General features: G+C 45.1%; 2 protein-coding genes across 3 annotated transcripts; both read left to right on the top strand.

Moving 5' to 3' along the window:
• Positions 1-21,106: 21,106 nt before the first annotated feature.
• Positions 21,107-26,956, top strand: RGS16 (regulator of G protein signaling 16). Of its 2 annotated transcripts, none has more exons than XM_035010585.1 (5): positions 21,107-21,355; positions 22,273-22,383; positions 23,156-23,217; positions 23,503-23,669; positions 25,067-26,956. In XM_035010585.1, the coding sequence occupies exons 1-5, from the start codon at positions 21,312-21,314 to the stop codon at positions 25,286-25,288; spliced, it is 606 nt and encodes a 201-aa protein (XP_034866476.1). In that variant the 5' UTR covers positions 21,107-21,311; the 3' UTR covers positions 25,289-26,956. The 2 variants fall into 2 exon arrangements, with proteins under 2 accessions (XP_034866476.1, XP_034866475.1); XM_035010584.1 differs by having other exon boundaries at positions 23,153-23,217.
• A 6,783-nt stretch (positions 26,957-33,739) lies between these two features.
• On the top strand, positions 33,740-61,388 carry RNASEL (ribonuclease L). The gene is given in 8 exon segments (XM_035010583.1): positions 33,740-33,859; positions 36,744-38,404; positions 46,467-46,552; positions 47,728-47,933; positions 55,269-55,401; positions 58,126-58,259; positions 59,130-59,238; positions 59,240-61,388. Coding segments are annotated over 7 exon segments (2,235 nt in total). The 5' UTR covers positions 33,740-33,859; positions 36,744-36,930; the 3' UTR covers positions 59,333-61,388.
• The last annotated feature ends 9,849 nt before the right edge of the window (positions 61,389-71,237 follow it).

Here is a 71,237-nt window from a genome sequence, read left to right as displayed (position 1 = left end):
AATGAGATTATATAAAAATTTAAAACTTCTGTTCATCAAACGACACTGTTAAAATAAACAGGGAAGCCAGGCTGGGAGAAGATATTTACAATACATACATTAGACAATAAACTTGTAGCCAGAATATGTAAAGAACTGCTACAACCCAATGCAAATCAAAGAACAATTTTAAAAATTGGTCAAAGACTCACATAGACACTTCACAAAAGGATGCATATTAATGGCCAATAAACCAAATTAAAAAAAACTGGTTGACACCATCAGTCATTAGGAAAATGCAAATCAGTTTGCCAACAGCTAACTTTGTAAATAGTGGTGCCAGCATTTGAGACAGCTTTGCGTCCTTAACAGTTGGATGGATTCCCAAGAGCCTCTTCATATTTTAGTTATAAAACATTTTCTTATATCCTTTCTCTGCCTCTAGATTATTTTTATCCACAGCACTGAACCCATGAAGGTACAGCTAGATTTTTTTATAGATGTCAATGGTTATATAATCTTTCACTTGTGGCCTCTGAAGCCTCTTTTCTAAGTTCACAAATGACATATTAATATTTCTCTTTGCCAAGGATCGATCTCTCAATGGGCTGCAGTCCCCACCCTCTGTAAACTCAGAAACCCACGTGACTATTAGCATAGTATCATAATGATTCTCCCTTGCCCATAAACAGCTGCATTTGTGAAGGACAAATGACAACCCAAAAGAGGGCTCAGAGACCCCTGTCCAGAGCTCTAAGAGCTAGGGACTAGGGAACATTTGGAAAAATTATGCCAAAACCAACAGTGAGGATATATTGCACACCCACTAGAATATGTGAAATGAAAATCCTAATCACAAGGATTGGCAAGGATGTGGAATAACTGGAATTCTTACACAGTGCTGGTGGGAACATAAGATGGTACTAAGTACTTTGGAAAGCAGTTTGACAGTTTCTTTAACACTAAATATTGATCTACCCTGTGGCCCGGCCACTCCACTCACAGGTCTCAAAACATGTCCACAAAAAGACATGTACACAGACATTCATAACAGCTGTATACACAATAGGCAAAAACTTGAAACAACCCAGATAAACAGGACAATGGATAAGCAAATCATGGTCTATCAATTCATGGAAAACACTACTCAGCAATGAAAAGGAATGTACTACTGATAAACAACTCAAAAAAGAAGCCAGATACAAAACACTGCATTCTGTATGATCCCATTTATGTGAAATTCTAAAACAGGCAAACTCATCTATGATAAAACAACAACAACAGCAAAAACAGAAAAGTAAGTACCTGGTTGCGGATGGGGTGGGATGGTAGCAATGAAACTGTTTGTGAGAACAACTCAGAAACAACTAGGAGAATAAGAAACAGCAAAATAAACTTTAGCTTGGTGAAACTAGATAACATCTACAACCCACAATAATATATGGAGACAGCAGATGGAGAAATGACAAATGACTTACGAGAGGATGGAGGTCAAACCTGACCCCAAAGGGATAAGGTGAAAGGATGGGGTTGTTGACTGACAAGAGGCAAGTTCATTGGCCTACAGAATCCCAGAAAGGCTCAGGTACCAGAGGAATCAGGAGGGAGAAGGAGGGGTGGATGCTGTAGCAGGACTGTTTGAGAACCTGATGAGAAGTATTCACTACACCCTCTCCACTACTTCCCTAAGACACAATCATTATGAACCCACAAAGCCCTTCTTTTACTTTTCTGCAAACCTGTACCCTTCTCAAGGCTTAGAGTCGGAGAAATCTAAAGCCAGGAAGATCTGCAGGCTACTTCTGTTTTCCCACTCTGTACAATACTTCCCTGACAAAAGAAGGTATAGAGTCAGGTATTTGCTTGAAGAAAGGAAGGGAAAGAGGACATCTTAGGCAGTGAAAAAAACCCCTCAGATTAGTATTGTCAAATATCATCTAGCTACACACATGTGGTACATTATACATCTTCTAGTATTATGCCTTATGCAGTTTTCTACCATAAATGAATCTGTGAGGTAGTGCAGATACTATTATTACCCATCTTACTGATAAGGGAAACTGAGGCACAGAAGAATTACATGACTTGTCCAAGGTCACACAACTTGTTACTATCTATTCAGAACAAGAGCCCTGGTCCCTTGGTTCCAGGATCAGTATTCCTCCACTATTCAGTGGTAATTGCTACCCCTTTTCAAATTTATGAGTGGGCAGACAAAAAAGAGAATATGCTGTAATTCCCTTTATATGCAATCCTAGAAAATGTAATCTAATTCTTAGAGACAGAGGGCAGATCAGTGGCTGCCTGGGGACAGGAGAGCAGGGCCAAGTGGGAACTTGAGGGACTTGAAGAAATTTGGGGGGTAATAGAGGGCTCACTGAGCTTTTGTTTTGTTTTTAAAGATTTTATATTTATTTAGAGAGAGAGAGAGCACGAGGGGTGGAGGGGCAGAGGTACAAACAGATTCCCTGCTGAGCATGGAGCAGGGCTCCATCCCAGGACCCTGGGATCATGATCTGAGCCAAAGTGAGACACTTAACTGACTGAGCCACCCAGGCACCCCGATTGCTCACTCTTTTATTGTGATGATTTCACTGGCATTTACATATGTCAAAACATCAGATTTTATACTTTAAATATGTACACTTTATTGCGTGTTGATTATCCCACAATAAAGCTGTTTGAAAAAATATGGGCAGAAATGAATCAGTTGCAGGGAGGCCCTACGTTTATCATTTCCACTTTTTGAGCCTCTACAAAACATCAAAAAACATGCTAGACTTACAGAATAATATAGACTCTGCCTTTGTAGAGATATTCAAAAAAGAGAGCCAACATTTACTGAGCATCTGTTATGGACTGCTTATTTTTGTCCCCTCCCCCAAATTCGTATGTTGAAACTCTAACCCCCAGTGGAATGGTATTAGGAGGTAAGGGCTTTGGGAGATGATAGGTAAAGATGAAGTCAGGAGGGTGGAGCCCCCATGATTATGTTAGTGTCCTTATGAGAAGAAGAAGAGACCAAGGTACTCACTCTCTCCACCATGTGAGGACACAATGAGAAGGTGGCTCTCTACAACCCAGGAGTCCGGCTCTCTGCACAGTATCCATACCATGATCTTGGACTTCCCAGTCTCCAGAATTGTGAGAAATAAATGTTTGTTGCTTAAGCCACCTGGTCTATGATATTTTTGTTAACTAAGAAACATCTAATGTATTATCTGAGATTTTCACTGAACCCTATGTGATGGCCATTACCATCATACCCATCATATTGGTAAGAAGTGCTCAAGCCAGTAATAGTTGGTGTTTCAGGGAGTCAATAACTAACAGTCCTTTTCCCCAATCACTTCCTGAGTTCTGAACTCTGTCTGACTCGGGAGTCAGGCATACAATGATGAAACTATCAACTTTATTACTGATAAAAGCTGGTTTGGAAGGCTTGGCTGAGAGGTGCTGCCAAATGGGTCTGCTAATAGGCTCTCTTGAACCGAACTGAACTCTGAAATTGCAAGCTTCCTCTGGGGCCCCACTAAACTTAGATTAGAGTAGGGGTTGCAGGCTTTCTGGAGACAAGCCACTTTGGGCATGCCCGCTTCCTTTTCCCAAACTCACAGACCAGTGTGTTGCTACTTCCATGGGTAGGACTGAGTAAATTGGGGAACAAGTTGGGGACAGAAGCTACAAATACAACAAAACACAAGGAATCAGAAAAAAAGTATATCCCCAACAGTCAAGAGGGATTCAGACACAGGTCTACATTCCAAAGCATTTACCATTTCAATGGGTTTCATCCTAAAAATTGTGTGCAAAAATAATTTCTGTGCACTAGGTCCTAAATTAAATGGACTAATTTCTTTTCCTTTTTTTTTTTTTTTAAAGATTTTTTATTTATTTATTTGGCCAGAGAGGGACCACAAGCAGGGGGAGTGGGAGAGAAAGAAGCAGACTTCCCGAGGAGCAGGGAGCCCGATGCGGGGCTCGATCCCAGGACCCTGGGATCATGACCCGAGCCGAAGGCAGACGCGTAACGACTGAGCCACCCAGGCACCCCAAAATGGGCTAATTTCTGTGCATCTATTCTGCACAGGTGAGCCCATGATGAGGCAGACTAAGATAAATGCCATGGCCCTTGTCCTCAGGGAGTTCAAGTCCTGATCAGCCATTCTTAAGTTACAGCTTTGACCTCAACTTGCCTCTTCAGTATGCCTTCCACTGATCCAGTTTGTGCCTCATCTTACCACAAACAGGACTACTACATGTGGCCCCAGTACACAGAGCTCAAACCCTTTGCCTTTATTATGCTATTCCTTTTGCCTGGAATCCAGTTCAATATAGTTTTTGAGCATCTTCTGTGTTAGGACTGCAGGAGATGGAGCTACAAAGAGGAATCCTATCTGGCTACTGGATATTGCAAAGCTTGGTCTTTCAATGTCTAAACTCTATCCATCTTTCCAGGTCCACTTCCTTTAGGAAGCCTTCTCAGGTTTCCCAACCAGGTGTGATCTCTGATCTTTGGTTCTTTGGCATATTTGAATTGTAGCTTTGAGTGGTGCTTCTAACTGCTCATCAGTGACTCCTCAGCCATACCTACCAAGGGGACACAATGGAAACACTCAATTCCATGACTCATGTCCATAGCAGAATCCTGGAAAAGCTGGTCTTTCATTCCTTTGTCCCAAAATTTTGCTGCCTAGCTTACAATGGGCAGAAGAGGACATGTTAATGGGTGGCAAGGCTACCACTTATTGGCCTGCACCTGAATCTTGCTTTGTCACCTCCTCCTCTAATTCACCTTTGCCTTAGTAGCTGCTGACACTCCTTTCACCTTCCGGTTGTTGTGGTTACTGGTCCTCTTTGCCTTCCCGTCAGTCCTCTCACCTCTGCCTCTGTACTTCAAGCGTGAATGAACCTCAGCCAGATGGCCTTCACTTCTCCCACAGCCCACAGTCTCTGTCCACTCTTTCAGCCCATTCCATAGTCCAAGGTCCAAGTCCATCCCAGGAAGCAAAGCTGCTCTGGCCCGGGGCCAGAGCCAGATTCTATCTCAATGCAACCCTAGGGACTCCTTTAGGTTTTTCCAGGTTTAGACTTACCAAATGTCTCACCAGACCAGGGAATATGGTCATATCTTTTTTTTTCCTGCCTGTATAGGAGCAAGGAGTGGGAGGACCTCTTCTATTACTAAAGAATTTTGGTTTGCAAAATAAACTCAACTCAAACCAGCATTAATAAAGGGAGGGGAGGGGTTGGCCAGAGTATTCAGGAATCCCATGGAATCTAGACAGGGATGTAACCTGGTTGGGATCAGAAACAATGAACCAGAAGCCCTGTCTCTCTTCCCACTTTGGTTTCTCTCTGTGTATCTGCCACACTCTTTTCTCTGCTTGCATACTGTTTTTCTGTTTCCTAGTTCCCAGTTCCCATGGCAAAAAATTGCCAGTAGCTTTCATGTTTATATATGAGTCCTGACACAAAGAAATCAAGAGAGAAAACATTCTATCTCTCAGTCTTGGGTCCGAAATCCCCAAGTAAGAGCCTGATTGGCTCAGCTTGATTTGAGTGTGTTTCCTGGATCAAGGAGGCAAGAAGGCAGGACACAGCAGCTTCCGCTGCTACTGTGTGGAGGCAAGAGGGGAAGGAGAAATTCCTAGAGAAAGAGGTACTGAAAAGTGTCTAAAGGGGCATCTAAAAAGTGTCTCCTAGACCCTTCTATGGAGTGGAGCACATATCGACAGCCACTGTCTCTAGGAAACAAGTCCCCCCATTCTGCATCCAGCTACTGGTCACTATTGCTGGTAATATCCTTATTTATAGGTGTTCCCTCTTCCCCAGTCCCTAACCCTCCTTAAGCTCCTAGAGGGCAGGGACACTCTTAGAGCTCTTTGTAATCCACACACCCCCAACACACACACACACACACACACACACACACACACACACTGCTTATCCAGCGCCTACACTCAGCTGATTCACCTGGTGGCTGCTGAGAGAATACTGAGATGTACCAATAATTTTTCTGAGCCCCTTATACATTAACTCATTTAATCCTTGAAATAATCCTACGAGGTAGAAACATTTGAGGAGACCGAGGAGGGTAAGTAACTTGCCCAAAATGACACAGCTAGTAGGTGGTAGAGCCAGGATTCAAAGCCAGGCAGTGTGATGCTCAGGTTTGGAGTCCTAACCTGCAGACCCTACTACCTTTCCAGGAATGTTTGGTGAGTTTCTACCTTGCTTCTCAGGTTTTTTCAAGTGAGCCACATCTGTATATGCACACAGGCCGCAGTGTCTCTGGATAAGATGAAAAAGTAGAAGTCAGGAATTAATTGGCCCTCCTTCCTTAGGTGGAGTGATCTCTCTCTTTTATGTCCACACCTTACCTATGTATAGGTAGGACCTGTAATTCTTTTCTCTACTGATCTGTTTATATGTCTGTTTTGCATACATGACCAGTGGGGTTCATTTTTAATATTTACTTAATATACTTTTTATTTTAAATAAAAGTATTCCTGGGTAATTAGTTTTAAGTTATATATGTAGAAAAAAAACATAATAAAAATTAGCTATTTCTTATTCCTCTCTCTCTGCCCCACTTCCTTTTCCAAAGAGAAAATCACTTTCAACTCTAAGTTACTCATCTGGTATGTCCCCTACATTTCCAACTCACAGAGTGTGCTGCTTGCTTACCAATTTTAGACATTAGTCATAAACTTCCTATAATGGCAATGAGGATTTTAAATTCATGTACATTCCCTCCTTCTCTTCTTCTAGCCCTCCCCTATTTCTGGTTAACAATGCTTTTGTTATCATAATTGTATAAATATTGTTTACTATTAAACCAATTAATGTATTTTAATTACATATCAATTCTTGCACATATTTTTTTGTTTTTCCTGGGGTTAATAATTGCCTCTAATTTTCCTTTGTTTAGTTTTATATCAACACTTGACTAAGTTCTCTCACATACTCCCATAGCTCTGTGAAACACTGCTCAATAACATTTCCACATAGTTAAGTCTGTCAGATATCCCACACCCAGATGGCTCTCCTGGAGTTCTCTGACTCCCTGATTAGAGATTGGTTGAGCTTTCTGCTATCTAGCTGTTGTAACCCTTTTCTTTGCCAACTTCCTGAGAATTCCTTTCACCTCTCTCGTCCCCTAATTCTTGTCTCCCACCTATCCTCTGTTTTTATTTTGACAGAGCATATTTTCCAGTAGTAGCTTTCTAAGGAAGAGTACACTGAAGATAATTTTTTTGAGACTTTTCTGACTGAGAATCTAATTCTCTGCCTATTCTTGATTTGGGTGGTACAGAATTCCAGGTTGAAAATGGTTTTCACTTAGAATTTTGGAGGCATTACTATTGTCTTCCATTTTCAATATTGTGATTGAGAAGACTGATGTCGTCCTGATTCCTACTCAACATTTTTGGTCTGTTCCCCAGTCCCCCTCACTGTGTTCTCTCAACTTGTAGGATCTCCTTTTTGTTTCAGGGTTCTGAATTTACAGTGATGCAGGGCTTGATGTGAGTCAATATGAACATTCAATATGAACACGTGATAGGCTTTGTCAATTTGGAGATATATGCTTGACTTTGGGGAAAATTTGCTTATATTATTTCTTTGATAATTTCTTTCCCACTGTTTTCTCTGTCTCCCTCTTCCCCCCTTGCACTTCTTTTAGTTAGAAATAAGGCTCCTAGGCTTTATCCTCTAATTCATTTTTTTTGCTATCATATTTTTAATTTCCAAGAGCTTGTACTTTTTCTCTGATTATTTTTTTGCAAAACAGAACTCTGTTCTTGTTTCACAAATGCAATATTTTCTCCTATTTCTCTAAGGATATTAATGATGGATTTTGTTTTGTTTTAGTTTGTTTATTTTTTATTCTGTTCCCTCCATTGTTTCTGTTTCTCTCAGGTTCCTTTTTGCCATTTGTTTTAGTCTCTTTAATGTCTGAGATTTTGCTCTAAGGTCTGGCAATTCTTGGTTGTTCACTCATATTTAAGAGCAAAGCACTAAGAGTGTCATTGGAAGCTCTGTGTGCATGAGCAGGGCTTTTAGAACACTGTTTTTTTGTGTTTTTTTTTTTCCCCATGGGGAGCCCCAAATGTCGGCATCTATAAGTCTCCTTTATGGAGGAGTTTTGTCTTACTATTCAAAAGAGATTCCTCTGGGGCTGGGGCAGGAAGGAGTAAACAGCTTCTTGGTGATCAAAGCAGAGGGGGCCTGTGATCTGTTTTCCAGGGTTGTCTCCAGGGAGCAGCAAGATGCTAGAAAGGAAGGGCTGGGAGGGCAAGGGGTCCATAAGACAATACTGTAAAAGGTTCCTGTTCAGCAAAATAAGTAACACAGTAGCAGGGGGCTGCTGGACCTGATCACAGATAAGGATTATAACTGTCTGAGCAGAAACCTGAGTGGACACAGGATCAAAGATCAGAGGGCCACTCATTCCCACTACTTCATGCCTTGGTGCTATAGAAAGCTTCATAACACTGATACCAGTTTGCAGAGAGGTACCTTAGATAGATCTGATTCTTATTTTGTTTTTTGCTTCTCAAGCAGTCTGTGGAATGGATGCTCAAATTCAAAAGATTACGTTAAGCTATAAGAAGTAAAGAAAATAGTTAATGGACTGGGATTCATAGCTGATATGTATATATTTGCATATAAACTAATGCCAAGTGTACCAAACAATATTGACCTAAAATAAATTCCTAGGCCTCAAGTGCAAGAGTTCTGGATAGGCTTCTGTTGGCTCCCTGGCTGCCCTCAGCTTCTACATGGCAAGTCTACCTACATCCATCATTGCAGGAGGCTGCAGAATGTGTCTTCCTGCTTGCACATCATCAGGGCATTGCCACCCCTCCAATGGGAAAGGCAAATGAATGCAGTTGAAACCCCTAACATTCCTGGAGAGAATTTTAGTCCTTTCGCTTAAGAATCACACGTGTGTGTGCACACAGGTACACATAGGTGCACACATGGAGTAGGTTCCTAACTCAAGTATTCAGGGTACAGATGGGGGAACCAAGCTCATTTCCAGGCTGATTCCTGCCCTGGGGTCTCCAGGCAGAGCCCCTAGTGCCTCTAGAGATGTAATCACAGTCCCAGGTGTCTGGGGCAGCTGGGGGCTTGCTCTGCTTCTTACATAGTTTGATCGTTCCCGAAAGTCAAGGTGGAGAACAGAGATGGTGTCAGGGCATGGAGGCCCACAGGAGGATGGCAATGGGACTGCACTCCCTCCTGAGCACTAGTGAGGAGCCGTCCTCCCTCCTCTCCCCCATCTCCCCGGGAGGGAGTCCTCGTGCTCAGGCAATGTGTCACCATATTTTCAGCAATTCCGCTAAGTTGTGTCTCGGAGAAGTGAAAGACAAATCTCCAGAGGTTTGCGTGTTTGATTCACACCTAGCACGGCAGCTGTCTGCTACCAGGGGAAATACCGCTGTGCAGATTTCCAGCAGTAGCCAGAGACTAAGTCTTCAACCTCACAGTCATTTTGCTTGTCCTGTTGTTGAGGCCTTGGGGAAAAGTGTGAATGAGGCACTGCCCCCGCTCCTCGCTAGGAATGATTCGGGCACTAGCACTTTGGGAAAATAGAACCCTGGCCGGGGGTGGGGGGCACTTAGCCAGCAGTGGCAATAGCCTCCTCATCATACCCATAGGGGAGAGGCTGCTCTCTTAATAGATGCATACTGATGGCATTCTAATAATACTCTGTGCTTATCTCAAAGGACCTTAACCAGAGAGCCTCATTAAAATCTCATGACAGCCTCATGAAATATACAAAAGATTCTGTGCTCTGTGTGTCAAAGAGAGAAACTGAGTCCTGAATGACTGGCTGTGTGACCCACGATTAACCTGTAACAAAAAGCTCCAGAAATCCCTATTTATTCTCATCACCTCTCTCTTCCTTTCTTCATTGTCTTTGAGCATATTACCCATTTAACAGTACGGTTTATTACTAGACCGCTAAGTATGTACATAGAATCTGATGCATTAAAGCCAAGAAAAAAAAAAAAGTCCAATTCATAATACAAATGTCTTAGGGGATGATCTTTCTTATGCAGGAGCAATTTTTTCACTTTAAGATGATTCCCCTTGGACGTCCATTAATGGTAAGCTTTCCTGGTACATTTAAATATTGGCTGATGGATCTTTTCACAGAAAAGTAGAGAAGGCAGAGGGGGATGCTATTTGAAGCTGAAGTACCTGGCTGTCAAGGAGCAGTGAGGAGCAGCCGGAGATGAACAATGATTTCTGAAACGATGGTGTAAGCCAATGAGTATATAGAATTGAGTCACAAAAATGCAACTCACACACAGTTTCAGGGCCATATGCATTTTATGAACGTGAGCCTCGCCTATGGCAGTATAAACCCAGAAGTGTAGAACCCCAGGGGGGCTTTATGGAGCCTTGGTGGGGTGAGGCTCAGGGGGGTGGAGGGGTCTGCCTTGACAAAGAAGACACCAGAGATCCCTGCCAAATGGCCTTACAGAGCTTGGCTACCTGAAAGGCTGGGACAGCTGCAGTCCTGGAGTATCAAGAGGGCCATAGGTGATTGGCAGGTAAAGGCCCTAGATCCAGATGGAGTTTATTGTTCCCTCCCCCCATGTATGATGTCCTGGATTCAGAAGCGGGGGATCACTTCAGTGCTGAAAATTTGCCTGAATTTTAATGCCCTTGGGAGGCAGCATGTACTCCTGAGAACATAATAGAGCTGCATTCAACTATGGGCTCAGCCACTTCCTGCACAGGATTTCTCACTTCTCCCAGCCTTAGATTCTGCATCTGAAAATGGAGACGGTACCTAACTACCTTGCAAAGAGGTGATAAGCCTTAGAGATGATGTCTGTGAAGGATTTGCACCGAACAGGCACTCAAAATTGGTAGCTATTAGTTTTCTTGGAAGAGAGGCTGAAATCCCAATAGGGGGAAAGAGAAAGGCTGTCCCTGCCACACAGGGTTGGGAGAGGACTTCAATAAAGAGCGGATGGATAGTCAACACCCCCTCACGCCTCCCCCTCCCCGTGCCTTAAGTGCAGGCCTGCACACATCCAGCAGCACTGGGGCCAGGCCTGGCCGGCACAGCTTGGAACTTTGCATCAGAAGCAGCATGGTGCCAATTAGGTACACCCCTCTGGGACCTTGAGTCAGGAGCTGGTGATGCAAAAAAATGAGGTGGTGGAGAATCCACTTTGGGGCTAGCGGGCAGCAGCATCCGGTTTCCAGGGCAGCAAAGCCGGCCGCGGGGTCTGGGGAGTCCCAGCTGTGGTTGTGGAGCGGGCTGAGGCATCTGGTACCTGCTGGTACCTGCTGGGCGTTCATCAGAGTGGTTTTGTGGAGGGATTTTTGGCTGCTGAGACTCCCTTTGTTCTTATCTGTGTTCTGAGACTGCCCGAAAATTCTTCGGGTTACCCCGAACTGCCTTCAAAATTTTTTTTTTCTCTTTAAGTTAGAGAAAGTTCATTTCTGTCCTTAGCAACAGGAACTTGACTCGTATACCTTTCCAAACCCCTCAACTTAAAGTAGTTCCCCCTGTTTCTGTTTCCTTGATTGTGTTAGTCACTATTGGCAATTATTTTTCCCCATTTGCTATTTGTTCATGACCTGTTTTCCTCCCCTGAACGCAAGCTGCCTGAGGGACCTCCTCCCCATCCTCACGGGGGGCCCCTCGACTGCCAGGCACTGAAGTCTGCCCATGTTTTTTTTCCATAAGCATCCCCACCTTAAGCATTCACAGCCTGGGAAGTCAAGCTTTTCTGAAACCAGTGAGTCATGGAGCCTCTCCCCCAGAGGCCCCTCACTGACTTTCCCCAGCCTGCTGCGGCTAGTGGGACAGCCTCGTCTTCCACAAAGAGCTGGTCCTTGGCAGGGCCCAGGGCCTTGGAGGATACAGGAGCATCAGGGCAAAGCATCTCATCCGGACGGATGGAGCTGGGGCTGGGCAGCCACCCAAGACACTGCATTCCTGGATGACAGCTTTTCTCTGGAATCAACGCATGACTTTTTCCATGGCCTCGGTCTTCCGGCTCAGGGGGCTGGGTGCCACGTGAGCCAATTTCTCTGTGTGTGTGCTGTGTAAGTTGACTGGTGGTGCAACTGAGCCTGGGGCAGAGAGTTCAGACATTAGCTGCTCTATTTTAAGATCCCCAGTTTTGTCTGTTTCCCAGCAATCATCACTTGATCAGAGCAAAGGGAAAGAGCGGTGGGGAAAAGGAGGCCCAAGCCACAGTCGCTCATTACTTCTAGCTGGGTGGAAATTCCCATTCTTTATGGACGCAAAGCCCCTCCCCTGCCCTAAAAACCAGTGACTCAGAATTCTTCACCGGTCAAGGTCAGGACAAAGTCCTGCTCAGTTTAATAACAAAAATCAGGATAGCACTGCATTCTTTGCATGTATCTTAGACTTCTCAGAGCTCATTCACACACTTTCCCGCCATTTGATGCCTAAGACAGACATCATTACTCCCTGTTTACAAGTGAGAAAACCGAGACACAGAGAAGTCGGTGGTTGCCCATGGTCACACAGCTCGCTTAGTCATAGAACCAGTCACAGAGACTAGATCTCCTGAGTTTTACATTACGTTTTGTCAGTCCAGTAAATAGCCATTTGTTATCTTCGCTCCCTATCCAGGTGCCTTTCCTGTGTGCTCATGAGCATCCATGTGATGGAAAAAGAAGCCTCGGGGGGCTGGAGTATGGTAACTTCCTGTTCCTATGGCTTATTGCTCCTTCAGCTCAGCCTTACAGGAGAGGACACTCATTCATGCAAATAAACAGTTATTGAGTGCCTACTGTGTGCAGCTGCTGTGGGTTTGCAGGTTCACAATCTATGTAAGAGAAAGTTGCTAGACACAAAATTAAAGGAAAATGTAGTAAAGTGCTGTATTGTTGCAAACACAGAGTGTTATGGGAATAGAGAGAAAGGGGTGATTCATTTTGTCAGAGGCAATGAGGAAACTATCAGGGATGAGGTCATTTTTTCCCCTCCAACTTATAACTGAATGTTTTCAAGCATATGGAAGAATTAAAAGATGATTACAGTCACCATTCAGATTCAACCACGGTTTACCATATTGTCTTTCTCTCTCTTGATACACAGATCAGTGGACACAGACACATAGATAGGTAGACATTTATGTAGGCATATAGCTGAATCATTTGACAGTAAGTGGTAGGTGTCATGACCACACTCCCAAGCATTTCAGCACGCATCTTCGAAGAATAAGGACGTTCACAGAGGTGAATTTTGAGTTGGGTCTTGCCAGATAATTAGGAGTTTGTCAGACGAAAGAGGAGGGTCATTCCAGGTCTCAATGACAATGCAAGCAAAAGCAAGTGGGCGAGCAACATGGAGTATTTGGTGGAAAGGTAGAGGGTGACCAGAGCTGAAGGGGTAGGGGAGCTGGTAGAAGAGGAGGTTGGAGCAACTGATGGGAACCAGACTGTGGAGGAACTGGAATGTCCTGATAAGGAGTTTCAGGGTGACCCTGGGGAAGGTGGGAGACACTGAAGGCTTTGAAAGAGAGAGATGCCATGCTCTGGTTTATCTTTATCTGGCACCAGAGTAGATGGAATGGGTAGGATGATTAGCATACGAGAGGGTTAACATACAAAGGTTGTGAAGATGGAGGAAGATTCCAGAGATCAGATCCGAGTAGATAGGATTTGGAGGCTGACTGGAGTTAGGAGGGATGGAAGGGAGGGTCACTGATGGCGAGTGAGATCTCTTTCAAAGGCAGGTGAATAGATGCTTTATTGCCATTAATTAACGTCATTAGTCAAATGCGGCGGCATGTACATAATACTGAATCCGTTTTGGACAAGTTAAGTATGAAGGCACCTAACTTGCCTTAAACTCTAGCAGGGGCCAGAGAGATAGGTTTGGTGGTCATCAGCCTATAGACATGGTTACAATAACAACTTACTCTGGAAGAGGCCGTCATACAAAAAGAGAGGCGGGTCAAGGCCACAGCCTGAGCATGGCCTGTACTGGATGGACAGACAGAAGGCGAGAGGAGCGGCCACTGAGGTGGGAGATGAGCCTCTGTGGCAGCCCCTGGGGCAGGCTCACAGTGAGCATTATATGAGCTCGTATGTGTGAGATTCCAAACTCCAGGTGAGGACTCGGTAGTTGCTGGGTAAGTGAAGAACCATTTCTAGATTGGAGGGAGGTTCTAGATGAACAGCATGGCCCCAGGGTCAAAAGCTGCTGGGGGTCCCAAGGCTGGCCCTCTCTAAACTGAGTCTTGGAAGCAGAACGTTCTTTTCCTGTGCCTCCTCTACCCTTCCCGAGAAGTGAAGACCAGATTGACCTGTAAGAGAAGATAGAACTTCATCTCTCGAATCCTCTTGGAGCTGGAGAAATGAGCGTTTGAAACCCAGAGCAGGAAAGAGCTTTCTTTCTTTCTTTTTTTTTTTTTTTAAAGATTTTATTTATTTATTTGAGAGAGAGAGAATGAGAGACAGAGAGCATGAGAGGGAGGAGGGTCAGAGGGAGAAGCAGACTCCCTGCCGGGCAGGGAGCCCGATGCGGGACTCGATCCCGGGACTCCAGGATCATGACCTGAGCCGAAGGCAGTCGCTCCACCAACTGAGCCACCCAGGCTCCCAGGAAAGAGCTTTCTGGAACTCTGGAGGAGGCGGGGGCGATGTGTGGAGTGAGTGGCTAATGAACGGGTGCTGGAGTCAGATGACCCCATACGAGGTCATTGTTCTGCCTTCTGTTCCTTCCTCAACCTCTCAATGCCTCAGTTTCCCCATCTGTAAAACAACAGCAGGAGAGTAGCATCTCCAGAGGTTAGTGCGAGGATTAAACGAGATGAAGACCAGAATCACCACAAATGCAGAGCACAGAAAATGCTCACTAAGGGCTAGCCACGATCACTGTTTCTCCTGCAGCCTGGGGGTTCGGCAAGCCTGGGGGTTCGGCAAGCCCGGGGATTTGGATCCGGCAGGTTCCCCTGCGGCCACACCTGGCACAGCACAGCCAGACAGCTGGTGCAGAAGGAGGGGCTCGGGCAGGCTCAGTCACCCAGCTCGCCGCGTGTCTCCCCGTGCTCAGATGTGTGGGGCCCGTTAGGGAGAGCTCATTTCTTTCTCTGCAAAACATCACGCACCCCCCACTGTGCTCTTCCCTCTGTCCACCTGGGCCTGTTTCTAGGACAGCTGCTGTGTCAGGGGCTGATGGCCCGGGAGCCTGTGAAAGGACCACCTGTTCCCACTGCCCCCCCGGCCCCCTCCCCGCCCGCCCCAACCGTGCCAGCCCCAGCCTCTGACTGCTCACACAGCACAGCACGTTTCTCGCTCTGCTCAGGTGTTGCGGGCACATTGTGACAGCGGGCACATTGCTGCTCCTTGAACCTCCTCTGCTTCCTACAAAACTGCTTCTCCTCTGTTTCCCTGCATCAGCCCACCGCACCCTCACCCCCCTCTCTCTACGGACATGGGGGAGCATGGGAGGTGACTCAAAGGAGGGAGAGAGGCTGCACGGAGGGCAGGTCCCTAACTCCCAGGAGACGGCAAAAACCCTCCTAGAGCTCCGACCTATCATCTCTGCACGTGCCAGTGCTGTTCACATGTTGGGTTTGCTGTTCCATGGGCCTCATATCTCATCTGCAGCTTACGCAAGCACCCAGAAATCCCTAACTAGGGCAGTGTGGAGACAGGGCCTGAAGTAGCACCAGCGTCCGCTGCTCAGAAGCAAGAGGACAGGCCTAGAGTAGCCGGGGGTTGGAACCTGCTAGACAGAACTGGGGTTCCGATCCTAGCACCTCCATTTACTGGTATGTCACTTTGGTTGGATTACGTACCCATGGCTGTCCAGTTCGCCGTCTGTGGTGGTGTCTATACGGCACTGAGCTCAGCGTTAGATCGCATTGAGGCCTACAAATGGCAGTTACCCTTCCTCCTAGATGGGGTTTCGAGCAGGCCAGGTGTCAGCCAAGCAGCTGAAGTCTGTTCTTACTGGGTCCAGCCCCCAGCTTCTTCCCAGCACATGCCTCTCCGAAATGCCTATGAGAGGGGGCGAGGGGGCCCAAGTGTGTCGGGGTTTTCCTTGCTCGAGACCCTCAGACAAGTAGGATGACGTGGCACAGATTCCAACTTAAGCTGGGCTCTGGAACCCTTCATGCCTGTCAGACCCTTCCCTGACTTAGTGCCGGTTTGCCTGCCCTAGGGGACTCCAGAAGCCACCGGGGGAGGCACACCTGGGAGGTGGGTAGTCATGTTTCACTGCGTAATCCGGCCTGTCTGTGACCCGTTTCCAGGAAGTTGTCTGGTTGAAGTTCGGCCAAGAATGTCTGTGATCCCCAAGATCCTGGAAAGCTGGGTTGACAATGACCCCGAAGACATCCACTGCATCTAGAGTGGGATGCATTTCCTTTATTCCTCATTCACCATCCCCCATGCTGTGCGGGACACTGGGCTGGGCACCAAGATTCAGGGGGCCAGGCCTCCCTAAGGCCAGTTTAGATCTGCCCACACGAGCACCCATATCTCAAAGGTGGCTTTCCAACCACGGAGAGCACATTGTGAGTCTCTGGAATCAGGGATCATCTGATGTGCTGAGGTTTCCTGAGAAAGGAGGGGGGTGGGTTGGGGCTGAAATTGATGCAGTTGAGGGTTCCCTCTGTGGGGGTCTTTCAGTCCCCTGCCCTACACACACACACTCACACACACAGTTTGAGAGTAAAACAATGCTTCATCCTCACCTATTCTGTATCCCTGTCCCCCGTGAAGCAACAATTAGGCTGTTGGCAGAGTCTTCCCAGAGAGCAGTGTGCCTTCTCTTTATTCACATCAAGCACAGGTGGTTGTCCTGGTTGAGGAATGTGACAGAGTGAGTTGGTCAGAATTCCCCTTTCCTCCCCAACTAGAGGGTGGCATCTATTAGATCCCGCCCCCGCCCCCCAGTACTTGTTTCCTGCCTGGAAAGAGGCACAGTCCAGCACATAGCACCTGCCCGACTTTCCAGTTCTGGAATCCTAAAGTCCTCACTCCTCAGCCTGGGAAGGATCAGGGAGTTGGAATTGTAAACGTCACCTTTCAGTGATATGCAAATCCCAGAGCTCCCTTTTTTCCCCTCTGATCTTTCTTCCTAAGTGGTTCCTCAGGGCCTTGAAGAATTACTAAATGAGAAAAATTCACATTGTGATAAATGTGTTTCTATGTCTCCAGGAGTAGAAGTGAAATGCTCTCAGGAATATGACATTCGTGACAAAAGTGAACAAAGGGATGAGGAGGGAGGGTGAGAAAGGGGAAGACATTTAGAAACCCAGGGTTCTTGAGTACTTCTCCTATTTTGCAGTCTTAGGATGAGACAGGGCTCATTTATTGCCATTAATTTAGTTGGCACTTTAGGGACTGCATCAAAATGATGGCAGGAGCATTTGTAGGTGAGAGCGGAGGCAGCAAGGGATGAGTGTGCATATAGGCCGGGGACAGGCCTGCTGTGGGGAGGACGCCAGGCGCTGGCAATCAGGGAGAATTGTTGTTGTTCTACCAAACAGTGACATCCACTTGTGCATCCTACATGCCTGAGAGCCTCTGCTGTATATAGGGAATTTCTAAACCTTTCTGCACCGCCAGACTACAACTGGCTTTTCCTAGCTATTTCTCCCACGTGGAGCATGCTCCTTCCTACATGTCCGGCATGTTCTGACTGTATTCCATCCTGCTCAAACCTCACTCCCTCCTCTTTCAATACTGCAGACCCTCCCAGATCTCTCCTCTTTCTGGACTTCTGTTGCAACTCCTGTCAACAACTTCCTTTCACCTCTCCTTCCCCGCTGTGCTAGTTCCGTTTCCTCCGCGAGGAGGAAATAGAAGGTCATTAAACTCAGCGAAGAGCCTAAAAGCTGTGTGATTTCCCCACCGGCTAGGGAACATAATAAATTCTTAATAAATTCTTATCAGTGGATCGATGACTGAATGGGGAACATCCAGACCCCTGTGAGGACCATCTGTGCCAAATCAGAAGTCAAGAAAGTGTATCCATTTCCCCTGACCCTTTTCAGGAGATAAAGGTCTTCTGTGGCCTTCCGCTGGGGGGAGAGCACGGTGCTGGGGATGGGGAGGGCAGAGAGGCAGAAGCCACTGGAGGGCCGTGTGGCTGGGATGTCGTGGAACGGTTAATCCTGATCCCAGATGACCCAGGCTGCGGAGCTGTGTCCCCACACCCTCCATGACAGACAGCACAGCTGTGCGGCGAGTGCTGGGCGAAAAACGAGGTCAGGTTCATGTCAAAACCAGTGCGGTTCACAGGTGGGCTCCATTTGCGGGATGTACAGCAACTGCGAGTCATCACTGAAATTGCAGACGTGAACCAGCCTACCTGCTGGGAAGAGAATTTGGGATACATTGTGAACTTCAAAAAGTTTCTGCCTGGAAACTGAAGAGGTAACCATGGCAACTGGGAAGGCAGGTTGAACTCAGAAAGGGCCCTTCCTCTTGAGCCCTGAGCTTTGTGCTCTTGGATTGGATGTGCCAGACTGTGAGCATCGCTTTGTCTCTCTCACCTCTTTTGCTTTCTTTGTCGAGTGGGAGAGAGCACCAGCTCAGGAATCTGGAGAGCTGGCCACGATTCAGCTGTTTTCTGATCCAGGGCACTTCAGAGAGGGCACCTTAGGCACTGGCTGTTTTGTTGTCGCAAAATGGAAATTAAAAGGCTCCTCTGGCCTATTCACAGGGATGCAGATGGGACAGGAAGGTTTAGGGAGATTCTGTGCATAATCACGATTATTATTGTTATGTGCCTATGTCTGGGCTGATTCCAACATGGTGCTCCTGAGGGCAAGACCGGGCATTCGATTCATCCATAGACTTGTTTTCGTCGCTTGAAGAGAAGCTGTCCCAGACACCACAGCTGAATAATACAATCATGCCCTGGAGCCTGAGCAGCATGGGTGAAAGAGCAGGCCTCACCTCAGCCGACCAGCTCCTCTACAGAAGTCCTGCTGATGGGCCGCGTGGGCTGCTGCCTCGTGTGGACGGAGGCTTATGCTGAGAAAGAGACGTTCAAAAGGCATCCTTCCATTGCCTGGCTGCACACCACAACCCTTACCCCTCTCCCTGCCCCACGCCAACGCAGTCCTGCACTTGAGAGAAAGGAAGAACCGGAGATGGGGGGGATGCTGACATCTGGGATGATGCTGCCAATGTGTGAGCTGCTCAGCACCTGCCCCTGTTTACTAACCCACTGGGAGGCTGGGGAAGGATTGGACTCTACTCTTCAGAGTGCATTATGTTTTGACTAACTGGGTCATCTTCTGCAGGCCCTGGCTTACCCAGAGACTCTCCTTTGACAGATGACCCCACATGTTGCTCTGATTTGGGCCTCTTTTGCTCAACTACTATCTCCAGGCCTTCCTGTCCCCTCCCCCTTTGTGGTTTCAACCTTTCCTTCCCCAACCAGGTTTTCTGGGCTGTCTCACTCACCTCTCTCAGCTGGGGACCTCTTCTCCTCTTACCTCTCTCTCTTCTGACCCTTTATTTCCAGGCCTTGCTGAAGAACAGCAACTCCTAGATGCCCCTCATGAAATAAAAACCTAAATCCCAAGACACACAAAAAACTTACTACTTTTCCTTATTGTCTAGCAATTCCTGTGTCCCTAGTAAATAAATCTGAGAACTAACATTTATTGAGTGCTAACTATGTGTTCAGCACTGATCTAAGCACCTTGTTGGGGGTGCTATGGTACACCACCAAGATCCCCTGTTTGGGACCTCGGCCCTCATTCTCCACCCTATTGTCTGCTGTAGGCTGCCAGCACAGTCCCTCTGGCCTTAACAGAGGGGGTTGCCTTGCTTAAGATTAAGCCACGTTCTTGGAGCAATCACATCCAATGAATGGTCAGTGTGGTACAAAGGCCCTGGGGCCAACTGTGGTCTCTGTTGCAGCAACCTGGCATTTAACTCCTTCCTCTCAGCAACCCTGTTTCCCTCAATCCCTCTCTGGTCTGAGAACTTTCCCTAGCAAGGCTCTGCTTCAGGGGAACTGTGTTTCCTGTCTCCTGGGGAACGCAAACTGAGAACTGACCTAATCCTCACATCTTTATGAAATAGGTGTATCATATTTTCATCTTAGAGAAAAGGAAACTGAGGCACAGAAAGGTTAAGAAGCTTGCCCAAGGTCTCCTATCAGTAAGTGGTGGAGCCATGATTCAAAACCTGGAAATCCAGCTCTGGATTCCACACTCTAAACCTCACACGCAGCCTCATTAATAGCAATCCCAAGGGCAACTGAGGGGTCACGGTGGGAGGCGAAGGGTGCTGTAGGGCCTTTATGGGAGGGTGAGGAGAGAGGGAGGGTACTTCTTACCTTGACCTTAGAGATGAGGACACTGAACTAGCTGCTGCTTAAACCCAGGATCATTCATCACTTTACAGAGGTGTGGGGATTCTAATTTTGGCCGGGAGGGCAGTGGAAAAAGCGTGGTAAATTCGTATTTGAATTCTGGCGTAACACTGTGTAACGCTGAGCAAATTAATTAACCTGACACTTAGTAAAAATGCCTGGCGCACAGATGCTCAATAAAGAGTCCCGCCCCGCCCCGCCCCCACCCCACCCCGGGCCATTTGTCTGCTAATTCCAACCCCCTGATCCTGGGTAAGTCTCTTTAACTTTCTGACTCAGTTTCTTCATCTCTGAAACGGAGGAGAGGAGATGAGATGAGGAGCTGCGGTAAAGGGCTTACTACTTAGCCCCAGAAGCATTCGGGTAGGAGCACAATAAATGGTAGTAATCAGTATAATCAACACGTTGCCTTGCGCGGCTTGCACCCCTTGCTCCCGTCCGTGAGGACCGAGCAGGTTCAGGCGCAGGCAGTGAGTGGTCCGCATGGTGTGTACCTCCCCAACGCGTCATCCCCGACGCAAATCCGCCCGCTACCGCTGAGTTGGTTTTCTGATTTTACTAGAGGCCGACGGGTTTTTTCCTCCTAAACTGAGTGGGCGCTTCTCGGGCCGTGTGACTTCCCGCCGCTTCTCCTTCCGCACCCGGAGCAGCCCGGAGGGGAGGGCAGCCGCGTACGCCAGGCGGTGTGCAAGTTGCGGGCGCCCCGCCCCGTCGAGCTCCCGGGCCCCGCCTCCACCTTAGCCGCGCGCCGTCCCGCTCTCCGATTGGTCGGCGGCGCTCAGCCCCGCCCCGCTCCCTCCGAGGGAATAAAAGACGAGGTAGCCGCGAGTCCGCGCGTGCAGCCTGATCAAGCTAAAGCTCCTTGAGTAGTGCCGGCCGCCGCCCCTGCCCCTCTGCCTCCTCACGTTCGCGGAGACCACTGGAGTCCGTCACCATCCTCCCCACGAAGTGCTGCCCTGAACCCGCAGCCATGTGCCGAACCCTGGCCACCTTCCCCACCACCTGCCTGGAGAGGTAAGAGGAGCTTGTCCCTGGATCTTGCCCGCTGCCCGCTGGAAGAAGTCCAAGTCCCCCCCCCCCCCCAATCCTTAGGTTGTGGAGCGGCAGGCTTGGGGACCGGGCGGCGGGAGAATGGGACTCTAGTGACTCGAGTGGAGAGGTGGAAGTCACCTGGGTTCCACCTTTTCAGATGCTTCCCTTAGAGTCCCAGAAGGGAGAAGGAAGAACCACGGGAAGCAGAGGAACCCCTGCTTACTGTCATTCCCCATCCTCTGACAAATGGCAGTCCTCAGCGGACCTGCCGAAGACCGGCTGCAGGAGGGGCACATTGGCATCAGCAGGCAGAACTCCCTTTTCTAGTTTCTTCAGCACTTGGTTTTCATTCTACAGCCCAGACCTAGGACCATGGCCTGCCCGGGCCCCGAGAAGGCAGAGAGGTGTTTTTTTGGGTCCACCAGTGAGGGATGTCCCCACTTCCCAGGGAGCTACTCAACCACTTCTAGTCCTTGCTGGAGCTGGTGGCTGGGAAGGAAAAAGTGGAGAAGGTGAAAGCAGGAATCAATTTCCACACAGTTCCAGAAATACTCACGATAAGCCTAGAGGGTGCTGAACTGCCTTCTGCTAATCAACAGGCACAAAGATAGATCGGCGTGACTTAAGTGGGAAAAAGCCCATGTGTGCTGTGCTCTAAACTCAGAAAGTGTAAGTCCTACTGAGGAACAGCTGAGACATTACTTTCTGGGCTGTTTCTGGCCTGGTGATATTAAGAGACAAGCAGAGTTTAAGCCCTGGGAACAGCAGAAGATTCCCAGGAACCCTTGAGGCTGGAATGAGGGTGACACCAGCCTAAACTCTTCTTCGGGACCCCATAAACCTTTGAGCCCCGGCTGAGCCAATGTAGGATCCTTATGTGTTCCTGCTTTGTCTTTCAGAGCCAAAGAGTTCAAGACACGGCTGGGGATCTTTCTTCACAAATCAGAGCTGGGCTCTGACACTGGGAGTGTTGGCAAGTTCGAGTGGAGCAGCAAACACAGCAAAGAGGGGTAAGTCCCACTAGCTGGCCTAGGGCCCTGGAGGGGAGGGAGCCAGATTTAGGAAAAGAGCCGTAAGAGAGAAAATACAAGGAGAAATTAGGACGCGCTAGGGTGGGCCGTGATGACCCCTTCCTGGAGATTTTAGTGAAGATTCCTGCTGGTCTGCTGTGGGTGACTGGGTAGCTGGCTCCAGGGCTCGGAGGCCACCAACAGCTGTGTGTATCAGGGTCGGAATGTCCAGTTACCAGCCTGTCCCACCTGGAGATGTCATCGTCTGTGCAACCAGGGCTAGGACAGGGTCTAAGAACACTTGAGGCTTTTCAGTCAATGACTCTTCTTCCATTAACATGCACTTTGCCTACGAGCCCTTTCATATTGAACATCAGGGGTGTGAGGAGCTGCTCTAGCGTCTGGGGTTATGGGTAGACTTAATCTCTATTCCCGAGGCCCTTATTGCCATGGGGGGAGTGTAGAAAACAAAGCTCAGAGTCAGAGGAACAGAAACAATTTTGGACAGTGAAGAGACCATCTTAGAGTTACTTACTGAGGGCCAGAAGGTTCCTGGCTCTGGTTTCTTATTACTGAACTTTCCTCTAGAAAAATACCTGTAGCCTCAACTAAGAGTTTGAGGAGGCAGCTCCAATAATCACCGAGCAAATCTTTGTGTGAATTATACAACTTCCATCAGAGTTCTGGCTAGGATTTATGCTATGCATTAGTGTGTTGGTTTTTTTTTTTTTTTTTAATTAAAATCTTGGCTTTTTTTTTTTTTTTTTAGCAGAAATTTCTCAGAAGATGTGCTGGAGTGGAAAGAATCATTTGACTTGCTACTGAGCAGTAAAAGTGAGTAGGACCCTGTTGTGTCGGTCTGTGGATGGCACATGTGTCCCCATGTGCTTAGAGCCAGCCTGAGGGATGCTGAAAAGCGTGGGCAAAATAATAGTCGTAGTAATAATAATAATGATCCCCTAGTGTGCCAGGCTCTGTTCAGAATACAAAGGCAGGTCCTTGTTCAAGGAAATTACATCCTAAAAATAGAGCCATTAACTACAATTGCTGTCTTTCTCCTTTTATTCCCCCGCTGTCCTGCTGTCTGACCTGTCTCTCCCTCTCTTCCCTCAACCCCAGATGGAGTGGCCGCCTTCCACGCTTTCCTGAAGACGGAGTTCAGTGAGGAGAACCTGGAGTTCTGGCTGGCCTGTGAGGAGTTCAAGAAGCTCCGGTCAGCTACCAAGCTGGCCTCCCGGGCTCACAAGATCTTTGAGGAATTTATCTGCCGTGAAGCCCCCAAAGAGGTCAGAGCCTCAGCATGTTCTGGGGATCCTGCTGCTGTGCCTGCTCCTTCCCCACTGAGGATTGGGGCTGGGGGCTGTCCAGCAGGGGGAGGGTTGAGTTTAGAGAGTGATCTTCTTTGGCATGGGGCTGCATGGGCTTCTGGGGCCGGAGACTAGGAAACCCAGGCGCTCTGCTGCTCCTGGTGCCCTTACCCTCAGTCTCGCTGATGGGGCTAGAGGGCTTGGCAGGTGGTGTGGCTTCTGTTCATACCCACTTTTGCAAGCTAAGGCCTTTTTAGAGGCTCAAAACACACGAGTGTGGAGACAGGGCAACCTGGGGACCTTGTGTGACCCAGTTCAGTCCCCTGGCTGACCTGCCTCAGGCTGGCTGGTCCATGGGCGGTGAGGTTTTGCACCTGCCCTCAGGTCTCCGCGGGGGGCCACCAGCATTTGCTAAAGTGAGTGGGGCCACCTTGTGGAGAGAGACTAGTAATGCCTTGCTTTTGTATCCTACGCTGTATTGTATTTTCTGAGCACTTGAATTTTTTCCATGTTATTCCATAAAGATTTATTGAGCACCAATTACATGCAAGGCACGGTTATAGTCATTGGGGACATAGCAGGGACAAAAAGTCTCTACCCTAATGAGAGAAGATGACAATAACCGATTAAATGAGTAAATACATGTCAGGGAATGGTGCGTATTCTGATCCAAGCAAAGCAGGTTTTGAAAGGGAGCACCGGAGTATTGGGTGGGTGGACTTGAAGTCTTTTTGCTTTACAAAGGGAAGTGAGGGGTGGTCTGTCCCATAAGGTGACAGATGAACACTTCCCTCCCGTCTAAACATTCCAACACAGGAAATGGCAAGTGCAAACCCAGCAGGGAGTGGGCCCGAGTGGAGCACGGAGAGTGAGGGAGGCAGACTAGGAGAGGAGGTCGGACCAGTGAGTGGCAGGGTGCCAGATGTGGGCCCAGCACGTGCGCTGGCTTTTCCTTTGAGTGACATGGGAGGACGACCCTACTGCTGGCAAACTGACTTGAGTTTTCAAAGGCTCACTCTAGCCGCTGGCTGGAGAACAGACCACAGGAGTGAGGGTTGAGGAGAGAGAGAGCAGTTAGCAGGCTCTGGCACTAACCTGAGGAGAGAGGTGATGGCGATCTGAACCAGGACTGTCCCAAGGCAGAGATGAAAAGGCATTAGATTTGTATGCTTGATAACTTTTGGAGGGCAGACCCTGGGTCTGATGCGCAAACAGGCCCAGAGTTGAAAAGCCAGTTAATGGTCAACTCAGGAGACCCCAGGTTCCTAGTTCAGAATCCTGCCAGTCAGCCCTCTTCCCCGCCCCCCCCCCGGCCTGCTGGACCCCTTGCCTGGTCCACCCTCCCCTCACCCATGTGCTTGCCTTCCTTCCCACAGGTGAACATAGACCACGAGACCAGGGAGCTGACCAGGATGAACCTGCAGGCTGTCACGGCCACATGCTTCGACGTGGCTCAGGGGAAGACTCGCACCCTGATGGAGAAGGACTCCTATCCACGCTTCCTGAAGTCCCCTGCTTACCGGGACCTGGCAGCCCAAGCCTCGGCCACCTCTGCCTCTCCAGCCAGCTGCGGCCCCGCAGAGCCCTTGCACACTTGAGCCTCATGGCAGTGAGGGAGCCAGCCGGGAGGAGAGGTGGGGTCACCCATCCCTGGGGCAGATTCTACCAAGCAAGCGCGAGAGGACAGTGAAGGAGGACGCCCATCTGGTAGCCTGTTTTGGAAGCCCCCTCTCCTCCAGATACTGTGGGACTGGATTCCATGCATGAGAGGGTCCCCCCCCACCTCCCCTTCCAGGACCGGCACATATGGGCCGAAGGGGAAGGTTGTGTGGGGCTCTCCGGGGAAAGGGAAGGTGGCGAAGGATTTACTATTGGCTCTTATCGTTTTCCACGGGGCAAGAAACATTCCGGGGTGGTTTGGGAAACACAGATAAAGGAAACTTGAAAATGAGACAGAGCAAGACAACCAGATCAGCTCTTCTGCCTGGTGAGGAGCTGGCTCAGATGGCGTCCTGTTTCCCTAGTTCCCAGGCTGTCAGGCCCAGAAGGGAGCTGTGGATGCGGTGCCTTCCCACTCTGTCCTCCTCACCTGCCCCTGGGCTGCCCAGGGCCCCCTTAGCTTGCACTTCTTCCCATTCCTGTGCCCGGCCTCACGGTCTTCTCAAGGCCAGAGAACCAATTTGACCCTTGCCCAAAATGAGATTTCTTTTTTATACCCCAAAAGCTGGCCTTGGGAGCCCCTTCTTTCCCACATCAGTAGAGAGCCTGGAAAAGGGGCCATCTTGCTCCTGTGAAATTGATCTTGGTGCTCTTGGTGACCTTTGCAGGCGGTCCCCGAACCTGTGCTGGCAGCAAGGTCCACCTGTGGGCAGGGCCCGCGAGGGCCTGTTGCGGGGGTGTGCCCTCCCTCGGCCCCGGGCTGCCCTGGACCGTAGGGCCCATGAGGAGGAAGGTGTGGGGCCTCTCAATGAGTTCTTACGCTCTGCAGTGTGGAACGAGGGAGAAAAGGATCCTAAGACATCTCTTGGCAGTTCCCAAAAGTTCCGTTGAAATCAAGCCAGTATTTTTTGTGGGTGTGAGAACAAGGAAAAAGATGCCTAGAATGGAAGGGGAACCTTATGTTTCTTTCCTGTGGATGTGAGGTGCACTTACCGGAGTATGGGGAGAAGTTGGACCAGGGACCACGATGGCCCTTGGAAGACAGAAGCCGGGGGTGCAGCTGGAGAGAGAGGCTGCTTGGAAGAGCAGGACTGGGGGAAATCAGAACCTGCTTGTCACCTCAGGGCAACACCAGACACACATTTTTGTGTTGGGACTTCGGCACGAGCCCAGGCCCAGGAGGTGAATGAACCAGGCGGCCCCCTTCTGCCCCAAGAAAAGCAACATTGTTCTCTCTGCACTATGAGCTCCTCCAGGAGAAAATTATTTAAGTATAATTTGTTGTTGGTTTTGTGACCATTGTCATAGCATAGTATTTTTATTACTGTTGTGTTGTTGCTACTGTTATTTATTATTGTAATTTCAGTTTGCCTCTGCTGGAGAATCTCAGCAGGGGCTGGTCACCCAACTGTCTCCCTCTCCACCAGACTCTACCTCTGAATGTGCTGGGAACCTCTGAGCGCCTGTCAGGGGCTCCTCACCGTTTAAATATTTATTTATTGTTGACAATGGAGCTGGTTTCCTGGATAGGAATGATGTACTTTATCCTTGTTTCCCTGTTTCAGCATGTTATATTCTTGTAAAATAAAAATAAAACCCAAATATGAGATCCCGTCTGTAAGGGCTGTGTGGTCTGGCTGAGGGAGGGGAGGGGCCCGGGAAAGCCTGGGGGCGGAGCTGCCCCCCGCCCTCCCCTCCCCAGGCGATCCCTCCCCGCGCATGGGGCATGGGACAGCTCTTGGGTCCCGGGCAGAGGCCCAAGTGAAAGACCCATGTCTGCCTGGTGACTGGCAGGGTTGATGAAAAGGGGATATGTGCTGAGGGTGGTCACCAAGATTGGTAACTTCCTGTAGCCGATGATGGCCCCAACTTGCGTCGGACTGTTGTGTCCATGGGACCCAGTCCGCCTGCTGTCATCAGAGAGCCCATGTCCTTCGCCCAGAGTGAACCATTCCCAACTTGGCCTCTCACAACACAAGGGGAGGCTCCCCTTGGTCCAGTAGCCACAGGTGATCAGTTAGATGGTGGCTTTCGGGGCATATTCACTTTTGCCCATTTTTAATTTGCATTAGAATTTCATATAAATTCCAAGCATTAGTATTTTGCAAATAATTTCATAGAAGTCTCTGAGATGAGCTATGAGAAGCCACTCTGTATGTGAGGCTGCTCTATTCCATGGGCTGAGGGAGCAAGAGGTTTGAGCTGGGCTTGAAACAATCTGGGGGTAGGTTTGCAAGGATCATATCTGCTCTTCCTTCGCCAATAGCCTTTCTTACGCTACAGATCCTCTCCCCTCCCCCCCCTTACCACTATTTAAAAATTCCTTTTCTATTGAATTATCTGTTTGTACTCTGGTTTATTGACTTGGAGGTGGACAATATCTAGTTAAAAATGTGGGACGGGGTGAGCTCAGGGTCTTCCTACTGCCATCTTCCCAAGCACTTTTCTTGAATTACCTGTTTGTACACAGATCTGGACCTTCTATTGGCTTTTATTTCTCCCCTATTGTTAGTCTGAGTAAGTGACCAGACTCCAGGGATGGCGGGTAGAAAACCTGGTGGATTCACACTCTAAGCCCAGGTCTAAGGGAGGGTTCTGTGGGCAACTCCAGGAGGAATTCAGGATTGAGGGGCCTGAGAAGGAAGATTGGATCAGATGCTGTGGCAGGCCCCGATCTCATGAAGTCCTTCCACCAGCTCCATGAGGTAGGTATGTTAGCCTGTGATTCAGGGGACTGAGGCTCGTGGGGTAAGGAACAGACCCCGGGCAGCTGGCCAGAGAGAGCAGCGGAGATGGAGATGCGAGGGCAGCCCAGTTATACCATTGGGGGGCATATCCGGTGTGCAAGAGATGGGTGTGGAGATTGATGAGGGAAGAAGAAAGCTGGGTACCCAGGGAGGCGGGGAGGTATTCACATTGTCCTCTTTTCCTTCCTTCCTTTCCTTCTTTTTGCCTTTTTACATGCATTTGAATGCATCACTTGTGCCTGGCAGAAAACCAAAAGCAGTAACTGTACTTTCAACAGAAAGTAACCTCATTTATTTAATAGTGGGTGGGGAGTCTGACTATGGTTAGACAAGGGCACCAATGTGTGCTTTTTGAAGCAATGTGGGCAGCCAGTAGGAAAAAGCAGGTGTAATCAGCGAGTGATAGAGAAATGAATGGGGACGATGGACATCCAGTGGCGGGGGTGCGTGCTGGTGGGCCCCACAGTCCAGTGAGACCATCCTCAAGGCTCGTTCCCATCCCCCTTCACATAAAAAGTGGTCTTGGCTTCCGTGGTGTGGCTGAAGGTGGTAGGTCCACATTAGAGAGGAGAACTGCTCTTTGCTGACCTTTGACATGTCCCAGGTGTCAGGCTCAAAACAGTCCCATGCTCTAATGCTTCACTGAGAGTTTAAGGGATTTCCTGAAGATCACGCTGCTAGCAAGTGGCTCTGATATCTTTGGACTCCCCAGCTCTGCCTCCTCCCCGAGCACTCTAGGCTTTGGCTCAGCAGGGAAAGCATTTCCTAAATAGCCTGTGGCTGGCCTCCCAGGCCTCCCTCGCTACTCTCTCCCCTGTCCCTTGAAAACGGATCTGTCCCGGGTCCCAGATTCGCTGTTACTGTCTCAACTTTCCAACCTTCCTGGACCACCTCCCTGCTGTGTCCCCTGCTCTCATCGCTGCCCTCCACCTCCTTAATCAGCTAGGGAGGCATCTTCCAAGGGCCAACTCAAGGATCTTTCTGGGGAGACTTGCCTGAGCCTTTGGGTCTGATTATGGATGCCTCTCCTTCATGTACCACTGCTGCTGATGCCCACCTGAACTGGAGCACTTGGATCCCTGCTTTCTACCTCTCTGCCCCTGATGGCAAGCTCCTGGGACTAGGCAGGTCTTTTTCTCCCCAGGCCCTTGCAGCTAAGCTTTCAGCAAATGGCTCTTGAGTTAATGATTAGTTTCAAATCCAGCCGGAGGAAAGTTCAGATTACAACTATGTCCTGCAGGGTCTTCACACAACACATTTGAAACCAGGGTCATCATCGTCCCCAACAGATACGCACCGCCTTCCGTTTCTCTGACCTTGATACACAGAGGCACTGGCCACCCAAGTTCAGGCTTCTCCATCTCTTCTACATGTCATCTCATCCAGTCTTGGAAATGGGTTGAGTCCAGCTTCTCCTCCCCAGGCTCACCGAGACTTCCTTAGCGGAGCCTTGCGCCCTCTCTGGCCCGAGCTATAAAGACAGCTTTCCACCTGGTCTCCCTCTCCCGGCCTCTCCCACTCGTTGCCCACGCTGCTAGTCTTCATCCCTAAAGCACAGATCTGAGCAGGTTGTGGCTGCACTCAAACCCCTTTGATGGCTCCCCTTTGCCTCCCAAGAGAAAGTCCAGATCTGACCACGGCAACTGAGGCTCACTCTGAGCTGACCCAAGTCCCTCTCCTGAGCTGTCTCCTGCCCAGATGGCCTCTAGGCACACGCTGTTCTCTCTGCTTGGAATGGCCTCTTCCTCTTCCTCTTATTTTTTAACTGGGGGGTGGTGAGGAGGGGAATGCCCTCCTCTAAATCCAGCAAAAGCATCACCTCCTCCGTGAAGCCTTCCCAGATGTCTACTGCGCAGAGTTAATCTCACCCATGTCCATGATTCTAGGACACACTCTTTTGACTTTGCCGTCCACACTTCTTGTTTTCCTCCCCCTACACTGGTCTCTTTGTGGCCAGAAGTCATATTATCTACCTTGATAAGATGGCACCGAACAGACTGCAGCAAAGCTGTTCACAGCCCTGGCCGTGGAATCAAAATATTTGGGTTGGAATCCTGGCTCATTCTCTGTATGACTTAGGAAGTTATTAGGGTTGTTCACTCATCAGTAAAATGAAGATAGAAGAGTGAACCCTCAGAGGAGACATTGAATGAAGTAAGTGTTTGGCACAGTGTTATTGTCCCATGAATATTAGTTACTATTATTATTATTATTATCTGATTCCTAGTACTTAGCACAGTGCCTTGTACACAGTAGGCAGCCGTCAGTAATCTTGCATTGACTTCTTGAATAGAATGGAAGAACCAGAGTCCAAGTCTACGTTTCTTTCAAGAACAGTACAGCTGTTTCACTATTATATATCATCTGATGTGCAGAGCATTACAGAATTTCAAGTGAGGAAATCAAGGCTTGAGCCATTCATCAACTCCCTCAAACCCGGGTCAGCTAGCGCTCCTTCCAAATCGCTGCTGTTGCTCCCACATGACTCGAAGCCACTCCCCCCCCCCCGACCCCCGGCAACTCTGGCCCATCCTTCACCCCCCTGTGTCCATACCAGGAAAGGCAAACTTTTTCCCTGGTATTGCTTGACTTTGGTCCTATTTTGTTTGGCTCCTTCCTTTGGAATGATATCCAAGAGATATAATTTATAGTTTTGTTTACTAATGCATTTTATTAAATATGTGAACGTTTAATATAAATGCGAATAATTAGCATAACTGTTAAGACAACCAGTGGGTATAGGGTTTAAAACAAGATTTTCTTTAGTCAATAGGGCTAAATTAACTTTAGAAACTGAAGCTCTTAGGTAAAGAGAGAAAGGTGTTCAGGGCATATTAAGGGCTGATCTCAAGATAATTCCCTTTCACTGAAACTTTTAAATTGGTCCAGCTCTTCAAATTGCTTTAGGGAAGAAAAGAAAGATTTGAAATTTAAATAACGGAGGAGAGATCCCAAGGGTGAGGGATGTAATGCCGTTAGCTGCTAGATGGAGCTAACAGTTTGAATCTCCATCATTTAGAAAAGATACCTCTTGACTTACGGTGTTGGTGATTCCCAAGCTTTGGTCACCAACCTAGACAAGGATTTGATTTAAACTTTGAGAAAAGTGATAACGCGTGGATTAATCCTTTATTTGGATTATAATTTGGGCCCCCACTTAAGAGAGAGTTCTGTGCTGGAGAGTATCATTGTCTTAACTTACTCCATCCTGCCGGTACCAAGGGGCGGTTTCACAATCAAGCTTTAGATAGCAGGCTCTGAATTCAGTCCCACATCCGCTACTGATCAGCCGAGCGATCTTCAGCACATTACTGGATTTCTCATAGACTCACTTTTTCCTGTAACCTGTGAATAAGAAATAGGACTGGCTTCAAAGGACTTTTGTGATGACAGAATGAGAAAATTTATGGAAAATATTCAGCACAGTGCTCCACAGATTATAATCCACAAATTATAGCTACATATGTGCGATAGGCACTATTCCAAGTGCTTCACATATCCATTTCTGTAATCCTCACCATATTCCTGTGAGGTAACGTATGTTATTATTTGATATCACCATATTGCAGACGTAGCAACCAAAGGCTGGAAGGTTTAAGGAAATTGCCCAAATTCAGAGAGTTAGCTGGGGGCTCTATTAGTGAGCTATTGCTGTATCACAAACCATTCCAAAACTCTGGCTTGAAATAATAAGCATTTATTATTGCTCATGAGTCTGTGGGTCAGCTAGGCACTTCTGCTTCTCTGGGCCTGGCTCAGCCAGTCTCAACTGGCTTGTTCTTGTGTCTGTGATCCACTGGTGGGCTGGTGAGAGCTGGCTGGTCTAGGTTGGCCCGAGTCATATATCTAAGGATTGGCTGGTTGTTGGCTTGGGCAATGGTGGTGTCTGGGCCTTGTGTCTCTCTTATCACCCATCAGGCTAGTCCAGGCATCTTCATATGGTGGCAGGGTGCCCAGCCCAGAGTCAAAGAGGGGAGTAATGAAAGTACTTAATGAGGAAAAGATATGAAGTTAAATTGTAAAGGGCACGGGTAGAGGGAGGGTTGAAAAAAAATGTGGCTACTTTTTGTAATTATTCTATCACACACAGTGGGAGAGTCTAGATTTGAAGCGAGGTAATCTGATACTAGAGTCCTTGCTCTGAAGCATTCTGGAGACTTAATGCCTTGACATCTGCTAGCAAGAGTCTTGCCATTTCCTGCTCCTGCCCATGGGCATGGAATGCCCTGGCAAGAGCCTTCATTCACTCACAAGTGCTAGGGAGTTTCTAGCCATACCAGCTGTTTGGCCTTGCCCACATTTCTTGCTACTCCTTTGTTTATTCCTTTGGAATTCTGCTTTATGATCACTTGGGTCCTGAGCATTTTTGTTTGTTTGTTTTGTTTGCAAATTTTAATTTCCTATTTTAGCCACACCTCTACTTCCTCATCTTTTTATTTTATTCTTAACAAGTCACAGAATAGCTAAGATGAATGTTTACTAGAGTCAAAGGAAAGCAGGAATATCTGGATTTAATCAGCAAAATTGTGATGAAGCTGTGAGAACATTAGTAATATATCTGATTCAATTTGACCCCATTGTCTTCTTGCCAAGATTGAAGAAGAGGAGCTTCTGATAAGTCAAATGCAAAGAAGGTCCAAAGAAGGGAAGGGTGAGATACCGTGTCCCAATATCTAACATGCTGTGTGTGGAAACGGGAAGCCAAAGGGATGGAGGGAGACATCCTTATCTTTAGCCTTGGCCTTGGCCTAGGCGTCTCTCTGCATGTCCTCCCCCTTGGTTTCCCACCCACTCCTGAGCCTGCTTGCCTGTGCTCTTGGTGGTGGCTCCTTCTTCAGAGGCTGGAGCTCTGGACTCAGCCTCGTGCCTGGGGTCTCTGTGGGCAGACTGAAGTCTCCTGTACCAGAACAGTTGTCATACTTTACATGTCTCTTGGGCCACCCCTTCTTGATTCTCCTGGTTCAAGATAGGCAGGAGTTGGTCTCCCCAGCAAGACTGGCTATTCCTTGAGGACAGGAATATTTCCCACTGCAGCGTTCAGTACACAGTATGCATCTCAGTGCTAGGAAAGTGGCAAGAACAGAACTTCTAGAGCAGAAAGGAATCTTAAAAACCATGTTACACGAGAGAACTGAGACTTCACATGGTTAAACCATCCACCGACCTGAGTTCACTCCCCTAAAGGGCCCCAGCACTGGCTGCAGGACCAAGTCTTTAGACTGCCAGACTGGTGCCCTTCTGGGGAAGGGGAGGGGGGGTGCTCAGGGCCTCCAGGCAATGAGTGAGTTGAGTGTGCCCAGATGAGTGAGGGAGCTTGGGCTCTGGGTTTATGTAGCTTCTCTGAGCCTCAGATTCATCATCAGGGTTGTCAGGGGTTAACCGGGGTCATGTCACTTGTGAAGCAATGGTCAGGGGGCCCCCGCACCCAGTCGGTGCTCAATAAATGTTTCTTTACCACTCATTTCCCTCAATAGGGGATTTGGAATAACGTGGTAAAGACGAAGCGGGCTCGGCTCGGTGTGGGCCGTCGGATGGGCCCTCTGCGGTCAGAGCGGAGGCCTCGCGGTCCTGCCAAGGGTTAAATGCGCTGTGGGCTCCGGGGCGGGTGGCTCTACTTTCCGGACTCTGTCCTCACTCCCTCTCTCTCTCTGCCCCGCCCCGCGGACTCAGTGATCGCAGAGAGGAAGTGCTTTGCTGCTGGCCCCGCGATCTGACGATTGAACGCTCTCCAAGGAAGAGCCGAGGGGCGTCTGAGTTTAGAAGGTAAGAGGGGCTGGAGAGCTGGGGTAGCTTGAGAAATTGTTACCTTTGAGGGATTCCTTGGGCTCCGGGCTCTGGAGATGGAAAGGGGTGATGCACAGCGCGGAGCCCGCCGGCCGCTGGCCGGGCTCTCTGGTCCTGACCCCCCCCCCCTACCGCCCCCCCACCCCGGAATTGCAGGGTTCGCCCGCAGTCAGTCCAGTCCACGCCGTACCTAATCAAGCCGTCTCTCTCTGTCCAGCACCAATGGTGAGAGCGAGAAAACGAAACCGAAAGCAGGCTTGTACCTGACAGCTATTTTACTTGGGGGTTTCTAAGACTTCCCTTCTCTGCTCCTTTCTTTAGACCAGCCTGTCTCACACCTCCTTTGTTTATTCCTTTGGAATTCTGCTTTATGATCATTTGGGTCCTGAGCATTTTTGTTTGTTTGTTTTGTTTGCAAATTTTAATTTCCTATTTTAGCCACACCTCTACTTCCTCATCTTTTTATTTTATTCTTAACAAGTCACAGAATAGCTAAGATGAATGTTTACTAGAGTCAAAGGAAAGCAGGAATATCTGGATTTAATCACAATTTTGCTGATTGCACAATTTTGCACCTGTAGCAGGTGCAGTTTTACAAATCTTCAAGGACCAGTTCGGTGCTGTCTGGTGGCTGAACTGCGGCTCTGTTGCCCTCCTCTGACGAAGGGCAGTTGGACTAACTCAACACCACCAGCTCCCCCATTTGTGTAGCGTGTGAATGCACTTGGATGGCGAGAGTAGTAATCGCTGAAATTTGTTTTCGTGAAGGGACTTTATTAAGTCTATCGGTTATTGAATGACTAATATTTGCCATACTTTATATGCATGAGGGGACGGAAAATTGAGAATAACCTAATGTTACACAACTAGGCAGTAACAGTCTGAAGTTAAATGATCGAGGGTTCAAACTTAAATCTTGTGAGGTTGGAGTCTGAGCTCTTTCCACTTTTCTCTACTACTTTGAATAGAAGCACACATGCATAAAGACATGCCCAGAGCCAGTAAATGCATTGAGAGGTGTAAGAAATGCAAATTGAGGGTGCCTGGGTGGCTCAGTTGGTTAAGCAACTGCCTTCGGCTCAGGTCATGATCCTGGAGTCCCGGGATCGAGTCCCGCATCGGGCTCCCTGCTGGGCGGGGAGTCTGCTTCTCCCTCTGACCCTCCTCCCTCTCATGCTCTCTGTCTCTCATTCTCTCTGTCTCAAATAAATAAATAAAATCTTTAAACAAAAAAAAAAAGAAATGCAAATTGACACAAAACACATTTTTTTCCCTATAAATGAGGGGTTTTTTTCCTCTTAAGAGACCATCTATTTCTAGTGAGAGGTTGTTAATATGACACTGGAAAAAATTTATTAACATAGGTTGAGAATTTTTAAAACAAGCATAATCCTTTTGTTACCGGACAGAGAACCGGTTCCAAACTCAGGTTTGCCTGCTGGCTGCTCACAAATCAGTACTAGAGAGGCAGGTAATGGTGGGAAAGGAAAGGCTGCTTTATTCAGGAAGCTGGCAACCTGGGAAGATGGCAGACTAATGTCTCAAAGACCGTCTTCCTCATCCTAGGGGAAGCTGGAGGGCTTTAGGGGGAAAGGCATGGGAAAGAGGGTGGGGGTGGGAGCTGCGTGCAGGAGTGGCAGGTGCAGGCAGTCAGTCGTATGTCAGTATGACCCTAAACAGGTAGGCTAGCATCTCTAGCAGCTGTTCCTGAATGGAGTTAGGCCTTATCTTCTGGGAAAGTCTGGTCCTTCACTCCTCAAGGCCAGTGGTCTGAAAATCTCAAGGAAAGTAAGTTAGTTCTGCTACAGATCAAGGGACTTAGGTCAGCAAGCAAAGAGTGGATAAGCTTGAAGCCAATTAACACTTAAGACCTGTTGGCAATGCTGTTACACTTCGACCAGTCATTCAATTCTTGGAAATCTATCATAAGAAATCTCTTATAAGATTTATCATAAGAAAACAAGCTTTAAAAAGCTAAATTTACTGCAACATTATTTAGAATGGTTAGAAAATTCCAATTTTAAAAATCTTGCTTAAAAGTTGTTTTTAAAAGCTGTTTAGTAATAGGGAAATGAAGCAACTGACTGGTGGCGTATTGCGGAGCCATTAAAAATGTTTTAAAAGACTTTGTGATAACATAGGAAATTATTTATACAATGGCATTAGATGAAAGAAAGCAGGATATTTATACGGGATCCTCACATAGCATGATCTCAACTATTTTTTTAAAAATTTATAGAAATACACTAAAATAGGGGCACCTGGGTGGTTCAGTTGGTTGGGCATCCGACTCTTGATATCAGTTCAGGTCATGATCTCAGAGTTGTGAGATTGAGCCCTGGGGTGGGCTCCCGGCATAGTGCAGAGTCTGCTTGAGATTCCCTCTCCCTCTCCCTCTGCCCCTCTCCCTGCTTGCACTGTCTCCCTCTCTAAATAAATAAATAAAAATCTTAAAAAAAAAATACTAAAATCTTTTTTTAAAAGATTTTATTTATTTATTTGTCAGAGAGAGAGAGAGCAAGCACAAGCAGGGGGAACCACAGGCAGAGGGAGAAGCAGGCTCCCCACCGAGCAAGGAGCCTGACGTGGGACTTGATCCCAGGACCCTGGGATCATGACCTGAGCCTAAGGCAGACACTTAACCAACTGAGCCACCCAGGAGTCCCCTAAAATCTTAACAATGCCTATTTCTGGGTGGTGGGACTGCAGTGTAAAAATTTTCTTGTTTTTAATTTATATATGTTCATAATGTTCTATAATAAAAAGTTATATATAAATAAGTAGATGTATTTTGAAAAAGTTGCTAGTAAAATTAATTTTTCTAATTCAAATGCTTTCTCACTATTATAAAATTACAAAATAGCTCATCTCCAGGTGGAACGTTAGAAGACTCCAAGAGTATTTCCTTCCTCATATTGCTGGTCCACAGCCAGATAATCCCTGTTTAACCTGATAGTGCAAAGAGCTCCATGTCTCTTTGATCAAGTCCCAAGGAGATAAGTTTTCATTTTCTCAAAGGCACAGAGTTGTAGCCAGTGGTAATTACCATCATGGAGACCAAGAGCCATAACGACCTTCAGGAGAGACTCACACCCTCCAGCAATGAGAGGACATCAGTGGATGGCAATAAGTTAATTGGAGCCGTTAAAGACGAAGACATCGAGCTGGTCCAACAATTGCTGGAAAGAGGGGCTGATGTCAACTTCCAGGACGAGTGGGGCTGGTCACCTTTGCATAACGCGGTACAAAGTTGCCTGGAGGACATGGTGGATCTTCTGCTTCGTTATGGTGCTGACCCTTGTGTGAAGAAGAAGAATGAGGCCACTCCCTTCATCATTGCTGGGATTGTGGGAAATGTGAAGCTGCTCAAACTTTTCCTTTCTAAAGGTGCGGATGTCAATGAGTGTGATGCTAATGGCTTCACAGCTTTCATGGAAGCCGCTGTGAATGGGAGGGATAAAGCCTTAAAATTCCTGTACGAGAATGGGGCAAACGTGAATTTGAGCCGAAAGACAAAGAAGGATCAAAAGAGGCTTAGGAAAGGAGGGGCCACAGCTCTAATGGATGCTGCTGAAAATGGACATGTGGATGTCTTGAAGATCCTCCTTGATGAGATGGGGGCAGATGTCAAAGCCCGTGACAATATGGGCAGAAATGCTTTGATCTATGCATTTAGGAGTTCTGATGATAGAAATGTGGAGGACATCACTCGCCTTCTGCTGCACCATGGGGCTGATGTCAATGTGAGGGGAGAGAAAGGAAAGACACCCCTGATCCTGGCAGTGGAAAAGAAGCACTTGGGTTTGGTGCAGATGCTTCTGGAACAAGAACATATAGAGATTAATGAGACAGACAGTGAGGGCAAAACAGCGCTTCTGTTGGCTGTCCAGCTCAGACTGAAGGAAATTGCTCAACTGTTATGCAACAAAGGAGCCATCACAGACTGTGGGGAACTTGTGATGATAGCGAGGCGCAACTATGACAGTTCCCTTGTAAAGCTTCTTCTCTCTCATGGGGCCAGAGAAGATTGTCCCCCTCCCGCTGAAGACTGGAAGCCTCAGAGCTCACGCTGGGGGAAGGCCTTGGAACACCTCCGCAGAATATACCGTCCTATGATTGGCAAACTCAAGATCTTTATTGATGAAGAATATAAGATTGCTGACACTTCTGAAGGGGGCATCTACCTTGGGTTCTATGAAGGGCAAGAAGTAGCTGTGAAACGATTCTATGAAGGCAGCACACGTGGACATCAGGAAGTCTCCTGTCTGCAGAGCTCCCGAGTAAACAGTGACTTGGTGACATTCTACGGGAGTGAGAGCTACAAGGACTGTCTGTATGTGTGTCTTGCCCTCTGTGAGCAGACCCTGGAGGAACACTTGGCCAAGCACAGTGGGCAGGCTGTGGAAAACGGGGAAGACGAGTTTGCCCGAAACACCCTCTTATCTGTATTTAAGGCTGTTGAAGAGCTACATCTGCTGTGTGAATACACTCACCAGGATCTGTGCCCACAAAACATCTTAATAGGTGAGTCCCCAGTCTTCTCTTAGAAATTGCGAGGTCTTTATTTACAAAAAGAAAAGATTTTCATTACAAGGAGGAAAGGAGTAGAGTAAGTGTGGATTCAGTGGAGATTAATGTAACAGATTCATAATGAGAGTGCTATTTCTCCTGCTACCAGGTATAACCCTTACCCCACGTGGAGGTGACAGATGCCAATGGAATACCAGGCTAACCTCATATTTCCTTTGGCAAATACAAATATGAAGGTTATGTCTTGGATGGAGTCAGCTCCAGAAATTTGAATTCCTAAAGTAGCCTGCCAGTCAGAGAATCCTGAAGGTGTGTTCCTTCAGCCAAGATGGTAGCCACTGTGAAATTTTTTTAAACGATTTTATTTATGTATTTGTCAGAGAGAGAGAGTAAGGGCACCCAAGCAGGGGAAGCGGCAGGCAGAGCAGGCAAAGGGAGAAGCAGGGTCCCCTCCGAGCAAGGAGCCTGATGCAGGACTCAATCCCAGGACCCTGGGATCATGACCTGAGCCGAAGGCAGAAGCTTAAGTGACTGAGCCACCCAGGCATCCCTCCACTGTGAAATTTAATGGCAAAACCAAGGTCAAAACTGGGCATGCCAGGATAAGATGCAACAAGTGAAACAGACTCCAAGTGGGCAGAACGAGTCAGCACCCACTGGCCTCAGCCAAAAACAAAATAAACGAAAGAAACATTAAAGGAAAGAAGCAGAGCTGAGTGTAAAGTCCCAAGAGGTGATGTGGTGCAGTAGGAAGAGTCTTGGCTTTAGCCATGTGTAGGGAGGCTTGCAGCCTAGTCATGCCACTTTGTAGCTTTGCAGCCTCAAACAAGTCACTTAGTTCTGTGAGCCTTAGTTTCCTCATTTAAGATGACGAACACCTCTTTCATAAGGTTGTTATGAGGTCTAAGTGCAGTGTGTTAGACAAGTTACCTGTACGTTGTAGGTACTCAGCAAAGGCCAGGTACTTGTCTAGAGGGCTAAGCAGAAACAGATACCTAATCTACAGACATGTACTGAGATTTAAGGTAGGTGTAAGGGAACAAGACAAAAAGAGGGTTCAGGTATTGAAAGGCAGAGAACAGTATTTAAGATCCTGGACAAGACCTGGAAGGAAGTAGGTAGACATCAGAATACAACTGGAATCTGGCTTTTAATTTGAGGACAGGTGCTAGTGGCACTCCTTCCTGGTTTTAAGCAACTTTGTTGGGGAGACTGACAAAGGCCAGAAATATGTGCAGCTCTACAAAGTGAAGCAGAATCCTCAAGATGCAGCCAAGGGCAGGGTCCTTCCCAGTTCTAACTGCTGATCTTGATGCAAAAGAGTCACATGTCACATTATAAAGAAAAATTACTTGTCACTAACTCTTCTCCAGAATTTCTGGCACCATCTCTTTTATTCTTAAGCTTGAACAGTAGAGAATTGAGAATTGACTATATTTCTGCCTCCAGGTGGTGAACCTAACACATACTACAGACTGTTCTTTGTATTAGATCCCTAAAATGATAGGGAAAGATTGTTAAATGAATCCCTAGCTGGGATCAAAATAACAAAAGAGGTTTTACAGGACAAAATCTTTGAGGAATCATAAAGAGACTGAACCTGATAGGATGGGATTAAAGAAATACATGGGAGCCCAGGACAAACGCAGGATGCCACAGCTAAATATTACTCATAAAAGTGGGAACAGTGCAAAGAAACACCACTCAGGAGTAATGGAAGCCAGAAGCAGGAGAGGACAAAAGATCAGCTAACAGGCAGATTGCTGCATCAGTAGAAAATAGGAAGATCATACCCTGTGCATTCCCCACAGACCAAGCATCTGTGCCAGGCCTGTCTGTCTGCAGACAGGGCTACTATTTGAGACACTGGGTGCCTGATAATCTCAAGAGAAACAAAGAGCAGTTAAATCCACAAGATTTCTGCCAAAGCACCCTACTAAGTGGCACATCCTGCTTACCCCCTAGTTTCACTGAATAAAACGCAAAGCAGAAGTTCAGACAACTGCCTCCTTCTCTCCCCTGTGTTGGGTGGCATTAACAGAAGCAACTCAAAGGGATCAAGGATTCTCAACTGCAAAGTAAGGCTTATAGTCAAAAATCACTGAAGATATTTATGAAGTGCTGATACCATGAAAAAGATGCATGAAATAGAAGAACTTAGACCCAAAGAAACAAAGCTAACTGAGTGTGTTAGTTTCCTATGGCTGCTGGAACAAATTATCACAAACTTGGTGGCTTAAAACAGGTAGAAATTTATTCTCCCATAGTTCTGGAGGCAAAAAGTATGAAATCAGTTCCACTGGCCCCAAATCATGTGTCAGCAAGGCCAAATTCCTTCTGTAGGCTGTGGGGGGAGACCCTTGCCTTTTCCCTGTTCTGGTGGGCAGCTAGTATTCCTTGGCTTGTGGCATCACCCCAATCTCTGCCTCTGTAGTCATTGCCTTCTCTTCTGTTGTCAGATCTCCCTTTACCTGCCTTGCATAAGGATATGTGTGATTGCATTTAGGACTCACCCTGCTAACCCAGGATAATCTCTACTATTTCAAGATTCTCTCTCTCTCTTTTTAGAGAGGGAGAGAGAGTGTGAGCAGGGAGGGGCAGAGGGAGAAGAGAGAGAATCTTAAGTAGTCTCCACACTCACCATAGAACCTAACATGGGGCTCGGTCCCACTACCTTGAGATCATGACCTGAGCCTAAATCAAGAGTCAGACGCTTAACTGACTAAGCCACCAGGTGCCCACTGTTTCAAGATTCTTAATCACATCTGCAAAGTCCTTTTGTGTGAGTGTGTAACTATATAAAGTAATATTTGCAGATTCCAGGGATTAGGACATGGGCATTTACTTAGTTTGCCATCCTGAGTAACCACAGTACTTTAAAGTAAGTATAATTAATAAAACCAGAGAACCAAGATAGGTTATTTCATCCAAGAAGCAACAATAAGCATTGTGAAAAGAACTGAATAGAGAATTTGGGAATTTAAAATATAATTGTTTAAAAATTTAAAACTCAAGACTGGATTGAAGATTAAATTAGCGAGCTAGAAGATGTGCCCGAGAAATTTTCCTAGGAAATAATAGAAAAGCATAAAGGGGTGGATAGGGAAAAAGGTTTAGAAGTCAGGATTTAGATCTGAAGTTCTATCAGGCATTTCAGAGGGAAGAAGTAATGAGGTTGAAGCAATATTTGGAAAAAAAAAAAAAAGTGAGAATGTCCCAGAAATAAATATAGATATAGTTCTCTTATTGAAAACTCACCAAGAGCTGAGGGTAAATAAGGAAAAAAACCCATTGAGTCGCAACTTAAAGGAATATCAAAACATCAAGGGAGAAAAAGAAAACCTCAAAAGCTCCCAAGAGAAAACAAATTACCTACATAGAAACCAGAATCAGGATTGGTAAGAGACTTCTTTCAGCAGTAACCTGAATACAAAAAGAAGGAACTGAGGAGAAAGAACCTACTAACAGCTGAATCTTAGTATTCCCCCAGAATTCATATGTTGAAACCCTGCAGATATCTCTTCCAGATAGTGATTTCATTTCCTTCAGATACACTTCTGTTTTATCTATTTGTAATTTTTTGAGAAACCTTCATGCTGTTTTCCACTCTGGCTGCACCAATTTACATTCCCACCAAAAACACACAGGGTTCCCTTTTGTCCACATCTTCACCAACTCTTGTTATCTCCCGTTTTTTTGATAATTATTCTAACAGATGTGTGAGATGATATCACATTGTAGTTTTGATTTGCATTTCCCTGATAATTACTGATATTGAGCACTTTTTCATGTACCTGTTGGCTCTTTTAATGTCTTTGGAAAAATGTCTATTCAGGTCCTTTGCCCATTTTTTAATCAGAGCATTTGATTTTTGCTATTGAGTTGAATGAATTTCATATATATAAATATATATATATTTCATGTACATAAGTATATATTTCATATATATAAATTTCACATATATGTAAACATATATATTTCATATGCATAGAAATTTCATATATATAAATATATATTAATATGTATATTTACTCCATATCAGATACATGATTCGTAAATATTTTCTTCATTTCTATACATTGCATTTTCATTTTGTTGATGGTTTCTTTTGCTGTGCAGAAGCTTTTAGTCTGATGTAGTCTCACTTGTTTATTTTTGTTTTTGTTGCTCTGCTTTTGGTGTCATATCTAAAATATCATTGCTAAGACCAATATCAAGGTGCTTTTTCCCTATGTTTTCTTCTAGAAGTTTTACGGTTTCAGGTTTTACATTTAAGTCTTTAATCCATTTAAATTAGCTTTTGTGAGTGGCATAAGATAGGGGTCTACTTTCATTCTTTTGCATGTAACTATCCAGTTTTTCCAACATCATTTTTTGAAGAGATTATCTTTTCCCCATTGAGCATTCTTGGCTCCCTTGTCAAATATTAGTTGACTGCATATGTATGGGTTTATTTTTGGGCTCTTGATTCTGTTTCATTCATCTATGTGCCTGATTTTATACCAGTACTGTACTATTTTGATTATTAGGTCTTTGTAATATAATTTAAAACCAGGAAGTGTGATGCCTCCAGCTTTATTCTTTCTCAAAATTGCTTTGGATGGATTAGTGCCCTTATAAAAAGAGCTAGCTAGTTGTCTTTCTACCATATGAAGATACAGCAAAGAAGATGGCTGTCTATACACCAATATGAGGGCCCTTACCATGAACGCAATGCTGCTGACACCCTGAGCTCAGATTTCCAGTGTTCAGAGCTGTGCGAACTAAATAAATTTCTGTTGTTTAAGCCACACCCATCTACTGTAATTTGTTATAGCATCCAGAATTGACTAAGACAACCATCAAATTATACATGATTCAAAATAAATACATATTTTTGATTGAGTATTATTAACATACGGTGTTATATTAGTTTCAGGTATACAATATAATGATTCAGCAATTCTAGACATTACTCAGTGCTCATCATGAAAAGTGTACTTTAATCCCCTTTATTTCCCCCATCTCCCTACCCACCTCCCCTCTGGAAACCACCCGTTTGTTCTCTGTGTTTAAGAGTCTTTTTTTGTTTGCCCTTTTTTCTCCCTTTGTGAAATCATATGGTGTTTGGCTTTCTCTAACTGACTTACTTCACTTAGCATTATACTCTCTAGGACCATCCATATTGTCACAAATGGCAAGATCTCATTTTTTGATGGCTGAGTACTATTCCATTATATATGTGTATATATATGCCATATCTTTTTTACCCACTCATCTATTGATGGACACTTGAGATGCTTCCATATCTTGGTTATTGTAAATAATGTTGCAGCACATAAGTGTGCATATAACTTTTCAAATTAGTGGTTTTGTTTTCTTTGGGTAAATACTCAGTGGTGGAATTACTGGATATATGGTATTTCTATTTTCAACTTTTTGGGGAACCTCCATACTGTTTTCCACAGTGGCTGCACCAATTTACATTCCCACCAACAGTGTGCATAAGTGTTTCTTTCTCTTCACATTATTGCCAACACTTATTTATTGTCTTTTTGATTCTAGCCATTCTGACAAGGGTAAGGTGATATCTCTTCATGGTTTTGATTTGCATTTCCCTGAATGATGTTGAGAATCTTTTCTTGTGTCTGTTGGCCCTTTGTGTGTCTTCTTTGGAAAAAATGTCTATTCAGGACCTCTGCCCATTTTTAATCAAATTGTTTGTGTTTTTTGGTGTTGAGTTGCATATGTTCTTTATACATTTTTGATACTAACCCATTATTGGATATATCATGCAGATATCTTCTCCCATTCAGTAGGCTCCCTTGTCGTTTTGCTGATAGTTTCCTTTGCTGTGCAGAAGCTTTTTATTTTGGTGTAGTCCCAGTGGTTTAGTTTTGCTTTTGTTTTCCTTGCCTGAGGAGACATATCTGGAAAAATGTTCCTATGGCCAATGTCAAAGAAATTACTGTCTGGTTTTTTTTCTAGGGGTTTAATGGTTTCAGGTCTCACATTTAGGTCTTTAATCCATTTTGAGTTTATTTTGTGTATGGTCCATTTTCATTCTTTTGCATGTAGCTGTCCAGTTTTTCTAAGCACCAGTTGTTGAAATACATTTTTTAAACATTTAAGGATCTAGGAAGACTTCCTACCCACAGACCATATATGAAAGAACTGCTAGAGGATATGCATAAGGAAGGAGAGAAAGAGCCTGATAGACAACAGTGACTTATAAGCAGCAAAGAATAAACAAAAAAATTAATTGTTTAAGTAACCTAAATATGTGTTATTTTTAATGAAAAATTATTTATTTATTTAATTAACATTTTTAATTAAAAAATATCATCTTAGATGATATCGCTCTGGTGGGAGTGAGGATGAAGAGACTCTTGATTCACTGACAGCAGGGTGGAGTGTGCAAATTTTATCCTAACTCTGCCCATCAGCTGTTAGCAGTCTGTGATTCTATAAGTGCAGAAACTAAGTGTAAGAGTTTAAAATTTTTATAGCACTTTAACAATGTTGATTGAATCTAAAAATAAATTAAAAACCCTGGGGCTCGTTAAAAAAAAAAAAATCAAGTGTTAGAAGAGTTGTGAAGTGTTCCCTTAGGTGCTTGCAAATTTAAGTAGCAGAGAACTCAAAGTGGCTTAAACAGTGAAGGGGATTTATTAGTTGGGATAGCTGTAAGCAGTCCCTGGTTTCCAATCTTCACCCTCTGCCCCTTCAACCTCGTTGCAGGCTACTTTCCAACTTCATCCCTTCTCTCCAGGCTGTCGGGCCTCCTTTCTGTCAGAGTGGAATTCTTCAGGTTCCTTTCCACCTTGGGAATTCCTATCTGGAATTCTCTCTTCCCTGTTCCATTCACCCACGTGAATTCTACTGATCTCTGTTCTCAGTGTCCTTCCTTAAAGGAAGACTTTTCACTCCCACACAGCCATGTGGCTCTTGTTATACACTTTCAGAGCATCCTGCACTTTGGGCTAGCATTTTTAAAGTTGCCGTTAGGGGCACCTGGGTGGCTCAACCAGTTAAGCATCTGCCTTCGGCTCAGGTCATGATCCCAGGGTGCTGGGATCGAGCCTTGCATGGGGCTCTATGCTCTGCGCAGGGTCTGCTTGTCTCTCTCTGTCCCTCTCCCTACTTGCTCTCTCTCTTTCTAAAATAAATAAATAAATCTTTAAAAAAAATAAAGTTGCAATTAATTTTATATTCACTCATTGCTCAGAGACTCAAAACTCCACAGGGCCTGTGCTGTGTTCTCCTCTTTCACTGTCATTTTTCCCCTCACTAGACCCTGGTTGAATAGTTTAATTGTTTCGTTTTTGTTGGACTGTGGGTTTCCGCTCAACTTTGATATCTAAGTTTAGAACCAAAGGGGTTTGAGAAGCACACAATTGTGCTGACCATCCTGCTGCCTGTAGTTACCCAGTTTGCTTTCTTAGACACCTTCAAGCCAGAAGCAGGAGCTACTTCTTCAAGGACAGGTCACTGACTTGCTCTCCTTTCATCTTGTTCCTGACCTCACCCATCCATGCATCCTTCTTCCCGAAGACTCAGTGGCTTCCTTCAAGAGAGAGCGATTCTGAGGAGGGCAAGGATGTAGTGGCTCATTCCAAGCACATGGTTAATCCATGATAACTGATTACAGTGTCATAGGGGGCTGTGCTTGGTGGGCTTGATTGAGTGGAGCACTGTGGTAAGCTGCTCTTGGATTTGGAGTCTCGTTGGTTAGTTGTTACTTAGCCTTAGGAAGTCAACGTATCTCCTGCCAACAGTCCCTTAATAAATCTGTGCTCATTGCCCCCAGGAATTGCCTGAATGGGGAACTGGTTAACTTTATCCTCATCCTTCCCCATGCCCAGGCCTGGAGAAAATGAAATTTAAATCCTGCCATTGACTAATAAGTCAAATGACACTGTGCACATGGCTCTTTGAAGAGTAAATAGCCATGCAGATATAAGCTTTATTATTGCCTTCTTCAGAGATGATAGCGCATTTTGGTACATATTTATTTAAGTTAATTACAACATGAAGAGAGAGGATTTTCACTGTATCTCTACAAACTATCCCTTAGATTCCAAGAATGCTGTTTGCCTGGCAGATTTTAATGAAAGCATCAAGTGGACTGGAGAGCTGCAGGAAATCAAGAGAGATCTACAGGTAAATTCTACAATTGGTTTACTTTCCCATCTTTCTGCTTCCTTATTTGTTTCGTTCATTCCCTTATTTCCTATGGCCAATTAGACGTCATTTCTGTTTTACCTCTTCTAACTAACTTCCAAGGCATTCCCCCAGGGCTCACTGCCTTCACTCCTTTGCCGACAGTGGCATTTCTCTGGGCTGCTGTGGCCCTTTTCTGTATCTCTTTGGCTCTCTCTTCCTCCACCAGCTAGATAGGAAATGAATTGAGCATGCCATACCACTTCTAAAATTACCTTCAGGAGGTATGTCCAAATGGCCTCCAAAATTCCTGCAGGAGGTATTTCCTGCCTGCAGACAAAGCAAATGGGATTTCTTTTCCCATTCCGTTCAAACTTGTATGCTAAACTCCTAGGAGGGCCAGATATGAAGGCTCTCTGAAACCCATGGGAGGGATTGGATTGGTCCTCAGCTTGAAAGAAACTAATCTTGGCCACAGAGGTTAAGAGCCTGAAATAGCTGTTTCTCCTGGGAGGAGACAGCAGAAACAGAGCCTGACCCCTGTGGACCAAAGCTCCCAGGCTGACTCTCACCCTGTCCAGGCAATTTCCTCCTGGGGGGGTTCTCCAGGGTGCAGAACGTTCAACCCCGGGGCAAGAGCTCTCCAGCCACATCTGGCCTTTGCTGCTAAAAGGATTTTAGCTCCTTCCGTGACTGGTGTCTTGCCTGCTGTAGGAAGTGCCTATGTTGGCCTCCTGCTTGACCTTTCTTCCCTGTCATGGCCTAACTCCTGGAGCTGTCACCGTGTCCCACTGGACCTGGACTGGCTCCTTGATCTGCCATCTCACATAGTCCCAACCCAAAGTCTCAGTTTCCAGCCAGAGTCCTGGCATTTCCCTTGTTGAAAACAGTTTTCCTCTCCCCTGTTTATTGACATTCGATCCATACTTTAAGGTCCAGCTCAAATTCCTCTTCCTCTAAGCAGTTTGCCCTGACAACTCTGGCCTAGGATTATCTTTTGCTCCTTATAAACCTAAATTGTGGGGACCGTATACTGTCTTGAAGGGTTCTCCATGCAGAACCTGTGGACTCCTCGAGATTTCTCCCACTTTCCATTTGGTCATAACCTGCACCACACCTCCATACAGAGCGAGAATTCACAGACACCTTTCGCTTGATTTGTGGCTTTCGTGCAGGCCCTTGGACAGCTAGTCCTATATGTGGTAAGGAAGGGAGAGCTCCCTTTTGAGACACTGAAGACTAAAAGTAATGAAGAGGTGATTCAACTTTCTCCAGATGAGGAAACTCGGGACCTCATTCATCAACTGTTTAACCCTGGAGACAATGTGCAGGGGCACCTGAGTGGCCTGCTGGGTCATCCCTTCTTTTGGAGTTGGCAGAAGTAAGTAAAAGTTGCTCTCATAAATAAATAAATAAAATCTTTAAAAAAAAAAAAAAGTTGATGGCATATTCCAGGCCTCCAGAAGCAAGACAATGAGTGTATTAGTCATGAGATATATATATGTTCAAATGATATATAGCTAGCTAGATAGATATAGATATAGATATCCAAATGATAAATATAAATTTAGATTTACTTATTAAAAAATATTTTATTTATTTATTTAGAGAATCTTAAGTATGCTGTGCTGAGCACAGAACCCGACGTGGGGCTCTATTTCAGGACCCTGAGATCATGACCTGAGCCGAAATCAAGAGTGAGGCACTTTAACCAACTGAGCCACTCAGGCATCCCTATATATTTATTTTTTTAGAAGGAAATGGCTCATGCAGTATTAGGGCTGAGAATTCTCACGATCTGCCTCTGCAAGCTGGAGACGCAGGAAAGCCCATAGTGTAATTTAGTCCAAATCCAAAGGCCTGAGAACCAGGGGCACTGATGATGTGGGTTCCAGTAAGGGTCTGAAGGCCTGAGAACTGGGAGGGCTGAGGGCAAGAGAAGATTGATGGCCCAGCTGAAAAAAATCAGACAAGAAGGGATGAGTTCCATCTTTTATTCTATTTCTTTTTTTAATATTTATGTCAATAAAATTTATTTTTTTACCTTTCTTTTTTTAAATTTTATTTTATTATGTTATGTTAGTCACCATACAATACATCATTAATTTTTGATGTAGTGATCCACAATTCATTGTTTTCGTATAACACCCAGTGCTCCATGCAGTACGTGCCCTCCTTAATACCCATCACCAGGCTAACCCATCCCCCCACCCGCCTCCCCTCTAAAACCCTCAGATTGTTTCTCAGAGTCCGTAGTCTCTCATGGTTCATCTCTCGCTCCAATTTCGCCCCCTTCATTTTTCCCTTCCTTCTCCTAATGTCCTCCATGCTATTCCTTATGTTCCACAAATAAGTGAAACCATATGATAATTGACTTTCTCTGCTTGACTTATTTCACTTAGCATAATCCCTTCCGGTCCCATCCATGTTGATATAAAAGTTGGGTATTCATCCTTTCTGATGGCTGAGTAATATTCCATTGTATATATGGACCACATCTTCTTTATCCATTAGTCTGTTGAAGGGCATCTTGGCTCTTTCCACAGTTTGGCTGTTGTGGACATTGCTGCTATGAACATTGGGGTGCATATGGCCCTTCTTTTCACTACATCTGGGTCTTTGGGGTAAATACCTAGGAGTGCAATTGCTGGGTCATAGGGTAGCACTATTTTTAATTTTTTGAGGCACCTCCATACTGTTTTCCAAAGTGGCTGTACCAACTTGCATTCCCACCAGCAGTGTAAGAGGGTTCCTCTTTCTCCACAACCTCTCCAACATTTGTTGTTTCTTACCATGTCAATTTTTGCCATTCTAACTGGTGTAGGTGGTATCTCAATGTGGTTTTGATTTGAATTTCCCTGATGGCTAATGATGATGAACTCTTTTTCATGTGTTTGTTAGCCATTTGTATGTCTTCGGAGAATTGTCTGTCCGTATCTTCTGCCCATTTTTTGACTTGATTATTTGTTTTTTGGGTGTTGGGTTTGAGAAGTTCTTTATAGATCTTGGATACCAGCCCTTTATCTGTAGTGTCATTTGCAAATATCTTCTCCCATTCTGGGGGTTGCATCTTTGTTTTGTTGACTGTTTCCTTTGCTGTGCAGAAGCTTTTTATCTTGATGAAGTCCCAAAAGTTCATTTTTGCTTTTGTTTCACTAGACTTTGGAGATGTATCTTGAAAGAAGTTGCTGTGGTCGATGTCAAAGAGGTTACTGCCTATGTTCTCTTCTAGGATTTTGATGGATTCCTGTCTCATATTGAGGTCTTTCATCCATTTTGAGTTTATCTTTGTGAATGGTGTTAGAGAATGTTCGAGTTTCATTCTTCTGCATGTGGCTGTCCAATTTTTCCAGCACCATTTATTGAAGAGACTGCCTTTTCCCATTGCATATTTTTTCCTGCTTTGTTGAAGATTATTTGACCATAGAGTTGAGGGTCCATATCTGGGCTCTCTATTCTGTTCCATTGGTCTGTATGTCTGTTTTTGTGCCAGTACCATGCTGTCTTGGTGATCAACTTGTGATATAGCTTGAAATCGGGCAACATGATGACCCCAGCTTTGTTTTTCTTTTTCAACATTTCCTTGGCGATTGGGGGTCTTTTCTGATTCCATACAAATTTTAGGATTGTTTGTTCCTGCACTTTGAAAAATGTCATTGGACTTTTGATTGGGATGGCATTGAAGGTATAGATTGCTCTGGGTAGCATAGACATTTTTAACAATGTTTATTCTTCCAATCCATGAGCATGGAATATTTTTACATCTTTTTTTGTCTTCTTCAGTTTTCTTCATGAGCATTCTGTAGTTCCTAGAGTATAGATCCTTTACCTCTTTGGTTAGGTTTATTCCGAGGTATCTTATGGTTTTTGGTGCTATAGTAAATGGAATTGTTTCTCTAATTTCTCTTTCTACAGTTGCATTGTTATTGTATAAGAAAGCAACTGATTTCTGTGCATTGATTTTGTATCCTGCCACATTACTGAATTGCTGGATGAGTTCTAGTAATTTTGGGATGGAGTCTTTTGGGTTTTCCACATAAAGTATCATGTCATCTGCGAAAAGAGAGAGTTTGACTTCTTCTTTGCCAATCTGAATACCTTTTATTTCGTTTTGTTGTCTGATTGCTGTTGCTAGGACTTTTAGTACTATGTTGAACAATAGTGGCAAGAGTGGGCATCCTTGATGTGTTCCTGATCTTAAGGGAAAGGCTCTCAGCTTTTCCCCATTGAGGATGATATTTGCTGTGGGTTTTTCATAGATGGATTTTATGAACTTGAGGAATATTCCCTCTACCCCTATACTCTGAAGAGTTTTAATCAGGAAAGGATGTTGTATTTTGTCAAATGCTTTTTCCGCATCAATTGAGAGGACCATATGGTTCTTCTCTCTCCTCCTATTAATGTGTCCTATCACACTGATTGATTTGTGAATATTGAACCACTCTTGCATCCTGGGGATAAATCCGACTTGGTCGTTGTGGATGATCCTTTTACTGTATTGTTGGATCCTATTAGCTTGGATTTTGTTGAGGATTTGGGAATCCATATCCATCAGGGATATCAGTCTGAAATTCTCCTTTTTGATGGGGTCTTTGCCTGGTTTGGGGATTAAGGTAATGCTGGCCTCATAGGATGAGTCTGGAAGCTTTCCTTCTGTTTCTATTTTTTGAAACAACTTCAGGAGAATAGGTATTATTTCTTCTTTGAGTGTTTGGTAGAATTCTCCAGGGAATCCATCAGGCCCTGGACTCTTGTTTTTGGGAGGTTTTTGATCACTGCTTCAATCTCGTTACTGGTTATTGGCATATTCAGGTTGTCAATTTCTTCCTGTTTCAGTCTTAGCCGTTTGTAGGTTTCCAGGAAGGCATCCATTTCATCCAGATTGCTCAGTTTATTTGCATAGAGTTGTTGATAATAATTTCTAATAATTATTTCTATTTCCTTGATGTTAGTTGGGATCTCTCCCCTTTCATTCATAATTTTATTAATTTGGGTCCTTTCTCTTTTCTTTTGGATAAGTCTGGCCAGTGGTTTATCAATCTTACTAATTCTTTCAAAGAACCAGCTTCTAGTTTTGTTGATCTGATCTACTTGTTTCTGGTTTCTAATTCATTGATCTCTGCTCTAATCTTAATTATTTCTCTTCTAATGCATGGCTTAGGCATCGTTTGTTGCTTTTTCTCTAGTTCTTTAAGGTGTAGGGTTAGTTGGTGAATTTGAGATTTTTCTATTTTTTTGAGTGAGGCTTGGATGGCTATGTATTTCCCCCTTAGGACCGGCTTTGCAGTGTCCCATGGGTTTTGGACCAATGTGTTTTCATTCTCATTGGTTTCCATGAATTGTTTAAGTTCTTCTTTTATTTCCTGGTTGACCCAAACATTCTTGAGCAGAGTGGTCTTTAGCTTCCAGGTGTTTGAATTTCTGCCAAATTTTTTCTTGTGATTGAGTTCCAGTTTTAAAGCATTATGGTCTGAGAATATGCAGGGAATAATCTCAATCTTTTGGTATTGGTTGAGACCTGATTTGTGACCCACTATGTGGTCTATTCTGGAGACAGTTCCATGTGCATTCGAGAATAATGAGTATTCTGTTGTTGTAGGGTAGAATGTTCTGTATATATCTATGAGGTCCATCTGGTCCAGTGTGTCATTCAAAGCTCTTGTTTCTTTGTTGATTTTCTGCTTAGATGATTTGTCTATTGCTCAGATGAGGTCTCCTACAATTAACCTGTTGTTATCAATATGACTCTTTATTTTGGTTAACAGTTGGCTTATGTAGATGGCTGCTCCCATGTTGGGGAGCCTAGATATTTACAATTGTTAGATCTTCTTGTTGGATAGACCCTTTAAAAATGATATAGTGTCCTTCTGTGTCTCTAACTACAGTCTTTAGTTTAAAATCTAATTTGTCTGAGAATTGCTACCCCAGCTTTCTTTTGAGGTCCGCTGGCATGGAAGATGGATCTCCATTCCTTCACTTTCAGTCTGGATGTATCTTTAGGTTCAAAATGAGTCTCTTGTAGACAGCATATGGATGGGTCCTGTCTTTTTATCCAGTCTGCAACCCTGTGCCGTTTTATGGGAGCATTGAGGCCGTCCACATTGATTTCATTCGTTCTCATTGGTTGAGAGTGATTATTGAAAGATATGAATTTATTGTCATCATGATGCCTGTGAAGACCTTGTTTTTATAGATTGTCCCTGTAAATTTCTTTTCTATATCACTCTTGTAGTCTTTCTCCTCTTATAGAACCCCCCTTAATATTTCTTGCAGGGCCGGCCTAGTGGTCACATGTTCTTTCAGTTTCTGCCTGTCTTGGAAGCTCTGCATCTCTCCATCCATTCTAAATGACAGCCTTGCCGGATAAAGTATTCTTGGCTGCATGTTCTTCTTGTTTAGTACCTTAAATATGTCTTTCCAGGCCTTTCTGGCTTGCCAGGTCTCTGTGGATAGGTCTGACCTTATTCTTATGTTCCTCTCTCTGTACGTAAGGAATCTCTTCCCCCTAACTGCTCTTAAGATGGTTTTCTTGGTTCTAAGATTTGTGAGTTTTACTATTACATGCTGGGGTGTTGGCCTGTTTTTCTTGATCCTGGGAGGGGTCCTCTCTGCCTCTAGGACACAAATGTTTTTTTCAATCCCCAGATTAGGGAAGTTCTCAGATACGATTTGCTCAATTATATCTTCTAGTCCTCTCTCTCTCCCCACCCCTCAGGGATCCCAATAATTCTGACATTGGAACATTTCATGGTGTCACTTATTTCTCTGATTCTATTTTCATGGATTCTGAATTGTTTTTCCCTGGCCTCCTCTTTTCCCTTTTTATCTACTAAATGGTCTTCCATGTCACAAATTCGTTCTTCTACCTTGCTTACCCTAGCTGTTAGATTATCTAGATTAGATTGGATCTCATTGATAGCATTTTTAAGTTCTGCCAATTCAGCTTTCATTTCTGCCCTTAGAGACTCTATGTTGCCATTAATTGATTTCTCCATTCTAGCTATTGTCTTCACAATTGCTAGCTTGAATTCCATCTCCGACATCTTGGTTATATCTGAATCCATTTGTAAATCTTTGGCATAAATCATAATCTCTGAGTCTTTCTTATTTTGGGGGTTCCTTCTCCTAGTCATTCTGTTGAGGGGTGTTTGAGGGAATGTATAGAGTCCAAATTATTGACCAGAACCCAAGCAAGATGCACCTGTTTTCTAGGGACCGTAGGGTTGCTGGCCTCTTGTTTTCCCAGCCTGTCTTCTGGGGGGAGGGGCCTGCCTCACTGTTACTCAGGCAACCCTGTTTGGGCAGAGTTGCCCTGCTCCCTATGGGGTGGGATGGGCTTGGTGAAAACCGGTTTTGGGGGGCTTTTGTTCTCTGGGGGCTTTCCCTGGCAGCTTTCTGCGTCTCTTCTGAGAGAGCAGAAGAGACCATTTCCAACCCTCTGCCTCAGAGCAGAGAGATCGCCATCTGTTCTTCAGTGAGCTCTCCTGGCCACACTATCTCAGTTTCTGTCCGTGCTGCTATAAACAGCAGCGTCCTGGGTTGTCCGCCTCTCTGCAGGGCTCCCAGTCCTGCCTCCAGGTCAGGGCACGTCTCTGCTCTTTGTGCTTCTAAAACCAGCAGCCACCCCAGTTCGCACGCTTGGCCCTGCTCTGGGTTTCCCTCTGGGGGGGCTGCCCTAAAGTCCTTTCCCTGCTGCTACTGGTCTGCAAGTCTGTGCCCCAGCCCCAGCACGAGAGGCCATTGCTCACCAGTGGTGTAGGATCCCCACAGCTCCCTACCCCTTCTGTTTATCCTCTGACATCTGCCCGTGGAATCCCAGCTCCCTGCTTGTACCTTGAAACCAACCACCTGCGATATTCTGTTTGTAGAGATCCAGATCTATCTTCTTACATCTCAGGCTGATTTTGTGGGTGTTCAGAGTGGTCTGGTAGATATCCAGCTCAGTTCCAGGGACTGGTTGGAATAGGGTCCCCTACTCCTCCGCCATCTTTTCCCCTCTTCCATCTTCTATTCTAAATAGGCTGTCAGTGGGTTGGATGAGGCCCATTCACACTGGGGATGGTGATCTGCCTTACTGAGTTTACCAGCTCAAATGCGAATCTCATCTGGAAACACCTCACAGATACACCTAGAATAATATTTAATCTGGGCCCCTTGTGGCCAGACAAATTAACACATGACATTAACTATAGTGGTAGGGCGGTGTGGGAATGAGTCAGGCTAGGAATCAACAGACCCAGGCTCTCCTCTCAGCTTGGCATTTCCTGGCTGTGTGTCTTTGGAGCAGTGACTTAACCTCTCTAGATTCTGTTTTTGTTTTGTTTTCTTTCTTTTTTTTTAATTTTAAAGATTTTATTTATTTATTTGACAGAGAGATAGAGCACAAGTAGGCAGAGCAGTAGGCAGAGGAAGAGGGAGAAGCAGAGTCCCCATGGAGCAGGGAGCCCGATGTGGGGCTCGATCCCAGAACCCTGAGATCATGACCTGAGCCGAAGGCAGACGCTTAACCAACTGAGCTACCCAGGCATCCCTCTGGTTTTGTTTTCTGAAGAACAGTAAAAGAGAGAGAGAAAAAGATGCCTGTCTGCCTCTCTCATCATGCAGGATTTTTAGAGACATGGTTTTACTACTTTTATCAAAAAGCAAAATGTAACATTGTTTTCTTTCTGAAAAGAGAGGGCAGATGGAATGACCATGATAATTCTGTCATCCTCAGCCGCTATAGGACCCTTAGGGATGTGGGAAATGAATCTGACATTAAAAGGCCATTGCTTACAAGCAAGATTGTCCAACTACTACGACTTGAAAAATCTGAATGTTCCAGAAGTTTTGCCAAGTGGACTTCTAAGGTATGAACAATTCCTATGGTCTGGAAGTTATTCTAGGAATAAGGATCTGTTAATGTGTTAAGTTAGTTTTTCTAACTTTTTTTTTTTTTTTTTTTTTATTGTTGGCCTGGCTCAACCAAGGGGTGGAAGAGGTGATTTCCCTGCCTGTCTCTCCATCCCAGTCCCCGTCTGCCCTGTTGGGTCCCTGCTCCATCTTTCAGAGGCCAGGCCCTCCTGACAGACTTTCATCTACACTCCTCTTTAGGAAGGCCTTGTCCCAGTCTAGGGGTCTTTTCCTTTCTTAGGGCTCTTTCCTTCCAGCCTTGGTTCTAAGAGAGGCCCGGCTAATGATCTTATTACTACTGTGACAAGAGCAGCTGATTAAATAAGAGTTTAACCCCAAGGAGCTGCTCCACCATGAGGCTTCTCATCCAGGGAGCGATCGGCTGCCTCTGCTGTCTGTGTACAGCCCAGCTCTGAGCAGTCACATCTACCTTCTGCCTGAGAAAACACACCGTGAAGAAAAGGTGATCTTTCAAATTCCTCCTCTTCAGGAAAGGGTCCACCTAACTTGAACTAAATATAGTAAAACATAAAAAATCAGCCATCATCTCAAGCTAATCGGTGCTATCAGAACTTTCTTTTTTTTAAGGTTTATTTATCTTCAGAGAGAGAGTGCATGCGTGTGTGTGAGAGCAGGGAGGGGGGAGGGGCAGGGGGAGATGGAGAGAGTGAGAGAGAATCTTAAGCAGACTCTGTGCTGAGTGTGGAGCCCGAGGCAGGGCTACATCTCTGAGATTATGACCTGAGCCGAAACCAAGAGTTGGACACTTAACCAACTGTGTCACCCAGGCACCTCCCAGAACTTTCATTATTATTACTTAGCAGACATCTATCAAGTACCAGTTACCTGCTGGACCCACACGAGGCCATGGGCATGTGAAGCAGAGTACAGCATGGTCCATGCAGGGCCGAGAGACCCACGGAAACATTGCCTGTGGGATGCATGCTGGGCAGCCCAGAGACTGTGCAAAGCACTATGGGAGAATCCATACTCCTCAGCTCTTTGACTGAGACCAACAGCTTCCCTATCCTGTGCCTGATCTAGGACTGCTTCTCCCACACCTCTTTGTTTCTGGCTCTCATTTTGCTTTCCTTCCCTCGCTTGCCCCTAGATGATACATGACACTCATAATTGCTGCCTTGGTGTCCATCTTTCCGGCTACCCTGCAAATTCCGCAAGTGAAGAGACTGTCTGTTGTCTTGTCACTACTGAATTCCTGGCATGGAGTAGGTGCACCATGACTCTGCTAATGAATGTCTATAAAACTTCAGCTAAGGGGCGCCTGGGTGGCTCAGTCGGTTAAGCGTCTGCCTTGGGCTCAGGTCATGATCTCAGGGTCCTGGGATCGAGCCCTGTGCCTGGCTCCTTGCTCAGTGGGAAGCCTGTTTTGCCCTCTCCCTCTGCCCCTTCAGCCTGCTCGTGCTCTCTCTCAAATAAATAAAATCTTAAAAAAAAAAAAGCCTCTTCTAAAACTTGCAGAAATAGAGAAGTCTGAAACCAAAGCCGATGACAGTAATAGCTGACAATTCTCTAGTGCTGACTATATGGCAGTTACCATTCCCAGGGCTTTATGAGTCTCCACAGTTAATCCTTATAACAACCTCTGAGCTAATTGCCTCCGTGTCACAGGTGGGCCCATGGAGGCATAGACAAATCACTTTTTCCAACGGTCCAGAGCCAGCCCCAGAGTCTGCTGCTGGGCAGTCTGGCTGCCGAGGCCGTGTGCTAAGGCCACTCCCTGCAGGAAGAGATGGTGCCATCGAGTCCACCAATCCATTTAATGGTTGAGCACATTGAGACTCAGAGGTGTGACCTGAAATAGCCAGGACTGGAGAGGCAGAGATTGGCAGAACCGGGAGGAAAACCTGTTCTTTCGTTTCCCAGTTCATCAGTTCTTTCCCCTAAACTTCATTGACTTATATTGAATTTTGACAGACTCAAGTCTTATCTGTTAGTTCCCAAGTGAGACTTTGGTTTTCTGTTGCTTTTCGTGACTTGCCCATTTTCACGGCTGGACGTTCAGCTTTGTGGCGGTGTGGAGGAGCCAGGTTTTCCAGTGTTTGCTGCTGCCTCCTCTCCACAGGCCACCCCGTCCTGCCACACAGACAGGCTTTCTAAATATGACAGCCATCGACAAGGGTGCACGCACAAAGAGAGAGGCGTCGACTTGAGAGAAGCTGCTCTGGGACACTTAGAGGCAAGGAGAAACATGACACCTTTGGAAATAAATTCAAAACAAAACCGAACAAAAACAACCACCCTCGCTTCGGCAATGGCTGTCAGGTCTATTGTTAGTCTGAATGAATCCTCTTCAAGGGGGAAATGTAATCAGTTACCAACTCGGATGGGTCACTGCAAGGATAAAAATACTGCATAGCATGATGAGCAAATTTCCTGGTATAACAGCCAAAGAATTCCTAAGCCATGTTTCAATATATGTAATTTCTCATGAAAATAGTTCACTTGGAAAAGAGAGACTGGAATGTAGAGTTCCTTATGATCCTGCATCCAGACACCATTACTGTATAGTATTTACTTCCATTCATTTCTTTCTATTAATTTGCTCTATTAATTAGTGGTAAATTGGGCATATATTCAAATTTGTATTTTGCCTCTTTGTATTAACATCTCATGAGGATTTATTCTGTAGTGCTACCACATTTTTTGCATGTTTTTTTTAGATTGACAAGTATGTTATGGAAGAAATGAATAAGTTTTATAAATATAAAAGGTACACCTATAAGGACACTGTGCATGATCTGCTAAAGTTCATCCGGAATCTGGGAGAACATATTAATGAAGAAAAAAATAAGGAGTGAGTATTATTTCTGTTCCTGTAAGCCATATATGAAATGAGGATGATTAAAAAATCCCATTCTAAATTTATATCTGCTATTTGTTAGAAAGAAGAAATTTGTTTTGATGAAATGAAAAGTAATTCCTTCCCTCTGTTTGGAAAAGGGCCAACACATTGTCAGAACAATGAATGTTGGATGTGCCTGGCAGGTTCTCATCTTCCTTCTTAGCTTTTTTTTTTTTTTTAAAGATTTTATTTATTTATTTGACAGAGACAGAGAACAGGAACACAAGCAGCGGGAGTGGGAGAGGGAGAAGCAGGCCTCCCGCGGAGCAGGGAGCCCGATGCGGGGCTCGATCCCAGGATCCTGGGATCATGACCTGAGCCGAAGGCAGACACTTAACCGACTGAGCCACCCAGGCGCCCCTCCTTCTTAGCTTTTTGCTGAGCCCTCTTGAACAGAAGGGTAGTGACTCCCTCGTGGGAAGCAGTGCAGGGGACTGGGCAGCTGGGTAAGGTGAATGTAGCACTGTAAATGTCTAAAAAGTAGACCCGTGTTAGTAAAATCAGCTTTTGCTGCCCAAAATGGTAGCTGCAAACTCAAAAAACCTTGCAGTTTTCAGGGCTCTTTTGGATTTTGGAACTGTAGGTAAGAGATTGTGGAACTATATCATCTCCATGTTATGAATGATAAAACTGGGGTTCACAAATAAGTTGCCAGTTAGCTGAAGAGTTGTTAGGAGATGAATCTTGTTCTGTCGGATTCCAAAGTCCTGACATGCTGTGCTCTAGAAATTGAGGGAGCAAAGAGATCTCCGGGCCCAGATGCTATAAAGGGGGAAGATGATCTGGGGACCACCATGCTAATACATTTATGTTTCATTTCAGGATGAGGTCGAGAATTGGAGAACCTTTCCAGTATTTGCAGAAGAATTTTCCCGATCTGGTCATGTATGTCTATAAGAAACTACAGAACACAGAATACAGAAAGCATTTCCCCAAAAACTCACAATCCAAACAAGCATTGGTGTGATGAAGGTCAGCCCTCAGTGGTGGCTGAGGCTTTCGCTTTCAGGGAGGCACTTATTTAGCTGTGTGATCCTGGGCATGTCACAACTCTCTGGGCCTCTTAACTAACCTGGTTGCTTGCAAGGGTGAGTTAGATAGTGGATGTGTCAGGTCCTGGCACAGTGCTCAGTATTCCCCACATGTTTATAACCAAAAAAGTATACACTCCAACTACCCTCCTTGTCCTTCTTACAGGTAAAGCTTAGTGGCAGGAGCTGGGTGGGGGGGGGGGCATCTTGCTAAGAGTCCTCTTATCAGTTGCAACGAAGGAGTGAGTGCTTAGACCTCTAATGCTTGATTATCTCATTTGGTTCTCCCAATGGCCTTGCAAGCTAGGGTTTGTTATCTCCACATAAGAACTGGCAGACCTGGGGCGCTTGGCTGGCTCATTCGGTAAAGCATGTGACTCTTGGTCTTGGGGTTGTGAGTTTGAGCCCCATGGTGGGTGTGGAGATTACTTAAAATCTCTGAAAAAAAAAAAAAAGAACAAGAACTGGTAGACTTGAGACTCAGACAGTTTGAACTACTTGCCCAAGATCACACAGTTTTTAAGGAGCACTGTATAAATGCATGTTGTGTTATTGTTATTACTCACCTGGGTACTTTTGAACTTAATTACTAGCCCAGGGATCTTCTGGATGGATCCCAAAAGGAATATGTCAAGGGGACTCCAGGAAGCTCATTCATTCATTGACTCCACTTATTCATTCATTCAATATTTTTTGAGCACCTAGAATAAGCCTAGGCACTAATTGTATGAATTCCATTCCTTCTAGAACCGCCTGCACTGGTTTTCTATGACCTTATGGCAGTAGTTCTCAACTAGGGGCAGTTTTGCCCCTGAGGGGCCATTTGGCAGTGTCCAGGGATGCTTTTGGTTTCAAATCTGGAAGATAAGGGGATATTATTGGCATCTGGTAGATGGAGGTCAGGGATGACGCCAAACATTTTACGGTGCACAGGATAGCCCCCCCACAACATGGAATTATCCAGCCTAAAATATCAGTTGTACCAAGACTGAGAAACTCTGCCTTAAGGGATCAGGACACCTTTGAAATGACTTGGGCCCCAGGACCATGGATTATGTGGACTGCCTCACAGAGGAGTGACTTGGATTTGTTTTCTTGCTTTTGAATTTGTAGTGAAACAATTCCAGTGTCACCTCTCCAAGAAGTCCCCTGAACACCCTCACTTTCCACACCCCAGTCCAAGTGTTCTCTCTGGCTCCCTAGCACCTATAGCCACATCAAAGCATGCTTCTCTCCACCTTCACATGCTTCTTCCCTACTGGACTATAAGAGCTCAAGTGCCAATGAGTTATATATATATATATATAATTTATTTGTATCATTAATGCTTAGCAAAAAGTCTGCCACATAAATATTCATTGAAAAATGAATGAACCATCTTCATACATGAATAATAATGCTACCTTACATTTTAATGGTGCTTTATAATTTATAAATTACACCTACATATTTTCTCTTTTAGTTTTCAAAACAATCCTGCGAGGTAAATGCTGTTATCCTCATTTTGCAGATGAGGATAGAGACATGTTGATTTGCTCTAATACATAGCTAGGAAGTATCACTGTCTTGATTTGAACATATTTTCTGGCATTAAGTCTGATGTATTTTCCACTTATCCTCATTGTGGTGGTCAAGGTGGAGCTTTGTAATGGGAGGATCTGGGGAAACAAACAAACAAACAAACAAACAAACAAACAAACAAACAACAACAGTATCTTAGGTTCTTTCTGAAGAGAAGGTAGCCTGAACCAGGCTTCATTGACTTCATTAAAGTCAAGAAGTGTTGGAAGTTAAACTAAACAAAATTGACATTGATGTCTTCTGCTCTCACCTGTGATTGCATGGATCATTCTCTCCTTGCTTAAAGAAAAAAAAAAGGAAGTACTGGAAGAAAGAAACTTTAGGCTGTTCTATAAGGTTTTAGAAACAAGAAGATTGCTTTAGATTTTAAAATTAAGTTTTGTTTTTTGATTTGTAGTAAACCTGGATATGTCAATCAAAATGCCCATTTGTAAAGCATATTCAATAAAACTTGGAATCATCTTATTAAGTCTGATTTTCTCAAAGTGATATTTTCATTATAAAGAGTAGTGATAAGTATAATAGAAAATGTTCAATGAGTAATGCCTGGGTGAATTTTAAGAAAGGTCATCTTGCTCTTTAGTAATGGAAAAAGGAGGCTATTTTCAGCTCTCCAGTTATTCTGGAACAGTAGCCAGCTTGGGTGTCTTTGTAGAGAGGGAAGGAAAGAACTGAACAATTTACTTTCTGCTTTAATTCTCTGAAGGTTTCTTGGACACTCTGCAAATATTTCTCATGCCATGGTCGTTATCACAAACATTTAATTGAGTTTGTGGATCATGTTAGGTACTGTGTTAGGCAAGGTGATTCTGTGCCTGGGCTTGTCAAGCAGGAGTGCCAGTTATAGAGAGAGGAGAGGAGGTTGCCCACCTGGAATGTTCTGGACAAGCAACATAGGAGAGAAAATAATGGTAAAGTAACAATCACCACTTCTTGAGCACCTGCTGGTTTCCAGTGCCTAATGCTTTTTTTTTTTTTTTTTGAGGTATATATTTTTTTTCTTAGGTATATATTTTTTTTCTTTCTTTCTTTTTTTTTATTATTATGTTATGTTAATCACCATACATTACATCATTAGTTTTTGATGTAGTGTTCCATGATTCATTGTTTGCATATAACACCCAGTGCTCCATGCAGAACGTGCCCTCTTTAATACCCATCACCAGGCCAACAGTCCTCCCACCCGCCTCCCCTCTAGAACCCCCAGTTTGTTTTTCAGAGTCCATTGTCTCTCATGGTTTGTCTCTCCCTCCAAATACCCGCTTCATTCTTCCCCTCCTGCTATCTTCTTTTTTTTTTTGAACATATAATGTATTATTTGTTTCAGAGGTACAGACCTGTGATTCAACAGTCTTGCACAATTCACAGCACTCACCATAGCACATACCCTCCCCAATGTCTATCACCCAGCCACCCCATCCCTCCCGCCCTTCACCACTCCAGCAACCCTCAGTTTGTTTCCTGAGATTAAGAATTCCTCATATCAGTGAGGTCATATGATACATGTCTTTCTCTGATTGACTTATTTCGCTCAGCATAACACCCTCCAGTTCCATCCACGTCGTTGCAAATGGCAAGATTTCATTCCTTTTGGTGGCTGCATAATATTCTATTGTATATATATACCACATCTTTATCCATTCATCTGTCGATGGACATCTTGGCTCTTTCCACAGTTTGGCTATTGTGGACATTGCTGCTAAAAACATCAGGGTGCATGTATCCCTTTGGATCCCTTCATTTGTATCTTTGGGGTAAATACTCAGTAGTGCAATTGCTGGGTTGTATGGTAGGTAGCTCTATTTTCAACTTTTTGAGGAACCTCCATACTGTTTTCCAGAGTGGCTGAACCAGCTTGCATTCCCACCAACAGTGTAGGAGCGTTCCCCTTTCTCCACATCCCCGCCAACATCTGTTGTTTCCTGACTTGTTAATTTTAGCCATTCTGACTGGTGTGAGGTGTTATCTCATTGAGGTTTTGATTTGGATTTCCCTGATGCCGAGCGATGTTGAGCACTTTTTCATGTGTCTGTTGGCTATTTGGATGTCTTCTTTGGAAAAATGTCTGTTCATGTCTTCTTCCCATTTCTTGATTGGATCATTTGTTCTTTGGGTGTTGAGTTTAAGAAGTTCTTTATAGATTTTGGATACTAGCCCTTTATCTGATATGTCATTTGCAAATATCTTCTCCCATTCTGTCGGTTGTCTTTTGGTTTTGTTGACTGTTTGTTTTGCTGTGCAAAAGCTTTTTATCTTGATGAAGCCCCGATAGTTCACTTTTGCCCTTGCTTCCCTTGCCTTTGGCGATGTTTCTAGGAAGAAGGTGCTGCAGCTGAGGTCGAAGAGGTTGCTGCCTGTGTTCTCCTTTAGGATTTTGATGGACTCCTGTCTCACATTGAGGTCTTTCAACCATTTGGAGTCTATTTTTGTGTGTGGTGTAAGGAAATGGTCCAGTTTCATTCTTCTGCATGTGGCTGTCCCATTTTCCCAACACCATTTGTTGAAGAGACTGTCTTTTTTCCATTGGACATTCTTACCTGCTTTGTCAAAGATTAGTTGACCATAGAGTTGAGGGTCCATTTCTGGGCTCTCTAGTCTGTTCCATTGATCTATGTGTCTGTTTTTGTGCCAGTACCATACTGTCTTGATGATGACAGCTTTGTAATAGAGCTTGAAGTCCAGAATTCTGATGCTGCCAGCTTTCCTTTTCTTTTTCAACATTCCCCTGGCTATTCGGGGTCTTTTCTGGTTCCATACAAATTTTAGGATTATTTGTTCCATTTCTTTGAAAAAAGTGGATGGTATTTTGATGGGGATTGCATTGAATGTGTAGATTGCTCTAGGTAGCATTGACATCTTCACAGTATTTGTAGTTCCAATCCATGAGCATGGAACGTTTTTCCATTTCGTTGTGTCTTCCTCAATTTCTTTCATGAGTATTTTATAGTTTTCTGAGTACAGATTCTTTGCCTCTTTGGTTAGATTTATTCCTAGGTATCTTACGGTTTTGGGTGCAATTGTAAATGGGATCGACTCCTTAATTTCTCTTTCTTCTGTCTTGTTGTTATATAGGAATGCCACTGATTTCTGTGCATTGATTTTATATCCTGCCACTTTACTGAATTCCTGTATGAGTTCTAGCAGTTTTGGGATGGAGGCTTTTGGGTTTTCCACATAAAGTATCATATCATCTGCAAAGAGTGAGAGTTTGACTTCTTCTTTGCTGATTTGGATGCCTTTTATTTCTTTTTGTTGTCTGACTGCTGTGGCTAGGACTTCTAGTACTATGTTGAATAGCAGTGGTGATAGTGGACATCCCTGCCGTGTTCCTGACCTTAGGGGGAAAGCTCTCATTTTCTCCCCATTGAGAATGATATTCGCTGTGGGTTTTTCATAGATGGCTTTTATGATATTGAGGTATGTACCCTCTATCCCTATACTCTGAAGCGTTTTGATCAAGAAAGGATGCTGTACTTTGTCAAATGCTTTTTCTGCATCTATTGAGAGGATCATATGGTTCTTGTTCTTTCTCTTACTAATGTATTGTATCACACTGATTGATTTGCAGATGTTGAACCAACCTTGCAGCCCAGGAATAAATCCCACTTGGTCATGGTGAATAATCTTTTTAATGTCCTGTTGGATCCTATTGGCTAGTATTTTGGTGAGAATTTTTGCATCCATGTTCATCAAGGATATTGGTCTGTAATTCTCCTTTTTGAGGGGGTCTTTGGTTTGGGGATCAAGGTAATGGTGGCCTCATAAAATGACTTTGGAAGTTTTCCTTCCATTTCTATTTTTTGGAACAGTTTCAGAAGAATAGGTATTAATTCTTCTTGAAATGTTTGGTAGAATTCCCCTGGGAAGCCATCTGGCCCTGGGCTTTTGTTTGTTGGGAGATTTTTGGTTACTGCTTCAATTTCCTTAGTGGTTATAGGTCTGTTCAGGTTTTCTCTTTCTTCCTGGTTCAGTTTTGGTAGTTGATACATCTCTAGGAATGCATCCATTTCTTCCAGATTATCTAATTTGCTGGCCTATAGTTGCTCATAATATGTTCTTATAATTGTTTGTATTTCTTTGGTGTTGGTTGTGATCTCTCCTCTTTCATTCATGATTTTGTTGATTTGGGTCATTTCTCTTTTCTTTTTGGTAAGTCTGGCCAGGGGTTTATCAATCTTGTTAATTCTTTCAAAGAACCAGCTCTGTTGATCTGTTCTACTGTTCTTTTGGTTTCTATTTCATTGATTTCTGCTCTGATCTTTATTATTTCTCTTCTCCTGCTGGGTTTAGGCTTGATTTGCTGTTCTTCCTCCAGCTCCTTTAGGTGTAGGGTTAGGTTGTGTATTTGAGACCTTTCTTGTTTCTTGAGAAAGGCTTGTATTGCTATATACTTTCCTCTTAGGACTGCCTTTGATGCATCCCAAAGATTTTGAACAATTGTGTTTTCATTTTCATTTGTTTCCATGAATTTTTTAAATTCTTCTTTAATTTCCTGGTTGAGCCATTCATTCTTTAGTAGGATGCTCTTTAGCCTCCATGTATTTGAGTTCTTTCTGACTTTCCTCTTGTGATTGAGTTCTAGTTTCAAAGCATTGTGGTCCAGAAATAGGCAGGAAATGATCCCAATCGTTTGGTACTGGTTGAGACCTGATTTGTGACCTAGGATGTGATCTATTCTGGAGAATGTTCCATGGGCACTAGAGAAGAATGTGTATTCTATTGCTTTGGGATGGAATGTTCTGAATATATCTGTGAAGTCCGTTTGGTCCAGTGTGTCATTTAAAGTCTTTATTTCTTGTTGATCTTTTGCATAGGTGATCTGTCCATTTCAGTGAGGGGGGTGTTAAAGTCCCCCACTGTTATTGTATTGTTGTTGATGTGTTTCTTTGCTTTTGTTATTAATTGGCTGCTCCCCTGTTAGGGGCATAGATATTTACAATTGTTAGATCTTCTTGTTGGATAGACCCTTTAAGTATGATATAGTGTCCTTCATCTCTTATTATAGTCTCCGGTTTAAAATCTAATTTGTCTGATATAAGGATTGACACCCCAGCTTTCTTTTGGTGTCCATTAGCATGGTAAATGGTTTTCCACCCCCTCAGTTTCAATCTGGGGTGTCTTTGGGTCTAAAATGAGTCTCTTGCAAACAGCATATCGATGAGTCTTGTTTTTTTATCCAATCTGATAGCCTGTGTCTTTTGATTGGGGCATTTAGCCCATTTACATTCAGGGTAACTATTGAAAGATAGGAATTTAGTGCCACTGTATTGCCTGTAAGGTGACTGTTACTGTATATTGTCTCTTTTCCTTTCTGGTCTATGTTGCTTTTAGGCTCTCTCTTTGCTTAGAGGACCCCTTTCAATATTTCTTGTAGGGCTGGTTTTGTGTTTGCAAATTCCTTTAGTTTTTGTTTGTCCTGGAAGCTTTTTATCTCTCCTTCTATTTTCAGTGACAGCCTAGCTGGATATAGTATTCTTGGATGCATATTTTTCTCATTTAGTGCTCTGAATATATCATGCCAGTCCTTTCTGGCCTGCCAGGTCTCTGTGGGTAGGTCTGTTGCCAATCTAATGTTTCTACCATTGTAGGTTACAGATCTCTTCTCCTGAGCTGCTTTCAGGATTTTCTCTTTGTCTCTGAGACTCGTAAGTTTTACTATTAGATGTCGGGGTGTTGACCTATTTTTATTGATTTTGAGAGGGGTTCTCCATGCCTCCTGGATTTTGATGCCTGTTTCCTTTCCCAAATTAGGGAAGTTCTCTGCTATAATTTGCTCCAATATACCTTCTGCCCCTCTCTCTCCTTCTTCTTCTGGGATCCTAATTATTCTAATGTTGTTTCGTCTTATGGTATCACTTATCTCTCAAATTCTGCCCTCACAATCCAGTAGTTGTTTATCTCTCTTTTTCTCAGCTTCTTTATCTCCTTCATTTGGTTTTCTATATCACTAATTCTCTCTTCTGCCTCATTTATCCTCCAGTTAGAGCCTCCAGTTTTGATTGCACCTCATTAATAGCCTTTTTTATTTCAACTTGGTTAGATTTTAGTTCTTTATTTCTCCAGAAAGGGTTTCTCTAATAACTTCCATGCTTTTTTCAAGCCCAGCTATTATCTTTAAAATCATCATTCTGAACTCTAGTTCTGACATCTTACTAATGTCCATATTGATTAGGTCCCTGGCAGTCGGTACTGTCTCTTGTTCTTTTTGTTGAGGTGATTTTTTCCATCTTGTCATTTTGCCCAGAGGAGAACAGATGAATGAGAGAACAAAATGCTAACAGGGTAATAACGTCCCCAGAAAATATACACTAAACAAATCAGAAAAGACCTGAAACCAGAGGAAAAGAAGGAACAAAGAAAAAAAAAAAGAAAAAGAAAAAGATAAAAACAAACAAAAACAAAACAAAGAAAACATAATATGATCAAATATGATCAGGTTGGTGCATAGGTCAGTGCCACACACACTAGATTTTGGGTGTATTTTGGTCTGTTAGAAGAAAGTGCCTCCCAAAATTTTAAAGAAAGAAAAACTTATATATGTACAAAAAATAAGGGTTAATACAATGAAGGGATGGAATATGACTGTAAAGATGAAAATTATAAAAGATTTTATAAAAGGAATTGATAAGAAGTTGGTTGAAAAAAGAAAGAAGAGGATTAAAAAAAAGAGAGAGAGAATGTGATCAGTCAGGAGACTAGGACAAAGCCATACACTCGAGGTTTAGGGCATATTTTGATCTGTTAGAAGAAACTGTATCTCAAAATTTTAAAGACAGAACAACTTATATATATATCAAAAATAAGGGTAACCACTATGAAGGGATAGAATATGACTCTAAAAATGAAAAATAAAAAATATTTTTTAAAAAAGGATTGATAGGATGTTGGTTGAAAAAGGGAAAAAGAAAAATTCAAAAAAAAAAGACAGTTAAAAAAAAATTAACTTTGAAAGACTAAAGACTCATGGGAAAAAAGCCATGAATTCTTGTGCTCTCTTCCCCTAGCTCTGGAGTTCTGCCATTCTCATTGATCAGTAAACTTGGTCTTGGGTGGCTGTTCTTGCTGATTTTCTGGGGGAGGGGCCTGTTGCCGTGGTTACCAAATTTCTTTGCCGGAGGCAGAAGTGCCCCGCCCTTGCCCAGTCCGGGCTAAGTAATCTGCTCGGGTTTGCTCTCAGGAGCTTTGGTTCCCTGCAAGCTTTCCGTACAGTTTTAGAGGACGAGAGTGAAAATGGTGGCCTCCCAATCTCCGTCCTGGAGGAGATGAGAACTCAGGGCCCCACTCCTCAGTGCACCCCCAGAGAAAAGCAGTCAATCACTTCTGTTTCCCCAGTCTCCGGCCACACTCCGTGCTCACCCGGCCTGTGACCGAGCGTTTCTATCTCTGGCACCCGACTCGGTGTGGAGTCTCCAAACCCAGCAGATCCCTGTGGTGCACTCCTGAGCCGCTCCTCCCGGGGGAGGAAGGGGAGTCTCCCCGGATCTGCCACTTTTTGGGTCCCTGCTGGGGGAGCAGTGGCCCGACTGTGCCACGGATCATGGTTTATGGCAACCCCGAGCTGAGAGCCCGCACCTTGGCTCCGTCTCTGCAGCCGGGTTCCCTGCTCCGATACCTGGGAGCTCTGCCACACTCAGGCACCCCCAGTCTTTCTGTGACCCTGAGGGTCCCGAGACCACACTGTCCCACAAGGGTTCCACCCCCTGCTTCGCCACTGGAGCGATGTCCCTCAGTGGAGCGGACTTCTAAAAGTTCCGATTTTGTGGTCCGTGGCTCTATCACTTGCCAGAAGTGGCCGACGGAGGCCCCCTCCCCCGCCGTCTATCCTCCCGAATATCGCCTTGGATTCACTTCTCTGCATGTCCTACCTCCCGGAAAGTGGTCGCTTTTCTGTTCAGAGAGTTGTTGCTATTCTTTTCTTCAATCTCCTGTTGAGTTTGTAGGTGTTCAGAATGGTTTGATCCCTATCCAGCTGAATTCCTGGGACCAGACAAAACCCAGGTCTCCTACTCCTCCACCATCTTGCTCCACTGCCTAATGCTTTTATACATGATGTCTGTCAACACCCAGGACAATCCTATGAGATGCAATTTTCCCATTTTACAGAAGAGGTAACTACTGTGCGGAAAGGATTGATAAGTTGCCTAGGTTCACATAAGTGGTAAGTGGAAGAGTCAGGATGCAAAACCTAGGTCTGCAAGTCCACAGGGTATGGTCTTGCTGGAGTGCCAAAGATGGTGAGCTTGGGCAGGCTGGATGATTATTGTGAGTAGGGGTTATTAGGGCTTTCATCTGTTCCTCCCAGTGAAGCCTAGGTGGTTACCCATGACCAAAGTTACCCATGACCTTCATAGCACCAAGTCCAAAGGTGGCTTCTCTGTTTTCATCAGTCTAACAGCTGGCTGCTCTTCTGCTTTGTCACCTGTCCTTAGCACCACTCACCTGCTTTTTCTCCCTGTTGATTGCTCCTCCACAGTGTCCTTTGCCAGCAACTTCTCTGCTCATCCTCTAAACACTGAGTGTCCCTGACTTAGTCCTTGAACAACTCACTTTTTTCCCTTTCTCCTTAGATAACCTCTTCAAATACCATGACTGATGGCATCATAAGTTGGCAGATGATATTCATGTTTGGAAATTCAGGTTCTACCTATGGATGTTACTACCATCCTCTGCCTAGTTGCCCCCAAATTATTAGTCTTGTTTCTTTTTATCCACCTGCCAACATCCAATCTATTAAGTCCAGTTGGTTCTCCCTCCAAAATAAATCCCAAATCTGCTCACAACCTGTTGTGTCCACTGGCTGGGTCAAACCACCATGATTTTTCATTTGAGCATGAGCCTCATAACTGATTATTGGACTTCCATACTTGTCCCCTAACAATCCTTCCTCTACAAAACGACCTTGAAAAAAAAAAAAGAAAAGGAAATCAGATCAGGTCACCTCCCTGCTTAAAATCCTCCAATGACTTTTCATTGTAGTTAGGATAAAGCCCAAACTGTCGCCATCACATATAGGGCCCTAGAACTCTGTGCTTATTGCTTTCACTTGCTCACCTCCTCCCACCCTGGCTTTATCTCTGTTCCTCAAGAATGCTGACACCATTGCCTGCTCAAAGGCTGTGGCTTTTGTGGTCCCCTCTGCCTGGAGTTTTATCCTGCTGATCCTGGCATGGTAATCCCTTTTCATCTGCTAGGCTTCAGCTGCTGTCTTTTGACAGGCCTTCCTTCTCCAAAGTTGTTCACAGCTGTCATTATTTTTGAAGACATTATAGCACTAATCATTACCTGAAATTATCAAACGTATTTGTTCACATTTTTTTTTTTTTAAGATTTTATTTATTTGCGAGAGAGAGAATGAGAGACAGAGAACATGAGAGGGAGGAGGGTCAGAGGGAGAAGCAGACTCCCTGCTGAGCAGGGAGCCTGATGTGGGACTCGATCCCAGGACTCCAGGATCATGACCTGAGCCGAAGGCAGTTGCTTAACCAACTGAGCCACCCAGGCGCCCTCGTATTTGTTCACATTTAAAAAACAACTTCTTCCACATTGTGAAGGAAATCAGGAAAATCTTATCAGGAAATACCTGGCATCTGCCAAATCCATGGCTTAACCTACACAAATGGGCATATTTCCCCTGAAAGGTAGAACTGGAGGTGTCTGGACTTCCTCACCAAGGTGGGCAGGGTTGGTTTGCAGGGGTATCTGCAAGTAGGAGACAGCAGGGAGCCCTGGTTGCTGGAGAGGCCTGGGGCCCCATCAGGTAGGCAGTCCAAACGAATGGGGGTGGGGTGGTTATTAGTTCACCAGTTAAAAGCTGGCACCTTGGAAAGATTTTCATGGGAAGGGCTCTCTCTACCCTGAGGCCAATCAAGTGCTTGGGGTCAGTCCCGAGCTGCACAGGCCTGGAGTGCCCCCTGCAGGCCAAAACTGGCTGACAGACAGCAGACTGCATAGGCATGGGCCCTGCGGATAGGGAATAACCAGGGACCTGGATCAGGGCAAAGTCAGAGAGGCACGGTCACAGGAGGGGCCTATTAGGAGTACAAGGCATCTACCTGATTCTCAGCCTTAACCTACCCAAATGTACATAGTTCCCTGAAGGCAGAGTTGGAGGAGGCTTGACTGCCTTAGCAGGACTAGATCTGGTGGGCTGGCTGGGGTAGCCTCCAATAAGAGACACCTGGGAGAATTGATGGCAGCAGAAGCTGGGACCCTATCAGGTAGCCAGTCCACATGGGGCCTGATTGTTGCCCATTTCAGCAGCCACCTCAGAGTAGTTTGGTGGGGGGAGCGGCGGGGGGGGGGGGGGGGAGGATGGGCT

This window comes from Mirounga leonina, unplaced genomic scaffold, assembly GCF_011800145.1.
Source record: "Mirounga leonina isolate KUSES-001 unplaced genomic scaffold, KU_Mleo_1.0 Mir_154, whole genome shotgun sequence".
In the NCBI taxonomy this organism is placed as follows: domain Eukaryota; kingdom Metazoa; phylum Chordata; class Mammalia; order Carnivora; family Phocidae; genus Mirounga; species Mirounga leonina.
Note: the sequence above shows the minus strand (reverse complement) of the source record. Positions and strands in the feature narration are given on the sequence as shown.

Coding starts and splice junctions, on each gene's coding strand:
- RGS16 (XM_035010584.1), top strand. CDS start 21,312: ATGTGCCGAACCCTGGCCACCTTCCCCACCACCTGCCTGGAGAG. Junction 22,384..23,152: donor AGCAAACACAGCAAAGAGGG/GTAAGTCCCACT, acceptor TTTTTTTTTTAG/CAGAAATTTCTCAGAAGATG. Junction 23,218..23,502: donor CTTGCTACTGAGCAGTAAAA/GTGAGTAGGACC, acceptor CCTCAACCCCAG/ATGGAGTGGCCGCCTTCCAC.